The following is a 71208-nucleotide window of genomic DNA, read 5'->3' as shown; positions in this document are numbered from 1 at the left end:
TCCCCATCCAACCTGATGGACCTGGAGAGGTCCTGCAAAGAAGAATGGGAGAAACTGCCCAAAAATAGGTGTGCCAAGCTTGTAGCATCATGCACAAAAAGACTTGAGGCTGTAATTGGTGCCAAAGGTGCTTCAACAAAGTATTGAGCAAAGTTGTTCGTTGTTCATGCCCAAAAGTGTTTTAAAGCCCAGGGCACCCCTGGGCTCTGGCACCATTGGTCTGGTCGGTAATCCGTCCCTGCATAAACTTATGGTTACTATAGTTTTACTACCAAAGTAGTCAAAGTGTGTGAACCTTGCATATGTCAATCGTCCGATGGTTATATTTACGCAGGTCCAGAACAAATAAGAGTGCAGGTTTGTGTTTGAGATGTGCCACAGTAAAACTCACACTAATAGACGTGTTCGAGTCCAGCATGTATTTGGCGGCGATGCCGAAGCGTGTACTGTTATTGCCGGTGGTCCAGGCCAGATTCACTGCTGTCTCCAAATTATCATTCACTTTCTGATGAATAGAGCCGCCAAACTCTGTGCCATCATTTCTACAAGGCAAAAACAAAATAAAAACATTCGTCTTTTTCCAATTCATCATTTCTAGCATTCTAAAATCCCATTTAGCTTTAATGACATAAAAAATAAAACCATTTGTAAATACGAATCCTTGATATATCACCCCGCTCTTTACCTGCTGTGTTTGGTTTTAGCTACATTAAAGGAATATTCTGGGTTCAATTCAAGTTGTCCACAATCGACAGCATTTGTGGCATAATGAAAATAGTTTTGACTTGTCCCTCCTTTTCAGCAAAAATCTGGGTTACAATGGAAGTGAATGGGGCCAATTTGTGGAGGGTCGGATGGGTCTACGAGAAAAACATTATCATCAAAATATTAACAACTACAGTCTCGACCAACACAAAATAGGTCTCGTTTGAAAGCTTAGAAGTTCAACTTTCCAATGCATGTCGGCATTATGACCAAAACTGAATTAGTGCTTTGAAATTTGCAGACAAATCAGAAGTCTTCCCTTTTGATCATTTATTAAAAAAATGTAATTGCACAGTAAATATTATTGCAATCAGTAAAAACATCAAACTCATCAAATAGTCATGTGTCATATGTTGTTGGAAAGCTCTCAAAGAGTAAAACACAACCAGATTATTTGTTTTACTCACAGACAAAAATATATAGCAAGTAATAGTTAATTACACTCACCTAAAGGATTATTAGGAACACCTGTTCAATTTCTCATTAATGCAATTATCTAATCAACCAATCACATGGCAGTTGCTTCAATGCATTTAGGGGTGTGGTCCTGGTCAAGACAATCTCCTGAACTCCAAACTGAATGTCAGAATGGGAAAGAAAGTTGATTTAAGCCATTTTGAGCGTGGCATGGTTGTTGGTGCCAGACGGGCCGGTCTGAGTATTTCACAATCTGCTCAGTTACTGGGATTTTCACGCACAACCATTTCTAGGGTTTACAAAGAATGGTGTGAAAAGGAAAAACATCCAGTATGCGGCAGTCCTGTGGGCTGAAAATGCCTTGTTGATGCTAGAGGTCAGAGGAGAATGGGCCGACTGATTCAAGCTGATAGAAGAGCAACTTTGCCTGAAATAACCACTCGTTACAACCGAGGTATGCAGCAAAGCATTTGTGAAGCCACAACACGCACAACCTTGAGGCGGATGGGCTACAACAGCAGAAGACCCCACCGGGTACCACTCATCTCCACTACAAATAGGAAAAAGAGGCTACAATTTGCAAGAGCTCACCAAAATTGGACAGTTGAAGACTGGAAAAATGTTGCCTGGTCTGAGGAGTCTCGATTTCTGTTGAGACATTCAGATGGTAGAGTCAGAATTTGGTGTAAACAGAATGAGAACATGGATCCATCATGCCTTGTTACCACTGTGCAGGCTGGTGGTGGTGGTGTAATGGTGTGGGGATGTTTTCTTGGCACACTTTAGGCCCCTTAGTGCCAATTGGGCATCGTTTAAATGCCACGGCCTACCTGAGCATTGTTTCTGACCATGTCCATTCCTTTATGGCCACCATGTACCCATCCTCTGATGGCTAATTCCAGCAGAATAATGCACCATGTCACAAAGCTCGAATCATTTCAAATTGGTTTCTTGAACATGACAATGAGTTCACTGTACTAAAATGGCCCCCATAGTCACCAGATCTCAACCCAATAGACCATCTTTGGGATGTGGTGGAACGGGAGCTTCGTGCCCTGGATGTGCATCCCACAAATCTCCATCAACTGCAAGATGCTATCCTATCAATATGGGCCAACATTTCTAAAGAATGCTTTCAGCACCTTGTTGAATCAATGCCACGTAGAATTAAGGCAGTTCTGAAGGCGAAAGGTGGTCAAACACAGTTTTAGTATGGTGTTCCTAATAATCCTTTAGGTGAGTGTATATGTCTTTGACAATTATGTTGGTGTTGTATATATGCCACATTTTCACTTATAACCTACCGAAACATAAACAGATCATACAATATAACATCCCATTACTTAGAGGAGATGAATATCTTTCAAACGAGCCCACACACAAGATAATCAGATGCATAGATCGTTAAATAATTGATACAAAGCACAATCTGGCTGAAAATACATTAGCCTTCCTGGATCAGATGATGTCATTGGAAATGATGTAGCATCATGGAACACTAAACCAATCAGACTGGGTTCAGATCAGTGCAAAAAGTCATCCAAATTTGGCCAGAGAGACATGTGATTTGTGACTGTTACAAATGGCCACCAGGAGATGGCGCCAAACACACGACACAGACTCAATGATGACTCAAATGACACAGAATGAAACTCATTCTGTGAAATCTCATGACTAAAATCATGTCTGCATGCTATGCAAACCTTTAGTCATTGTTGAGTTTGCATGTGTAATTAGTTCTTATGTACAATTATTATGTTTTATATGTTTGGAGACACTTTTGGACACTTGTAGATGTTTTTGGGCACTATGATTAATTATTTGTGTAATGCTATAACTTCTGATTGCTTTATCGGATCAACACAAACATTTTAATATGATTGGGAATTAGTTTTTGGAGCCACTTTATTTACACCCAGAGATACATAATGTCAAATTGGAAAAATTATATATTTTGTTTATGATTTTTCAGCAGGCTGAGAGTCTCAGAATTTATCATAATCTACATATATCATTAAAAAAATGTGAAAAATGTTCTTTATAATGATACAAAACACTTCCTTCCTTAAATCCTTTAATTGTGGGTATGCTACTGAAACAGGAAATCTTTAAATACACTATTTTTTGTGGTATTCAACAGAATGCCACAAATGCTGTCGATTGAGCTTAACTTGCACATTAAAGAGTCAAATAAATAATGCATTGCTAAAAGTGCTTACACATTGGTGTGCAGTTGGAAATCTTCGGTTGTGTATCCGATTGCAAAGTTGCTGCGGGTCATTTTAGACTTGGCCGAGTCAAAGGTCATCTGGTAGCCGGCGAGCCAGCCCTCGTATCCCACCACAGCGGCTCCGTGAATCGCAGGACCGGCAAAGTCAAAATCCACATCACAGCCCACGTTTAGATATTCACGCTTATAGGCCGTCTTCACCTTGCCACTCTTCTTTCTATTAAAGTAACAGAAGTGAAAGTTCAACCTCATCTACTGCTCACGAGGCTCATGACATTTAATAGCCATCGTACCCAGAGTTTGGCGAGAAGGTTGTGTCAAAGGTCGTCTTCATTCCTTTAGTCAGCTGTCAAACAGAAATGTTACATGGAAGGCATAAGGGTTTGGAACAACATGACGGTGAGTAAACGATGACAGAATCCTCATCTTTGGATAAACTGTGATGCATGTGTTTTTGTACCTGGTCTTCCACAGTGATCTCCGTCCCGAGCGTGTTGTCTGTGTTCCACTTCTCAGTGAAGGTTAGTCCGTATTCGGCCCACTTGTACTTGGTCTCCAGGTTCCCACCGACCTTGTTTGTGTCCATGTTCGATGAGCCACATGTCCTGAACTCCTGTTAAGGAAAAGAGCGAGATCATTAAGTGCTGAACACAATCATGAGGTGAGTGATTCTCAGAAAACCGGTCCACAAAATAGCAATAATAGAGGTTTTATCCTTTATGGGATATCGTTTTTGTAATATTGCATCCACTAATAAAGGAGTTGAATAAACATTGTGGAAATTAATTGATCTCAGTGACACCGCTCGAGTATATACACGGGTCATTATAAACATGTCTAAAATTGCTTTGTGTTAAAAATCGGTTCTACATATCGGTTATCAGACACATACAAATAATCGGTATCGTATCGGTTGTTAAAACTAATTATCAGTCAACATAATAATAAATATATATATATATATATATATATATATATATATATATATATATATATATATATATATATATATATATTAGGGCTGCCAATCGATTACATTTAATCAAATTAATAACATGGCGTCCCGATTAATTAATCGCATATACAAGTATTTGCTGAGAAAGCCCCTCATATAACAATAATTCAATATATAATGATGAAATAATGATACATAGTTGTCTTTTAAATATTACAAAATTATACATATATAAAAAAAACATATTACACAAATATATATATATATAATCTTTTAATATTTAAATATTTAAAGACAACTATGTATCATTATTTCATCATTATTACGAGGGCTTGTTTAAGGACACCTGCGTCAGACATGCTTGTGTAGCGTCTCGGGTGTGTTGCATCATAAATATAATATTTTTAGGTCACTGTGTCAAGTTAAATATAGTTTAATATTTAGAAAACATCTTGAGATCCCTTAAAGGTGCGTACACACTGCCAGCGACATCGCGTGCGACAGCGACTCCATCCCATTCATTTTCAATGAGAGCGCAGCGACTTCCGGCAACACGAGCTGTCGCGACCGTTGGCGCTAGATGTGGGCGTGTCCAGCCACGCGACAAAGTTGAGACAAGTTCAACTTTATTCAAATGAAGAGCGACTTACGGAAGCGACAGCCAATAGGAGAGAAGACAGGAGAGCTCACGTGATCCTTCTCTCTCTCTCTCTCTCTCTCTCTCTCAGCTCCTGCAGTAACGGAAAGATGGATGAAAGGCTAATTATTGCTGTTAGCAACTTCATCCAGCCGCAGCTCCCGGTGGTACTCGCCATGCTGACTCCGAGATTGAATGGTTTGGTGGACCCAGACAGACCGGCGTTTGCGTTTTCGCCGCAGATAAACAGCCACTATGGCAAACAGCACGCCTTGTTTCTCATTCATCTTTGATATAAAACATTTTATGTACTGATTCCATTTATATTTAGTCTTTTCCCTCCAAAATGTTTGTTTTTAGCGCCAAGAAAAGCGATTTGCTGTCAAGAGCAATGGAATGACATCCGTGAATGGCATTTATAAACGTTACTAGGCAACCAGTAGTGGGAACACCTACTAGCGACATTTTGTTAACGCATATTTTTAATAAAATTAATCGCACTGAAAATCGACAGAAAAAAAAAAAATATATATATATATACCGTAATAAGGAAGATTCCTGAGAAATGCAAGCTTGTAGTACCACCTGTTTACTCCAGAGGGCAGTAAATGTATTATATTTAAATTATATAATATTGCAAAAAAAGAATTATATTTTGGACAAAGAAAATTAAGCCTAATTTTAGGACCATTAAAATTTTCTGCATTGTGACAATTTTAAAATATTTTATAATCTAAAAATAGGCTTCATTTTCTATATGCAATTTCTCTCTCTCTCTCTCTCTCTATATATATATATTATATTATTATAATTTTATTTTATTTTTTTTATTTTTTTGTAAAACAGGGCAAGGACATTTTTTTGACAGGTTTTTTACAGGTTTTATCACCTTGGTAAAAATGTTGTCTTCAAAATGTAACAGAAAATGTAATTACCACTCCATTTGCAGACTTGGTTTTGATGTCGATTTTCACCATTCCAAAACCTTTAGTAAAAAATAAAACCGTTAAAAATCAAGAAAAATGTCAAATAAATAAAAAGTAGTTTTAGAACCACCTAAACTGTTACCATAGCCCTTATTGAAAACATCCTTTGCAGCCTTTCCAAGGTCTTCATATGCTGGAGGAGTAACCATTGTATCTGAAAATATCAATCATCAGTTCAAAGTCAATCATCAGAGCTCAGAGCTTGAAAGAGTAACTGAAGGCTCAATGTCCAACCTAATGATCTTTATTGTTTTCATTCCTATGATCAGCATATTATCTTCAGATGTATTTTCATCGACCACACAGGTGCGGCTGAGTAAACAGACACACCCATCGTCTTTACTAAGGATACAATGTCATTAAAACATGTCTACAGACCGAACAGGTCTATATACTGTTCACAGGTCATACATTAAAAACGAGAATAATGGTGCTCACTTCAGAAATGCTTGACAGATATTTTTAATAAAAATATATTTATATGTCTTTCAATGCAAATCTAAGTTTTGGCCTGTTTTATAAATTGTCTGGTGAAAACCTTAAAGGGAAAGTTCACACAAAAAGGAAAAACCTGTCATCATTTACTCACCCTCATGTGTTCTAAACGCGTATGAATTACCTTCATCCGTGGAACACAAAAAGAGTTTGTTTAATAGAATGTTTTTGTCTATACAATGAAAGAGAATGGTGACTGAGTCTAGGTCATTTACAATTTCTTGAATACACCTCTTCTTTGATTAACATGATTTCTAAAATGATTTTGATTTTATTTCAAGTGAAATATGTCATGTGGTGTAACTGTCTGGGGTGAGTGAAAAAGTGAAAAATGAGTCTCATTAAAAGCTTTGAAATTCTTGCAAAAATAAAAATTTGGCATGGCATGAGCAGATCAGAAAAATATTGTATTCTTATTTCTTAAAAAATAAGCTGTGAAAATATTGTTTTAAAAAAAAAATTGGTACGGAGCAATAGTTTGGTTTCCCTCGCTATAAGTTTTGCGTTCCCTCGCAATGAGTTTGCGTTCCCTGGCTATAAGTTTGCGTTCCCTCGCAATAAGTTTTGCGTTCCCTCGCTATAAGTTTGCGTTCCCTCGCTATAAGTTTTGCGTTCCCTCGCAATAAGTTTGCGTTCCCTGGCTATAAGTTTGCGTTCCCTCGCAATAAGTTTTGCGTTCCCTCGCTATAAGTTTGCGTTCCCTCGCAATAGTTTTGCGTTCCCTCGCAATAAGTTTGCGTTCCCTCGCTATAAGTTTGCGTTCCCTCGCAATAGTTTTGCGCTCCCTCGCTATAAGTTTGCGTTCCCTCGCAATAGTTTTGCGTTCCCTTGCTATAAGTTTGCGTTCCCTCGCAATAGTTTTGCGCTCCCTCGCTATAAGTTTGCGTTCCCTGGCTATAAGTTTTGCGTTCCCTCGCAATAAGTTTGCGTTCCCTGGCTATAAGTTTGCGTTCCCTCGCAATAAGTTTTGCGTTCCCTCGCTATAAGTTTGCGTTCCCTCGCAATAGTTTTGCGCTCCCTCGCAATAAGTTTGCGTTCCCTCGCTATAAGTTTGCGTTCCCTCGCAATAGTTTTGCGCTCCCTCGCTATAAGTTTGCGTTCCCTCGCAATAGTTTTGCGTTCCCTCGCTATAAGTTTGCGTTCCCTCGCAATAGTTTTGCGTTCCCTCGCTATAAGTTTGCGTTCCCTCGCAATAAGTTTTGTGTTCCCTCGCTATAAGTTTGCGTTCCCTCGCAATGAGGTTTGTGTTCCCTCGCAATAGTTTTGCGTTCCCTCGCTATAAGTTTGCGTTCCCTCGCAATAGTTTTGCGTTCCCTCGCAATGAGTTTGCGTTCCCTTGCAATGAGGTTTCCATTCCCTCGCAATAGTTTTGCGCTCCCTCGCTATAAGTTTGCGTTCCCTGGCTATAAGTTTTGCGTTCCCTCGCAATAAGTTTGCGTTCCCTGGCTATAAGTTTGCGTTCCCTCGCAATAAGTTTTGCGTTCCCTCGCTATAAGTTTGCGTTCCCTCGCAATAGTTTTGCGCTCCCTCGCAATAAGTTTGCGTTCCCTCGCTATAAGTTTGCGTTCCCTCGCAATAGTTTTGCGCTCCCTCGCTATAAGTTTGCGTTCCCTCGCAATAGTTTTGCGTTCCCTCGCTATAAGTTTGCGTTCCCTCGCAATAGTTTTGCGTTCCCTCGCTATAAGTTTGCGTTCCCTCGCAATAAGTTTTGTGTTCCCTCGCTATAAGTTTGCGTTCCCTCGCAATGAGGTTTGTGTTCCCTCGCAATAGTTTTGCGTTCCCTCGCTATAAGTTTGCGTTCCCTCGCAATAGTTTTGCGTTCCCTCGCAATGAGTTTGCGTTCCCTTGCAATGAGGTTTCCATTCCCTCGCAATAGTTTTGCGTTCCCTCGCTATAAGTTTGCGTTCCCTCACAATAGTTTTGCGTTCCCTCGCAATGAGGTTTCCGTTCCCTCGCAATAGTTTTGCGTTCCCTCGCTATAAGTTTTGCGTTCCCTCGCAATGAGTTTGCGTTCCCTGGCTATAAGTTTGCGTTCCCTCGCAATAAGTTTGCGTTCCCTCGCAATGAGGTTTGTGTTCCCTCGCTATAAGTTTGCGTTCCCTCACTATAAGTTTGCGTTCCCTCGCAATGAGGTTTCTGTTCCCTCGCAATAGTTTTGCGTTCCCTCGCAATAAGTTTTGCGCTCCCTCGCTATAAGTTTGCATTCCCTCGCAATGAGGTTTGCGTTCCCTCGCAATACGTTTTGCGCTCCCTCGCTATAAGCTTGCGTTCCCTCGCAATAGTTTTGCGTTCCCTCGCAATAAGTTTGCGTTCCCTCGCAATACGTTTTGCTCCCTCGCTATAAGTTTGCGTTCCCTCGCAATAGTTTTGCGTTCCCTCGCTATAATTTTGTGTTCCCTCGCAATAGTTTTGCGCTCCCTCGCTATAAGTTTGCGTTCCCTCGCAATAGTTTTGCGTTCCCTCGCTATAAGTTTGCATTCCCTCACAATAGTTTTGCGTTCCCTCGCAATAAGTTTGCGTTCCCTCGCAATAGTTTTGCGTTCCCTCGCTATAAGTTTGCGTTCCCTCGCAATAGTTTTGAGCTCCCTCGCAATAGTTTTGCGTTCCCTCGCAATAAGTTTGCGTTCCCTCGCAATGAGGTTTGTGTTCCCTCGCTATAAGTTTGTGTTTCCTCACTATAAGTTTGCGTTCCCTCGCAATGAGGTTTCTGTTCCCTCGCAATAGTTTTGCGTTCCCTCGCAATAAGTTTTGCGCTCCCTCGCTATAAGTTTGCATTCCCTAGCAATGAGGTTTGCGTTCCCTCGCAATACGTTTTGCGCTCCCTCGCTATAAGCTTGCGTTCCCTCGCAATAGTTTTGCGTTCCCTCGCAATAAGTTTGCGTTCCCTCGCAATACGTTTTGCTCCCTCGCTATAAGTTTGCGTTCCCTCGCAATAGTTTTGCGATCCCTCGCTATAATTTTGCGTTCCCTCGCTATAAGTTTGCGTTCCCTCGCAATAGTTTTGCGTTCCCTCGCTATAAGTTTGCATTCCCTCACAATAGTTTTGCGTTCCCTCGCAATAAGTTTGCGTTCCCTCGCAATAGTTTTGCGTTCCCTCGCTATAAGTTTGCTTTCCCTCGCAATAGTTTTGCGTTCCCTCGCTATAAGTTTGCGTTCCCTCGCAATAGTTTTGAGCTCCCTCGCAATAGTTTTGCGTTCCCTCGCTATAAGTTTGCGTTCCCTCACAATAGTTTTGCGTTCCCTCGCTATATGTTTGCGTTCCCTCACAATAGTTTTGCATTCCCTCGCTATAAGTTTGCGTTCCCTCGCAATAAGTTTTGCGCTCCCTCGCTATAAGTTTGCGTTCCCACGCAATAGTTTTGTTTTCCCTCGCAATAAGTTTTGCGCTCCCTCGCTATAAGTTTGCGTTCCCTCACAATAGTTTTGCGTTCCCTCGCAATACGTTTTGCGCTCCCTCGCTATAAGTTTGCGTTCCCTCGCAATTATTTTGTGTTCCCTCGCTATAAGTTTGCGTTCCCTCGCAATAGTTTTGCGTTCCCTCGCAGTAACTTTTGCACTCCCTCGCAATAGTTTGCGTTCCATCGCAATGAGGTTTCCGTTCCCTCGCTATAAGTTTTGCGTTCTATCGCAATGAGGTTTCCGTTCCCTCGCTATAAGTTTTGCGTTCCCTCGCAATGAGGTTTCCGTTCCCTCGCTATAAGTTTGGTTTTTGCGAGGTAACGCAAAACTTATTGCGAGGTAACGAGAAACCAAAATTTATTTTGTACATTTATGAAACCCACATAGACACAAAAATTACATTTCTACGAACTTGATGCATATAACCCCTTTTTATTATTGGCCCTTCTAACATGAAAGTCATGGGGGATTAGAACAACATGAGGAAATGGTGACATGATTTTCATTTCTGGATTAAATATTAAATAAATAAATTCAGAGTTAAGACTTATTTTTAGAGTTAAACTGAAAAGTTACTCTGTAATTGCAGGTGTGTTCAAAGTTCGGTACTGTTCGTTTACAGTTAACATCTGTAAAGGAAACGATATGCCAAATTACATAACGCCCCCTGGTCTCGTCCTCGGGCCGAAACGAACCGAACCGGGACTTTGGCCTTGAGAGCACCCTCCCGGCTCGAACCGACCTTAATCATTTTAACCCACAGCTTCACCACACCAAACGCACCCAGAGCAGATTAGGAAGGTCCGGGCTGATCGGAAAAGCACTGACCTGATGATGTGTTTCAGTTCGGGTCACATTAGAACTACGGGTCACCTGCGAGAGATAAACGCTAATGCTAACCAGAGATCTTCTATAATAAAATCCCAGCGTTTTTTTATCATTGCGGAGAGCGTGACGGTTAACAAGAGTGTTGCGACAGTAAGTCACCGTTTGCGGATACCATACAAACGAATGGGAAGAGCCGTAAACTAACACCTAGCTGTCGCAAAATTGTACACAACATCTCATTAAAACGGCAATTTTATCGTTGTAAACCCCAACATAGTTCACTCCAAAAGTATTGTTTAGTGTAAAATGTGTTTTAAATTAGAGTAAAGGCAGTACATTCATTAAATGATGAGCTGTTTCCTCACAAAAGCAGTTTATTCAGAGATACGAAGCATCTCCTCCATAGACATCCATTCTAAATGAACGACCTCTTGTCTCCTCGTCGGTGTACCGCGTTATGCTATTTATGCTAATCTCTGAACTTGTTGTTGCAGTGATAAACTCAGTCGTGGTGGATATATGAATGTGTTCTCGTATTGAAAATGAAACGTTAAATAAATACGGTCTGTTTCAAATAACGCGGTTGAACGGCATTGATTCTGCTAGTGGTGTTTCTTAATCTATAACACGTTTGTATTTAACAACACACCTTTATAAACAATAGTTCCTGCCAAAAATAGCGTAGTTATTTGCTAATAATATGAAACTATTTCCACATGACAATAAATGTAAATGTGTAATGTAAAAAGCACAACTTAATGAAGACTGATTCGCTGCACTTACAATGTGTGTTTAACCCTTGTGCGACCTTCGGGACATTTTTGACTTTTTCATTTTTGTTTTTTCGATCATTTTGGCTGTGTTGATGCCAACGGTATACATTTTGCCAAAGGTGTGTATTTTTGCAGGAATTTTTGATATTTCAACCTCAGTACCTTAAATACATCTATAATACACAAAATAGTTTTGCTCAGGACCTTCAGGACAAAAATTTCCCCATTGAAACCCATTAAAACTGGCTTCAACATTGTTAATATTGTCCATCAGATGGCGCCATTTTCCTCATGTTTAGCCTATGGAGCAAATACAAGCTTTTCCCCTATTCTCTGTATTATAGAGAACTGCAGGCCAACTGAATAAATGATGCAGCTAAAATTGTGAGGGTGTGTTGATATGGATGTCAGAGTGTGTTTTGAATGTGCGTGTGTGTGTGTGTGTGTCTGTGTGAAAAACAACATTGGCATTATATAAACAAACTGGCATTTAAAGGGTTAAAATCCTGCAAATGAATGAATATTTGGTAGTTATGATCAGGACTGATGTTGGTTAAAAAAAATGTACTAATTGAAAGTGGAAAATAATATCAATATATATTATTATGGCAGTTTTTTGACGGGGACATTTTTGTCCTCGAAGGAAGTCGAGGCCAATCAAGAATGATACGCCGATAAATATCGCTCATTTGTGTGGTCCTCATCTTGTTTCGGCTCATGAATCTCACCTGTGATTGGCTGGATGGTCACTCAATCAGCCCAAAGTAACAAAACGCAAAGAAAACTGTATGAAAATCCACCATATGGACTCAGTATGGGTTTAGCTTGGAAAAGTGCGGGGGACAAAAATCACCTTTTTTAAAGCGTGCGGGGAACGTCCCCCGTGGCTGCTACTCAAATCAAATCACTTTATTGTCACTCAACCATATACACAAGTGCAAAAGTGCCATGTTGGGAGAAATACATTTCTAAGTAATGAATTCATGTAATTAAATTACTTTTTCATTGGAAAAAGTAAAGTAAGGGATTACTCTTTTTAAATAATTTAATTACAGTTACTTCTGATGTAATTGTGTTAAATACTGTATTCTATATAAAACAATAGTGAATTTAAAATAGAAATGTAACGTCTTATGTTTTCTAATTTAACGCCGCCCCTTTAAATTCTTTGGCCAGGTCATGAATAATTTATGATGTATTTGAATTAATTACAAGAACAGTTTCATGTCTGTCCTTGTATTTTTCATCTGGTCGAGGTTGATCAGGGTTTTAGAAAGTAATTAGTAATAAGTAATCCATTACTCTTCAGACAGAGTAATTAGTACAGTAATCTAATTACAATGTAGATGTAATTAGTAGTTAGAAATGAATTACTTTTTAGAGTAACTTACCCAAAACTGCTAATGATGAGGATGTAACTGTCATATTAATGTTACTTATAATGCTGTTGATGTCGGAGCATGTTGTGATTGAAAGACAAGGAAACGTCAAGCGTAATGCAATACATTTGTACATTGTAATACAATTAAACGACCAATAGTATTTGAACTCTTTATGGTTCTTTACATCTCCATTACAAACCAAACATGAAATGCAACCCTCAACTCATCGCTGAACACTCGAAACAATATTTTAGCCTGTTTTTAAGAGTTACACATTTACATTTTTACCAAGTGTAATTTTTAAACTAAATTAAATGAATTAAACTTGAATTATGTACTCAATTCAATGTGATGGAATTTAGTTATGAAATTAAAATTTGTAAATCATAAAATATATGTTATTTTCAGTGAACAGAGACCTATAAATACACCGAAAACCACCTTAAAACTAGCACTGTTTCTGATATAAACATCACTTTACTCCTTATATAAACCTGTTAAGACAATAACATAAGATGAGCAAAGGGAAACATCGCTGTATATGCTTTCATGTTTTTTTTTAAGTCCGTTACATACTTTTTTGTGTGCGTAAACTTTCAAAAAGTATCCTTTCACCATCATATACAGTAAATCTGAACATAAATCAAATATTTAACAGCAACGAAAAATAACATTTGTACAAAAGACACGTATGCATCTAAGCATTGGCAATGATGCAGTTATAAAAGTTAGTATTTTCATTTCATCAATTCAGTTTTGGCAAAACTTTTCACATATACCCATTAAAAATGGGACAAACGTACAGAAACAAGGACGGCAACACAAGAGAAATCGGGCGAATCTCACGTCACATTTCAACTCAAAATTAAAAGAAAGAAACGAGAAATTAAGCACTTTCTTTTTACTTTATGAAAATTAATTTGAGTACTTTTTTATTTTGCATTTTGACCATATTTTCATGACAATTTAGCACATTTAACACTCATTCCTCTCATTTTACCATTACAATTTACAAACATTTGACCCTTATTAACACAATGCAAAAGAAGTCTCATTCGCTTTACTAAAATGCGATTTAATATTTAACGATTTAATATTTCAATTTTACAGTATTTGGAAGTATTTGTAGTGCCTTTGCCATACATTTCTGCTTCAGTTATTTAAATAAAAAGTCATGTTTTACAGCAATACAGTCACAAGTGACAGTAGTAGAATAATGTATATATTATTTAAGAATAAATAATAAAAATCAGATGACCTAAATACATTACGTTCAAGAGGAAATGTGCTATATTATCAATAAAATGGTCAATAATAATACAATAAAAAATGTATATATATATATATATATATATATATATATATATATATATATATATATATATATATATGAGTACAAGAATAAATAGAAATAATTTTAGGAATTTAAAATAAAAATAAAATTAAATGTATTTAATTAAAAAAATATATATATATTATATATATATATGGTGCAAGAATAAATATAATTAATTTTAAGTATTTAAAAAAAAAGTTTTATTTATTTTATAAAAGAAAAACTAATTATATATATATATATATATATATATAATTAGTTTTTCTTTTTATAAAATAAATAAAACTTTTTTTAAATACTTAAAAATAATATATATATATATATATATAGACCTAAATACATTACGTTCAAGAGGAAATGTGCTATATTATCAATAAAATGGTCAATAATAATATAATTTAAAAATTATATATATATATATATATATATATATATATATATATATATATATATATATATATATATATATATATATATATATATATATATATATATATATATATGGTACAAGAATAAATAGAATTAATTTTAGGAATTTAAAATCAAAATATTTTTTAAATTGAATTTATTTAAAAAAATAATAATTATAATTTTATATATATATATATATATATATATATATATATATATATAATTTCTTAAAATTATTTATTATATATATATATATATATATATATATATATATATATATATATATATATATATATATATATATATATATATATATATATATATATATATATAATTATTCTTATAATAATAAATAATTTTAAGCCATTTTTAATTATGGGGTGAAATGTGACCTGGACATGTTCTCATGAGATTTACCCAAGGGGCAATTTTGAGTCTTAAACACAGTATTATCATTTTGTCATTAAACACAGATATTAATACTGACAAAACAAATCCTGCACAGTACAAATCAATTAAGAGGCCTGACGCGTAACAATCATGGCAATGAGAGGAAAGCCTGCATACGCAGATATCATATTTTAATTAAAACAATAGTTTCACAAATTTTTGTTTGAAACATTAAGACTTTTCATATTGCTTCAAGAAGGATGACACTGCTTAAGTTGAAATGTCTTTGGAAGAAATAAATTAATACTGCCAACTGTGTCGTGCGAAGGGTTAAAAAAAAGGGATCCCTGCCAAGCACCTTAAAAGACGGCTCTATGGAAAAAAAGCAAGACTTTCACAGTTCCAGTGTAGTGGTTTTTCGTTTCTAGCTAAAAAATAAAGTCTTAAACCCCTAATTAAACATCTAGTTCATTAGTCGGTTTCCACAGTCGAAAAACAAGCCAAAACAAATCCACAATAATGGGCACATTTTTCCCCAATCCCTTTAGGAGACTGACGCCTACTAGAGAAAGCCGGCAGAAATGTCTGTGTGTTAGATGCAGTCTTTGACGTCCATCATGGCAATGCAAGAATCTGTTCAGAATCAGCAGCAGTGTTATCCAATAAGTCGTTTTAGTAGGGTGGGTCGCGTGAACGGCCAGCAGTACTCGTTCGGAACGGGTCCTTTAACGTTACACTCAAAGAAGGAGAACATGGGGAACCAGATTCGCGCGCGGCGGCTCTGTTGGTACGCGCGTGTGTTGGCCAGCGTGTGGTAATACAGGAAGAGTCTGGTGGTGATGTAGAAGGCGATGAAGACGTCGATGGAGTAATGCTCGTGAGCGGCCAGGATGAAGAAGATCCCGAACAGATTGAGAACCCACGAGAGCGTGTGGATGAAGTTCCAGCTGCGCGGCGTGTCTGAAACGGAGCGAGATGGGAGATTTCAAACTGAACATCACACAGAAAACAACACGAATATATACGCAGACCATCTCAAAACTGAAACTCTTCCTCAAGGGTCAAATCGGTATGCACAATGTGTCCAGCTTCAAAACTAGGACCATTTAATACATTATAAACAAATGTTTTAAATAACGTACATTGTACCCAAGATCCGATGGTAAAAAATACTTCCTTCGGTGTTCCAAACAAGCATGCATGTACCAATGCTAATATCTAGAAAGTTGGTATTTAACTAGAACACCAATCGGAGAACCGCGCCCAGTGAAACCCACGAAACGTGGCTCGGGGCGACCGCGCGCTCCCATGACGCACTGAGAATGACGTAATCGAGTCGCTGCCTCTTCACCCTTAAACTGCTATATATATATATATTTGTACATATTGGAATATTTTGCAATAAAAGACAAATATATAGTTTCTATACTTATAATCAACAACCTAAAATCAATAGTTTTATATATTCCCATCGTTTTTTGTTTTTATTCAATGACATCATTCGCAATGCCTCATGGGATTGCAGTTTGTGCCCTGATGAAAGACGGTAAGTACACATTCTTGTATCTTTGTCTTTTTGTCCAATTTTCAAAACAGAGTTTGTGATGTTGAGATTCACCTCGGAGCGGGTCGGTTTGGTTCATGGCTCACAACTCTTTTACGGAGGATTTTATTACAAGTCTATGGAAGAAATGAAATGGGGGAAATACTTCCGGAACCCAGACGGCTGAAAAAAACAGACGGGCACTGTTACATACATTAGGCATATAGTTAAATGTAGCAGTGATTGGTATGAATAAAAGGTTATTTTGTAATTCTAAAATATTTTTTGCACTTCTGTTTTTGCATTTCAAAACAACAGAACTCACATTTTACATGTATGTGCTGTATATAATAGAACAGTGCAAATTCATACTATGCATATTCCATGGAAATGTCAACCACATCATGGAAAAATTAAACGTTTAAACTAGGGCTGTCGATTTAACGGGTTAATTCAGTGCGATTCAAAAATTATGCAATTAATCGCAATGCCCCCGGATCATAATAAGGAAGATTCCTGAGTAATGCTTGTAGTACCACCTGTTTACTCCAGGGGGCAGTAAGTGAAACTTCAGCTGTATGAGCAACACACAGTTTATACAGTGAAGAAACACTTCAGCAGAACAACACAAACATGTGTTACATTCTTGCGTTCAAAACACTTGATGGAGCACAAATCTGAACTAAGAGATCTAAAGATGTGTTTAAAGATTGAGTATTAAACTATATTTAACTTGACACAGTGACCTAAACATGTGTTTATGACGCAACACACCCGAGACGCTACACAAGCATGTCTGACGCTGGATTGAGATGGTGCAAAATTTGGAAATTACTCAGAAATATTTAATCACAAATAAAATCAAAGAAATTTCCTTCAAACTTATTTATAAGTACTACCTCACTAATTATGTTCTTGTAGAGATATTTAATTATGTCGATATATTCTGTACATTTTGTGGTCTGCAGGCGGAAACATTTTTTTCATTTATTTTGGAGTTGTCCCGACTCGACTTGTTTTTGCTCTAATTTCTGCAAGAATGTTAGAGATCATATTATTCCCAGCTTTCAACTTTGTTTTGAAAATGTTTTATTCAGTTTTTTTTAGCTGACATGTCTCTTCATAAGGAATATTATCTGATTAATGTTCTGCTTTTGTTGGCAAAGTTTTGTATTCATAAATTTAAGTATGGTGGTTATAAACAATTAGTTTTAGAGGTTCAGCAATACCTAAGAACAATTTCCAATTTGACTAACAAGAAAGCTGTAAAGTGTATTGAAATATGTAAACAATTTGATATTTTTATTTAAACTGTATTTATTTATTTTCCTTGTTGTTGTTTGTTTTAATATACCTCTTGGCTCTAGATGTAAAAAAATTTTAAGCATTAATAATTGTATTTTTTTTAAAATGTCTGATGCAGGTGTACATTGACGGTCCTTAAACAAGCCCTCATAATAAATCTCTGATTGATAAATTCACTTGTGTAGTGGATTGCTGTGAACTGTGTGTCAATGATTGACTTATGATCAATAATATGGTAGTAAACGATACATTGTATTCTAAAGTCTTATCAATGATGAACTCTTCTGACACAAGAATGTCATTTTAATTATCAGAATATTTTTATTATATATATATATATATATATATATATATATATATATATATATATACACATACACACTTTTTAAACATGTAAAGATAACTATGTATAATTAAATATTTATATAAATATGTATAATCATTATATATTGAATTATTGTTTCATGAGGGGCTTTCTAAGCAAATATTTGTATATGTGATTAAATGTGATTAATCACGATTAATTAATCAAGACACCATGTAATTAATTCCATTAGAATTTTTAATCGATTGACAGCCCTAGTATAAACCAAAGGAACAAAAAAAAACTTTTAAACTCTGTATTATAGTGGTATAAGAAATAATGCAGTCCAGACCACTAGAGGGCGCCGCCTGCTCACACAGCACTGACTGAAGCGCTGAATGCAGAAACGTAGCCTTTTAAGGTTTAGCAATCACACAAGGCTATGTTGTGATTTCAATCTTAATTCAATCAATCATGCAGCATTAATGGATATCAAAATCTGCAGGTTTCAAAGTGTTTTTAACGGTTTCCCTCATCACGTAGCCTATTGGTAAATGCCGTTTTTACGGTCACGTCCGTTCATAGAATTTTTTCTGCATTAATGTGAGAACGAGCCAGAACAAAAAATAAATATTACATATTCTAAAGAGTGCCGACCCATCTACATATTGTGGATGTAGAGTTTTTTTCAGTGAGTTTTTTTCGTTTTCATGCTTATTACTGATATGCCGATGGTTTAATTTGGTCAATAATTGCCCGATAAATGCCGGCAACCGATGCATCTCTAGTTTTGAGTATTTTTCAAAATACTCAGCTTCCATGATTTTTGGCCAGGATTCTGCATCTGGCGGTGCTAGGAATTTGTTGCGACAGAAAACTTTATGTAATCTAAATACTTTGTATTTCTTCTTGAGCACTGATTGTTTACTTCATTTTACTATACACAAGTGTGGCATGGGGTGGGCGTGGTCATGCGTTGGTAAGGCTCGTCACCTGGGTTGCGAGTACACCAACACCCGTCTCTAACCGTCTGCCATAGTGATGGCAGAGGGAGACCTGAAAAGGCATGCCAGAGCATCAGTGCGGGAGAGCGAGTGACCGGAAAGCACGACAGCCCGGACTAAGAGAGTAATTAACACAGTGCTTTAATTTATTTACATCTCATTTTATCTTATCGACGGTTACCGTCAAATGTGTGCTGAAAACATACAATTAAAAGAGACTAACCTTGAACCTGCTTCGCTGTCTCCTGACTCCTCCATTGCCCACGGACGTAACGCATCACAACAAGATTACTACTTCTTTAACTTGTCTTTTATGGTTAGGGGTTAGGTTTGAAAAAACAATAGATGTCTATGGTGTGTGTGCTTGTACTAACATTCTGTAACGAAGAAATTGAGCATGGTGATAACGACAGTGTGTCCACTGAACATGTAATCTCCACATGTATGGACTCCAGTGAGGGTCATTCCAAACCCGCTCCATATGGCCACAGCACGCTGAAGCTTCGCCCACATATCACCGTATATCTAAATCACACACACATAGAAAAAGAACACCAACCATTACAAACTTGTTTGTGAAATGGTGAAAAACACAGAGTGCATGTTTGATGGCATCCGTACCTTCCCTGTGCACTGCAGGTGTTGACCAGGTACAGAAAGAGACGTCACAAACATAGTGACGCACCGCAGCATGAAAACCGTCCCCATGAGACTACACAAACGCCTCAACAGTATCGACCTGAAACACAAATGCATGTCTTTGATGGACTGAGCTTTCATTTTTATTGAGTGATGCAGAATTTAAAATATCAGTGATAATCTTTTCAAACGAGTCCACACACAAGATAATCAGATGTATAGATCATTAGATAATCCACATGAAGCACAATGTTACATATGACCACCAGGAGATGGCGCCAAATACATGACACAGACTCAATGATGACTCAAATGACACAGAATGAAACTCATTCTGTGAAATCTCATGACTAAAATCATGTCTGCATGCTATGCAAACCTTTAGTCATTGTTGTGTTTGCATGTGTAATTATTACTAATGTACAATTATTATGTTTGATTTGTTTGGAGGGGCTTTTGGACACATGGAGACATTTTTGGACACTTTGAAAAATTATATTTGTAATGTTATACATTTGTATTGCTTTGTCATAACACAAAAATTTTATCAGACACAGTTGGGAATGAAACATAAAATGAGCTTTTCGGAGCCACCTTATTTACTCCCAGAGATATATAATGTCACATAAGAAAAATAGATTTTATTAGAGTGTGTTTATACAGTATGTGTTACCTGTGTTTATGAAGCAGCAGCACTAGCAGCCAAATAGAGCACAATATAACGCCACACGCCTCCGCCATCGCAAAAGCCCACGGGATTCTGGGTACACTGGGGAAAGAGAGAGCAACAGGCCAAAGGTCAGAGAGCAAAATATAATCCTGCAGAACAAACAGATGGTGATTTCTGCTGTTGTTTATGTATTTTCATGCACATGTTCAGCTGTGACCTCTAACCATCTGTCGTATTTCAACATGTCAAAGACGTTTAGCATCACTGCAAAAAAAAAACACTTGAAACTTCACAGATGTTTATCAAGAAAAAGGTTTAACAGTCACCCTTTACATCAGAGTTACCTATGATATTTACTGCGTGTCGCTAAAACACAAGCAGTTCGGATTTCTCAGGCTGCGTTTCCACTGGGGCAGATGAAATCTGCTCAAAGGCGCTCACAGTGCTAGGAGAGAGCTACCGCTGCCAATCCTACGATCCACCATGCGAACATGATTCTCAGCTTTCATAGGAATTCATTGAAAACGCTCTCAGCTTCGCTCACAATGCGCCAGTGGTAACGTAGGGTCAGACTGGATGAACTTGCTAATGCTAGCTGACATGCTAACGATTTGGCTACGTCGGACACCGGATTGATTCCATACGCACCGCAAGACTTCATGACAACGGTTGCACCCTCTCATCATCTCTAGTGAAGAGCGCGACAGAACAACAGTGATGTGGACAACAGCTCTGATCTTTCTGCGCTGTAATCTTGAATATTGTTCTCTAGCACCAAACATGCATCATTTCTGCCCTGTCCCGCTCCGCACGCGGTCGCCTCTTTTCCCTGCATGTGTGTAGACATGAAGCGCCGCATGAGTTAAAGTGGTTTCAAAGCACCTTTTAGACCATAACGATTGTCCCTTCTAAATGTATCTTTATTAATCAGCATGTTACGAGCCTTTAATAATAAACAAATCCATATTTCTGTTCTAATTTTGTGAAAATTAATTAGATGTCTGGACTGGATAAGGAAAGACTAAAATTACTAGTTGGTAGACTAGTCTCTCACTTTAATGAAAATATACAAATGTTTCTTACATGTTCTCTCAGGACACCCCTGAACCCACATTCAGCATCAAGTCACAAGGGCTTCTATGCCCCAAACTTGAGTATCTGAATCTAAAGAAATATAAAAAATATTTCATTTTAATGTAAAAATATCCCAACAAATACTAGACTTCTGTCACTATGATTCAGAACAAACAGATAATCTTTTAACATTAATTTTCAATTGATAAATGGTAAAAGACGGTAAAATTGGTGAAAGCTCCCGCAGATCCCACTGCTTTGGCCGTCTCTGAACCCCCTGCGTGGTTTTATAGAGACTATTTTGACTGTTTAGAATTGATTTTTTCTTCTTTTCTTACGTCAACTTTGAAATAAAAAAAGAAAGTGCAACGTGTAAATATATATTGTGATAAATATCGATATCGAACAATATGAAAAAGATTCTCGTGATAACAATTTTGGCCATATCCCCCAGCCCTACTGTTGTAACAGCTTTAGTCGGTCACAGGTTTATTTTATGTAATGTTTCTAAATGACACTAGGGGGAGTGTTGTTCTGTTAGCACCTGTTTATGAGCAAGCTAGTAACAGAAGAAGTTTGATGTGTTTGGTGCTAGCAGCATGGTTCATGGTGCTTGCATGCCACTTTAAGTCCACATTGGGAATCCTTTGCAATTCATGCTCAATCAGTAAGGACTCCTTTGTATGTGCTTACAATTAATGCCAAGGAGTGTTAGACTAAGGACCCTTTGAGGATATCTACCTTGTGACTTTCATGCCAGGACTATATATCACCAGTATGGACTAAAACCTAAGACAGGGTCTGACTCTGGTTTTGGTTTTTATATATGTATGTCTCGATGAAGATATACTTACCAATCACGTATATCTGTTGTCATGCTGAGTATTTGTCTTACACATAATACATACACTATTTGGCCGGTGGTTCCCTCCCTAATATAGATTTATGTGGCATAAGACCTGGGTTTTAACACTAGGCACTGTTACACTGTAACAGACCAAACTTTTGACCAAATGTATAAATTATCATAACATGCATTAAAGATTAATAAAGATTTAATGTGTAACATGAGAAAATTGTCCTGAAAACTTGAGTTAACCCTGACTGGATTATATACAAGTCTTTATCAAAATAAATCAAATAAAAATAAAAAATAAACATATTTTTGTCAACAGCATGTATTAATTAAAATGTTTGATTAACGCCAAGATGTGTCTTTTTCATATCGTCTTCATTATCGATGCCAAAATAAATAAAAAATATTTGTAAACGAGTAAATTTTGTTGACGAGTTTATCACTGTACTACAGTAAAGCAGGTCACAGGTCAAACATAAACACCAAAAAACTGGTTATTTTTAATAAAGTAAAACTTTAAATACACCCTGTTTAACAGTATAATGATTGGAGAGTTTTACGTAATTTACATAATTTTAAAAACATCGATAGATGGGGGTCTGGGTAACTCGGCGAGTATTGACGACGACTACCACCGCTGGAGTCGCGAGTTTGAACCCAGGGAGTGACTCCAGCCAGGTCTCCTTAGCAACCAAATTGGCCCGGTTGCTAGGGAGAGTAGAGTCACATGGGGTAACCTCCTCGTGGTCGCTATAATGTGGTTCTCGCTCTCGGTGGTGTGTGTGGCGAGTTGTGCATGGATACCGCGCACTACGTCTCCATTATAACGCGCTCAACAAGTCACGTGATAATATGCGATTGACGTCTCAGATGCGGAGGCAAGTGAGATTCGTCCTCCGCCACACGGATTGAGGCGAATCACTTTGCCACCACGAGGACTTAAAGCACATTGGGAATATGGGTTTATATTAACTTAGACTCACCTGTCCAGGAAGATGTCTGGTAGTGGAGGGTACGTCCTCATGTCTGGCACTCGCTCGTGTACGATCACCATGACGAATGATGTGAAGCCAAAGACGAAGACCACGTAGACAGAGCTCATGATGGTTTTCCAGTACTCCGGGTCCAGTCTCCGCGGCTGCTGCTTGTATTTACCGTTGTTGTACTGGTGATACTGGTCACCACCCAGAGTGTCCAGTTCACCGTCACAGTCACGCACAGACTCGCCATTACACATCCAATCCACTCCACCTGTACATGAGCACACAAAGAAATACATTGCATTTAATTAAACTTTTGCACTGTGTCTACACTGATAAAGTAACAAACGACGAATCCCTTCTTGATAAAGCTCAGATTTCAGACTTGAAAATTACAAGCGACCTGCAACAAGACATATAGAGTAATTCCGTGTCAGCTTAACCAGAGGCTCAAAAATTTTGTTTTTGATCATTTAAACTGGTAAAAAAAAAAAATCATAAATATTTAATGTCATGGATCAATATTTACGGAGTAATCCATTATTTTGTATGGGGGTCAAAATGACAATTTTCGTCTATTTTGGAGCAAAACTACAGGTCAAAAAAATTACCTTAGAAAAGTGTCAGTGTCATTAATTTTATTTTACACAGAGATAGGTAGGTCTATTTACTAAAATCACTTGACTTATGCACCCCTTGTTGCATTATATGCCAATTCTGACAGTCCGAAAATGGGAAAATGGGCCACTTATTCTTAACAAGTTATTTTTGTAATATCAAAAATTATAATTTTGACATTATTGTTTTTATGAAAAACAATAAATGTAGATTTCTAGTTTCAACATTATTTGTACTTCAGAACTTGGTTTTGTTGGACAAGAAAAGCTAGCTTTATACCACGTGACCCAAATTTGGTTTTCGACTATTGAGAATTAGTCAAAATGCAACAATTTACACATGGAGCCACATTGAGAGCCCCATATCTCTGGGACTGAACCATATAGGGCCTTAGAAATGAAGATACAAAAAGGAAAGTTTGTCCTGAACCAGAATCTAAAAGGACATTAAGATATCTTTAATACTTCTGGAGTTATAGGCACTTAAACTATGGAAAACATAACTTTTTTTCCCATTTTTGGACTCAAGTCAAATGATTATAGTAAGATTAAGATTCAACTTTGTCATTGTGCAGAGTACAGGTACAGAGCCGATGAAACGCAGTTGTTTATCGCACATCCCAATTAAGCTGGGGTCAGAGAGCAGGGTCAGCCATGAAACAGCGCCCCTGGTGCAGATAGGGTCAAGGGCCTTGCTCAAGGGGCCAACAGTGGTATCTTGGCGGTGCTGGGGCTTGAACCCCCAACCTTTTGGACAGTAACCCAGAGTCTTCACCGCTGAGCTACCACTGGCACCCAGAGATTACTCAGTAAATAATTAAATCAATGGTATAATATTTTGGGCTTTCATCATTACGTATGTTTATTATTCTTCAGAAAAAATTTCAGCCGAGGAAGTTTCTGAAATTTGGTTGATTTACATGAATAACCCTGAATAATTGCCTGGTTTCTATTTTTGAAGTCTCATTGTCCCAAATCCTGCTTCACATTTCTGTATATTAAATATTTAATTGTCACATCTGCTTAAGACATACAGTAGGGTCCAGACTATGAGAGAGACACCAAGTGAGAATCATTATATTTAGCTTATTTTTATTATTATTATTTAATAACTAAAATTACTTTTCCTTTAATTAGTAAATTGTCATTATTAATTATATTATCATCCTAACTGATGGAGAGAAAAGTTAAATTGAAAAATTTACATGAATTTATGAATTTGTAAATGTCACATTTTTAAATGTAGAGCAAAATCTAAAAAATATATATATATTTTCATTTTACATCATAAAAATGTAATTTTTTAATATATCATAAAAGCAGATTTTCCATGTGGATTTAGACTTTTGGGCTCCACTGTATACCCTTTCAATTTACCTGCATTTATGTATATATTTGTCTTAAAATCTGTTTTGATCTTCATCTAAGTTAAATCAATGAACAAACACCATTAATTTTACCTAATAACACACAATTTATTGTATTGTTCTTTTACAAATTCATAAACCATCATTAAACATGTCACAGTGCAGGTTGGAAAACGTATGTTGTACTGATGTCAGCAAAAGCTAATTAGAGTCCGGAGTTGGCAAACTTGGCATCAGATTAATGAAACGAGATTGGAGGTGTGGGTTAGAGCTACTTTGACTTATAAAAAGCACTCAAACATTTTGAGTTTGCCATTCACAAGAAGCATCTGCTGATGTGGACCAAGAGATCTCAGAAGACCTACGATTAAGATTTATTGCTTTGCATAAAGCTGGAAAGGGTTAGAAAGTTATCTGGAAGAGTTTAGATATTCATCTGTCCACAGTTAGACAAACTGTCTATAAATGGATATGATTTAGTACTATAGGTACTCTCACTAGAAGTGGCCGTTAGATATTCATCTGTCCACAGTGAGACAAACTGTCTATAAATGGAGATGATTTAGTGCTATAGGTACTCTCTGTAGAAGTGGCCGTTAGATATTCATCTGTCCACAGTTAGACAAACTGTCTATAAATGGAGATGATTTAGTACTATAGATACTCTCTCTAGAAGTGGCCGTTAGATATTCATCTGTCCACAGTTAGACAAACTGTCTATAAATGGAGATGATTTAGTACTATAGGTACTCTCTCTAGAAGTGGCCGTTAGATATTCATCTGTCCACAGTTAGACAAACTGTCTATAAATGGAGGTGATTTAGTACTATAGGTTCTCTCACTAGAAGTGGCCGTCCAACCAAGATGACTCAAAGGACACACAGCAGAATGCTCAATGAGGTTAAAAAGGACCCTAGAGTGACAGATAAAGACTTGAAGGAATCATTGGATCTGGTTAACATCTCTGTTCATGAGTCTACTATACAGAAAACATTAAACAGGTATGGTGTTCATGGCAAGACACCATGAAGGAAGCCGCTGCTTTCCAACAAAATCATTGCTGCTCACCTGAAGTTTGTCAAAGACCACCTTGACACTCCACAACGCCACTGGCAAAATGTTTTGTGGACTGATGAAACTAAGGTTGAATTGTTTAGGAAGAACACGCAGCACTACGTATGGAGTAAAAAGGGCAGGGCATACCAACATGCAAACATCCCAACGGTGAAGTATGGTGGAGGGAGCATCATGATTTTGGCTGCTTTGCTAAATTAATTAATTAAAAATTAATTCCCAAGTTTATTAAGATATACTACAGGATAATATCAGGGTGGCTGTGTGCAAGCTGAAGCTCAGTAGAAGTTGAGAGATGGTCCACAATCCACTCCAGATTGTCTTAAAAACTGAGTGTCCCAATCAGAGTCCAGACCTTAACCCAATGCTGTGGAATGACATCAAAAGAGACGTTCACAACAGACATCCCAAGAATATGTCTGAGCTGAAGCAGTTCTGTATGGAAGAATGATCCCAAATTCCTTCTGAACGTTGTTCAGGTCTGGTCCGCCTCTACCGGAGAGGCTTGATTGAGGTTATTGCTGCCAAAAGGAGGACCGACCAGTTATTAAATCCAAGGGTTCACTTACTTTTTAAACAGAACTGTGAATGTTTAATGGGATGTGTTCAATAATGACATGAAAGATTATAATTGTTTGTGTGTTGTTATCTTAAGCACGTTGTGTTTGTCTATACGTGTGACTTTAATGAAGATGAGATTACATTTTATGACCAATTAATGCAGAATACCAGCTAATTCCAAAGGATTCACGGGTGCAACTTGCTTATTTCCTACATTTTTAAGCATTTCTTCCAAGCGTGACCGCTATGACAACATCCCCCAGGACCTAGTAACGCACCTGTGCTGTTCTGAGGTGAGTGTCCATCGTAGGACAGTCCGAGCTCCTCTAACACATCAGCGTTCTGCTTCTGGAGCTTCCTGAGAGAAACCATGAGCCGTTTGATGTCTCCCAGCACCTTGAGCTCCAGCGGAGGAGAACGCAGGTCGTACTCGCTCAGCGACAGCAGACTGGTTCCGTCCAGACGATGTTTGTTACACAGCAGGTCCACGTAATCACAGAAACCCTCCTCACGCAGCCAGCGGCCCACATGCTTCGGAGTCCAGTGTCTCACGCTGAGCTGCCCGTCGTTACCTGCCATCTTTCTCAAACTCTCTCTCTCTTTCTCTCTCTCTCACAAGAACTAAACAGAAAAGAGAAATCAATCATCATTCACATTCACAACTGTACCTTTAAAAACCAACATAAAGTAAAACTGAACCTATTTATAGTACTACATGTTATATGCGATGTAATCGATTTGTCTGAGCACATTGTTCGAAATAAACACATTTAGCATTCATAATCTTTGATCAAAATGCAATAACTTGTATCTCCTGTTTCAGTTGGAAATTTACATTTACATTTATGCATTTGGCAGATGCTTTTATCCAAAGTGACTTACAGTGCACTTATTACAGGGACAATCCCCCCCGGAGCAACCTGGAGTTAAGTGTCTTACTCAAGGACACAATGGTGGTGGCTGTGGGGATCAAACCAGCGACCTTCTGATTAACAGTTGTGTGCATTAGACCACTATGCCACCACCACTCCCACATTACAGAAGTTAAATGGGTTGCAAACATTTGCTGATGATCTAAATATCCAGACCTGCCCACAAAACCATGCTGATATACTGGTAAAGCAGGCCACATCAACGACCCAGAAATCTCATGATTTTGCTCAACTGAGGATTTAAAACTCTGAATCCCCGTTATGGCACTCGGCTTGAGATTTGAGAGAGTGTTTGGCAGGTAACCAACTCATTCAGATACAACTTACTCAATCTGAGTCCAGAGACGACAGAAGTGAAAAACAACTTCTAATATATTTTTCAAGATGAAAAACAAAAAATGAGTGATTAACCCGTTCATGCGTAGCGGTTACTGGGAGAAACTACTGAATACTTTTCACACGTCTAACTTTGCGTAAATAGTTTAAAGTAGGAACGTTTACTAGGAATAGACTGATGTAGCGACTGCCGATATTTATCCAATATTAAACCATCAGCATTTAACCTGTGTTCTACATTTAGACATGTGTGTTGCTAAAAACACTAGGAGTTTGGCTTTCCTGTCGTATGTTTCCACTGGCGCGTGCTGAGCGAATGGGAGCGCTTTCAATTCCTTCCTATGGAAGCCAAGCGTCAAGCTCGCGAGGTGGATTGTAAAATTGACAGCAGCGCGGGAAAAGCGGTTCCCTAGCGTTGGGAGTGGCTTTGTGTGGATTTCTTCCACTTCAGTGGAAACGCAGCCTCAGAATGTATGCAGTTGCTATTACACCCACTACGCAGGACACCCTGTTCCAGATTCGGACCGCAGATTGATTCCATCAGGACTGCAAGATATCATGACGACGGTTTCACCCTCTCATCGTCTCTAGTGAGCAGCGCGACAAAACAACAGCGCCGGTTACATCATATCTGATATGCGCTGTATTCTTGAATATTTTTCTCTAGCACTGAAACACGCTTCACTGGTGCCCGGGCCGCACCCGCATCCTCTTTTCCCCACATGTGCGTAAACATGAGGTGCGTATTTCCAGAGTGCCTTTAGACCATAACGTCCTGAACCCCCATACAGTATCATTCCTCAGTCACAAGGGCTTCTATGCCCCCATACTTGGATATCTGTATGTAAAGAAATATGAATATAATTTCAATGTAAAAAATATATATATTTATATACTGTCATTATGATTCAAAATGAACAGATCAACTAATAACATTCATATCCAACTGCACTCAATTGATAAACTCTATAAAATATTGTAATATTTTCACAGAAGATCCCTCAGACGCCAGATGATATGAAAAAGCCATATCGCCCAGCCTATGATATCCGTCGTCCTTTCTTTCATTCATTATTTATTTGTCCATTTGCTCTGATAAGATGTCTCTACGCCAAAGCATCAGATCACAAATGCATAGAAACACATCCACACTTATCACGCCACTTGTACACGATATAGCTGTTTGACTGTTTAACACACTACAGAAAGAGGAATAGATGGTTTATTTTGCTGACGTCTCAAACTGAACTCAAAAATGTAAACTCCTTGCGAAGACATCTGTGCTGGCATCAGCCCTGGATATTGGGAAACAACCTCTTTTTCTGATTAAAAGACTAACTGCAGACTAACTGACACATCACAAACACACTGTTCCACCACAACTGTTCCTACTGCATTTGGTTCTTTCTTCTGCTGAACACAATTGAAGATTTTTAGAAGAATATTTCAGCTTTGATGGTCCATACAAAGCAAGTGAATGGTAACCAGAAATTTGAAGCTCCAAAAAGCACATAAAGGCAGCATAAAAATAATCCATAGGACTCCAGAGTTTTAATCCATGTCTTCTGAAGTGATATGATATGTGTGAATGATAAACACATCCCTATTTAAGTCATTTTAAACATTTTAAAAGCTGTCGATATTCACAAAGAATGCATATCGCCAAAAACAAAACAAAAAACAAGAATGTGAAAGTAAAAGTGGAGATTTAAAGTAAAAAAAGGGCCTTAAATATTGATCTGCTTGCCACCCACACCTATCATATCACTTCTGAAGACATGGATTAAACCTCTGGAGTCGTATGGATTATTTTATGCTTCCTTTATGTGCTTTTTGGAGCTTCAAAGTTATGGATTAGTTGCATTGTATGGACCTACCCAGCTGAGATACTCTTCGCAGAAGAAAGTCAGTCATATGCATCTGGGACGGCATGAGGGCGAGTAAATGAGAGAATTTTCATTTAGGGGTAACCGGTTCTTTTAAGGTCAGAACAAACGGCCACACCCGACCAAGCCACGCCCATATCCAACCACGCCCCTTCGGTGGTAGACAGAAATAAAGCCACTTAATCAGACACAAGAAAATAATAGAAAAGTAATCTGACCCTTTTACTAAAGTAGTTCCGGTATAATTGTGTCTCTGGGGTCTTTAATCGGTACCTGATACAGACAGTCTTCTTGATAGCCGAATGGACCCAGAACTTGCCACTTTTAGACACAATCAAACCCTTTTAACCACAATAACACTAGCTAGCTATCTCCTTACCTATGGAGTTATACTTGTGCCACAATGCAGAATTGTGGCACATATATAACTCCATAGACCTCTAGACAGCATTTTTGCCACAAGATAGTAACCAAGATAAGCAGCTCACTAGGTTTGTAGAGAGAGAGAGAGAGAAAACGATTTAAAATCAGTCCAGAAAATCTGGGTTTTGTGACCCAAATGATCATATCTGGGCCTGTCTGCAGTGAATAAGACATCAAACACGTCACAAAATAACAAGGCTTTTACAGTGAACATGTAAACAAAAAGATGCTCTGAATTACTAACATTTATCATTTCCACCCATTAATCAATATGAATATGGCAATGATATTGAATTAATGAACAATATGTTTATAAGCCTGTTATTACTCTATACGACTCTATTATTTTGACTTTTAGATGCGTGTAAGTGTATTAGCATGCTAGTGGTTAGCCTGTTCGCTTCACTTACAGTAAACATGAGATTCTTCACTCCAAACCGCGATATACCTTCGGAAATCTCACTCTGTCTGGATATTTGTAGTAAATCATCGCTGTCGTGCTGACAGCTCTTTGTGTTTCAATACGGAGTGCATGAGTGCGTGTTTAAACATTGCTGCTGAGGTCACTTCCGCTGCACCACACCAAAGAGTCAGTCCATTTGCGACCGTTTTACAACACTCTCAGGAGGTAATTTCCAGTCATGACAGTGCAGCTCGTATCTACTTGAATGGGGGAACAACGGTATCTCAAAGACGGTTGGTCACGATTACGATCAAAGAGCATATTTTAAATCATCAGTCAAATCTGACAATACTGCTGTCATAAATTGATCTTCTTTACCTCATATTTGCTTAAAAAAAAAAAACGCTATTTTCCCGGCTTGAATAGCTAATGCGCATGCGCGATTTCGACATTGACAGTCGATGTCTTTATCTAAAAGGTGATTGGTTCTTTTACCTTAAAGGCGGGACTTCCTTTCTACGTCCGTTGACCGTTTGGCGTTCCATTTTCTCCCATTCATTTAAATAGAAGTGGCCCATCTCTGACCACACACAGTGACATCTGCTGGTGAACTCTGGATTTACACCATCATTCACTTCATTATAGTACTGAGGTTAAACGGATACTACATCTTTTTGCATGACCAAATGACCAAAATCATTAATAACTTTATATCAAAATAAAGATATATGGATCATTGATATATAAGGTTAAGTTTGAAATCTAGTTTTAAACACGTGTCAAGTTTGTGGACATGTAATCTTTGAGTTCAAGTTTTCTTATGGTTACACCAAATGACCTGAACCAAATGTGCCAGCTTTTAATGAGACTTATTATTTATTTATAATTTTTAATGAATTATTTTGTTTCCTGTCTCCGGATGATTACGCCACATGACATTTTTAATTTAAACCCGAGAAAAAGTATCAAAATGACTTTGAACTCAGAAATTGAAATCATGTTAATCATAGAAAAGGTGTATTTAAGTCATTGTTTTGTGTGAATTACATTTGTTATGTATTTTTGAATAATTTTTTAGATGTGGACAAAAAAGTTTCTCTTTATTTGGAACTCGACAAACATAGTCAAGGTAAAAAAAAACACACAAAAAAACACATTCAAGTTCGTTGCGACAAAGAAAATATTACAAAAGTAAAAACCAAAATCCAACAAAAATAAACATTTTATTAGGCTCTTAATTATTTAAGTAATCTCTGTAGGGAATATATCAATATCTGTGAGCAAACATGGCTATTTTCTTGCCTAATATCAAACATCTTGTCGCAAAATCTTAGTAAGGAAGGGTGATGTTTATTTTGGTGTCTAGCTATTTAAGATGTTTGACTTCCTTCAGATGAATCATTAGAATGTCAGATTTATTTTTGCAAATCCATTCATTTGGATCATTTAAACTGTCCTTCCTCCTCCTTATATGAAGCATTGGGAAGACCAATTCATTTTAGTGTATCAGTTTGTTCAGGTGATTCATGATGAGCCATAAAGGACGATTCATTTCAGAGTTTTAAGCAGTATAGCTTACCCTCCAAATTACTAGCATGTTTTAGCTTGTTGCTAGCATGATTTAATAATTAGCTAGGCATTGCTAGCATGTTTTAACACATTGCTAGCATGTATCAGTACTTAGCTAGGCATTGCTAACATGTTTTAACATGTCTTTAACATGTTGATGGCATGCATTAGCACTTAGATAGACATTGCTAGCATGTTTTAACACTTAGCTAGACATTGTTAGAATGTTTTATCATGTCAATAACATGTTTTAGCACTTAGCTAGGCATTGTTATAATGTTTTAACATGTTGCTAACATGATTTAATAATTAGCTAGGCATTGCTAGCATGTTTTAACATGTTGCTAGCATGTATCAGTACTTAGCTAGGCATTGTTAACATGTTTTAACATGTCTCTAGCATGTTGATGGCATTCATTAGCACTTAGATAGGCATTGCTAGCATGTTTTAACACTTAGCTACGTGTCGCTAACATGTTTTAGCACTTAGCTAGGTGTCATTGGCATGTTTTAACACTTAGCTAGGCATTGTTAACATGTTGATAGCATGTTTTAGCACTTATCTAGGCATTGTTAACATGTTTTAACATGTCACTAGCATGTTGTTAGCATGTTTTAGCACTTATCTAGGCATTGTTAACATGTTTTAACATGTCACTAGCATGTTGTTAGCACGTTTTAGCACATATCTAGGCATTGTTAGAATGTTTTAACTTGTCGCTAACATGTTTTAGCACTTATCTAGGCATTGTTATAATGTTTTAACACGTCGTTAACATGTTTTAGCACTTATCTAGGCATTGTTAGAATGTTTTAACACGTCGCTAACATGTTTTAGCACTTATCTAGGCATTGTTATAATGTTTTAACATATCGCTAACATGTTGTTTGCATGATTTGGCAATTATCTAGGCAGTGTTAGCATGTTGCTAGCATGTTTTCATTTTTCATAATTTTAGTGAATCAGTTTGTTGGGGTGATTCATGATGAACCTGAAAGGATGATTCATTTCAGTGTTTTATGCAGTATAGCTTACCCTCAAATTTATTGTTATGTTGCTGAATATGTAGTTAAATACTGATGTTCATCAACTACTACTACTGCTGTTTAATGCTGATAGTTATATATATATAAACTTCTCATAAAAACAAAAACGTCAATGTAGTTGGGTCCTATTGTTAAAGAGATAGTTCACCCCAAAATTATTTTTTTCATTTAGTCACCCTCATATATAGTAATATAGTAAAAAAGGACTTAAATATTGATTTGTTTCATACCCACACTTATCATATCTCTTCTAGCCACCATTCACCACTTGCATTGTAAGGACCTACAGAGCTGAAATATTCTTCTAAAGATCTTCATTAGTGTTTTATCATGTCGTTAACATGTTGTTAGCGTGTTTTAGCACTTAGCTAGGCATTGTTAGCATGTTTTAACGTGTCGCTAGTGTGTTGCTAGCATGTATTAATACTTAACTAGATGTCAATAGCATGTTTTAGCACTTAGCTAGGCATCGCCAGCATGTTTTAGCACTTAGCTAGCATGTTGTTAGTATGTTTTAGCACTTATCTAGGCATTGTTAGAATGTTTTAACATGTCACTAACATGTTGCTAGCATGATTTAGCACTTATCTAGGCATTGTTAGAATGTTTTAACATGTCACTAACATGTTGCTAGCATGATTTAGCACTTATCTAGGCATTGTTAGAATGTTTTAACATGTCACTAACATGTTGCTAGCATGATTTAGCACTTATCTAGGCATTGTTAGAATGTTTTAATATGTCACTAACATGTTGCTAGCATGATTTAGCACTTATCTAGGCATTGTTAGAATGATTTAACATGTCACTAACTTGTTGCTAGCATGATTTAGCACTTATCTAGGCATTGTTAGAATGTTTTAACGTGTCACTAACATGTTGCTAGCATGATTTAGCACTTATCTAGGCATTGTTAGAATGTTTTAACGTGTCACTAACATGTTGCTAGCATGATTTAGCACTTATCTAGGCATTGTTAGAATGTTTTAACGTGTCACTAACATGTTGCTAGCATGATTTAGCACTTATCTAGGCATTGTTGGAATGTTTTAACGTGTCACTAACATGTTGCTAGCATGATTTAGCACTTATCTAGGCATTGTTGGAATGTTTTAACGTGTCACTAACATGTTGCTAGCATGATTTAGCACTTATCAAGGCATTGTTGGAATGTTTTAACGTGTCACTAACATGTTGCTAGCATGATTTAGCACTTATCTAGGCATTGTTGGAATGTTTTAACGTGTCACTAACATGTTGCTAGCATGATTTAGCACTTATCTAGGCATTGTTGGAATGTTTTAACGTGTCACTAACATGTTGCTAGCATGATTTAGCACTTATCTAGGCATTGTTGGAATGTTTTAACGTGTCACTAACATGTTGCTAGCATGATTTAGCACTTATCTAGGCATTGTTGGAATGTTTTAACATGTCACTAACATGTTGCTGGCATGATTTAGCACTTATCTAGGCATTGTTAGAATGTTTTAACATGTCACTAACATGTTGCTGGCATGATTTAGCACTTATCTAGGCATTGTTAGAATGTTTTAACATGTCACTAACATGTTGCTAGCATGATTTAGCACTTATCTAGGCATTGTTAGAATGTTTTAACATGTCACTAACATGTTGCTAGCATGATTTAGCACTTATCTAGGCATTGTTAGAATGTTTTAACATGTCACTAACATGTTGCTAGCATGATTTAGCACTTATCTAGGCATTGTTAGAATGTTTTAACATGTCGCTAGTGTGTTGTTAGCATGTATTAATACTTAACTAGATGTCAATAGCATGTTTTAGCACTTAGCTAGGCATCGCCAGCATGTTTTAGCACTTAGCTAGCATGTTGTTAGTATGTTTTAGCACTTATCTAGGCATTGTTAGAATGTTTTAACATGTCACTAATATGTTGCTAGCATGATTTAGCACTTATCTAGGCATTTAACTATTTAACTAAAGATCTTCATCAGTGTTCTGCTGAATATGGAAAGTCACACACATCCGGGATGGCATGAGAGCGAGTAAATGATGAGAGAATTTTAATTTTTGGGTGAACTGTCCCTTTAACAGCTTGTAGTGTAGCAGAAAAAAAGTATTTTTTTTAAAGTGTAGCTTTATAATTTATTTTGGAAAGCATTAATACTGTAAATATGTTAAATATATTAAATGATTGATCTTATTGTTTGAATAAATTGTTAAATTATTCCTTTTTAAGAACCCTTATTAGGTTTTAAGGAATGTTTAACTTTTAAATCATACTAGATATTTACAGTTTCTGAAAGGAAAAAACAAAAGTGAGAAGTACTTGCCTGTTCAACCCTCGCCAGATGTTGCAATGCAGTTGCTAGCGTGCTGCTGTGCGGTTACTAGGGCGTTCCAGGTTATTTCAATCTAAGTCTAAGGGTGTTTTTGCCTGTTTTATACATGTAGGATCAGGTCAGGATGAATCATATTAATCTGAATGTCATATTCCACAGTTCTGACTATAAGAAACTGGTTTAATTTTAGATTACGGGCTGCACCTGCTCCTGTCACTTTAATAAACCTGTGCCTTCATGCAGTTTTCTCATGGTTACACCAAAAAACCTGAACCAAATCAAAATGACTTTGAACACTTAGCTAGGCACTGTTATCATGTTTTATCATGTTGCTAGTGTGTTGCTAGAATGTGTTAACACTTAGCTAGGCATCACTAGCATGTTTTAGCACTTAACTAGGCATCACTAGCATGTTTTAGCACTTAACTAGGCATCACTAGCATGTTTTAGCACTTAGCTAGGCATCACTAGCATGTTTTAGCACTTAGCTAGGCATCACTAGCGTGTTTTAGCACTTAGCTAGGCATCACTAGCATGTTTTAGCACTTAGCTAGGCATCACTAGCATGTTTTAGCACTTAGCTAGGCATCACTAGCATGTTTTAGCATGTTGCTAGCATGTATTAATACTTAACTAGATGTCAATAGCATGTTTTAGCACTTAGCTAGGCATCGCCAGCATGTTTTAACACTTAGCTAGCATGTCGTTAGTATGTTTTAGCACTTATCTAGGCATTGTTAGCATGTTGCTAACATGTTTTAGCACTTATCTAGCCATTTAACTATTTAACTAAAGAACTTCATCAGTGTTCTGCTGAATATAGAAAGTCACACACATCCGGGATGGCATGAGAGCGAGTAAATGATGAGAGAATTTTAATTTTTGGGTGAACTGTCCCTTTAACAGCTTGTAGTGTAGCAGAAAAAAAGGATTTTTTTTAAAGGGTAGCTTTATAATTTATTTTGGAAAGCATTAATACTGTAAATATTTTGCATTTATTAAATTACTGATCTTGTTGTTTGAATGTATTATTAAATTATTCCTTTTTAAGAACCCTTATTAGGATTTAAGGAATGTTTAACTTTTAAATCATACTAGATATTTACAGTTTCTGAAAGGAAAAAACAAAAGTGAGAAGTACTTGCCTGTTCAACCCTCGCCAGATGTTGCAATGCAGTTGCTAGCGTGCTGCTGTGCGGTTACTAGGGCGTTCCAGTTTATTTCAATATAAGTCTAAGGGTGTTTTTGCCTGTTTTATACATGTAGGATCAGGTCAGGATGAATCATATTAATCTGAATGTCATATTCCACAGTTCTGACTATAAGAAGCTGGTTTAATTTTAGATTACGGGCTGCACCTGCTCCTGTCACTTTAATAAACCTGTGCCTTCATGCTGGACAACAGCAGATACAGTATGACACCTACATTTTACCAGAGACAGAGAGAGAAACAAAGAGTCATTTCTAAAAGATTATGAAGCTCCATGATGAGCGTATAATGGATGAAGCTTGTGAAACGCCCTCTGTTAAAGAACTGGAGAAAATACTGTTTGGAGGGAAGAGAAGTGGAAATCATGTGGATGAAGTTTGGCCCAACATGCTCCTGGGTGACATGTGAGTCATTGGCTGTATTTCAAAGCCTAGTAAGCTGCCTATCTGGACAGCATTTGTGGACATCATACATTAATGCTCGAATGTGCCAATATTAATCCCCAGGTTTTGAAACGCAGCCATAATCTCTTCGAAATGCGAATAGACATGGGAATCGTGAGGAATTTAACAATTCCGGTTATGATTATGTATGTTTTGTGTCATTGATTCAACAGAATCGGCTCATGAGAGTCATCCGTTCAGGGATCAGATTACACGTGTTACGCTAAATTCGAATGGGTCACATGAGTTGTGGTCTGCGCCGCGTTGTCGAGAGAAGCCGGATTGAGTATCGCGAGTAATCCCGCTCTGCGCTCTATGGAACGCTAATATCAGGAAGCCTGCTTCACTCGCGCGCACTTGCATGCACCAGAGGTAGCACGCGCAACGCTCACGTGAAACACAGATGCTGCGAGAAGATGAGAAGCATATTAAGCGCTAGGGAAGTGTCCGTGTGGAGATTGGAAATTGGGTCGTTTGGGAATACAGGAATCGGACGCTGCTCATTTTAAAGCAGGCTTTGGTAGCAGCGCTGCAGTCCTGCTGAATGGTAGTGCAGGAAACAGCGTGTCCCGTTCGTAGAACACACAATCGAGAACCAAAAAAGAGAACCTAGATCTATCTGTCTGTCTGTCTATCTATCTATCTATCTATCTATCTATCTATCTATCTATCTATCTATCTATCTATCTATCTATCTATCTATCTATCTGTCTGTCTATCTATCTATCTATCTGTCTGTCTCTCTGTCTGTCTGTCTGTCTGTCATTTATCTATCTATCTGTCTGTCTGTCTGTCTGTCATCTATCTATCTGTCTGTCTGTCTGTCTGTCATCTATCTATCTATCTACCTATATGTCTGTCTGTCTGTCTGTCTGTCATCTATCTGTCTGTCTGTCATCTATCTATCTATCTATCTATCTGATCTGTCTGTCTGTCATTTATCTATCTATCTGATATGTCTGTCTGTCTGTCTGTCATCTATCTATCTATCTATCTATCTATCTGATCTGTCTGTCTGTCATTTATCTATCTATCTGTCTGTCTGTCTGTCTGTCTGTCATCTATCTATCTGTCTGTCTGTCTGTCTGTCATCTATCTATCTATCTATCTATCTATCTGATCTGTCTGTCTGTCATTTATCTATCTATCTGTCTGTCTGTCTGTCTGTGATCTATCTATCTGTCTGTCTGTCTGTCTGTCATCTATCTATCTATCTACCTATCTGTCTGTCTGTCTGTCTGTCTGTCATCTATCTGTCTGTCTGTCATCTATCTATCTATCTATCTATCTGATCTGTCTGTCTGTCATTTATCTATCTATCTGATATGTCTGTCTGTCTGTCTGTCATTTATCTATCTATCTGATCTGTCTGTCTGTCATTTATCTATCTGTCTGTCTGTCATCTATCTATCTATCTATCTATCTATCTATCTATCTATCTATCTATCTATCTATCTGATCTGTCTGTCATCTATCTATCTATCTATCTACCTATCTATCTATCTATCTATCTGTCATCTATCTATCTGTCTGTCTGTCATCTATCTATCTATCTGTCTGTCTATCTATCTATCTGATCTGTCTGTCTGTCATTTATCTATCTATCTATCTATCTGATCTGTCTGTCTGTCATCTATCTATCTATCTGTCTGTCATCTATCTATCTATCTATCTATCTATCTATCTATCTATCTATCTATCTGATCTGTCTGTCTGTCATCTATCTATCTATCTATCTATCTATCTATCTATCTATCTATCTATCTGTCATCTATCTATCTGTCTGTCTGTCTGTCTGTCATCTATCTATCTGTCTGTCATCTATCTATCTATCTATCTATCTATCTATCTATCTATCTATCTATCTATCTATCTATCTATCTATCTGTCTGTCTGTCATTTATCTATCTGTCTGTCATTTATCTATCTATCTATCTATCTGATCTGTCTGTCTGTCATTTATCTATCTGTCTGTCATCTATCTATCTATCTATCTATCTATCTATCTATCTATCTATCTATCTATCTATCTGTCATCTATCTATCTGTCTGTCATTTATCTATCTATCTATCTATCTATCTATCTATCTGTCTGTTCTGTCTGTCTGTCATTTATCTATCTATCTGATCTGTCTGTCTGTCTGTCTGTCATTTATCTATCTATCTATCTATCTATCTATCTATCTATCTATCTATCTATTTATCTATCTATCTATCTATCACTGAGTTGTGGTCTGTCATTTGTCTATCGAGTAGTCTGATTGATGTATCTATCTGTCTGTCTGTCTGTCATCTATCTATCTATCCATCTATCTATCTATCTATCTATCTATCTATCTATCTATCTATCTATCTATCTATCTATCTATCTATCTATCTATCTATCTATCTATCTATCTATCTATCTATCTGATCTATCTATCTGATCTATCTATCTGTCATCTATCTATCTGTCTGTCTGTCTGTCATTTATCTATCTATCTATCTGTGTCATATATCTATCTGTCTGTCAATCTGTCTGTCATTTATCTATCTATCTATCTATCTATCTGTCATCTATCTATCTGATCTGTCTGTCTGTCATCTATCTATCTATCTATCTATCTATCTATCTATCTATCTGTCATCTATCTATCTATCACGCGAGTTGTGGTCTGCGCCGTCTTGTCGAGAGAAGCCGGATTGAGTATCGCGAGTAATCCCGCTCTGCGCTCTATGGAACGCTAATATCAGGAAGCCTGCTTCACTGGCGCGCACTTGCATGCACCAGAGGTAGCACGCGCAACGCTCACGTGAAACACAGATGCGCGCGAGAAGATGAGAAGCATATTAAGCGCTAGTGATCTGTCCGTCTGTCTGTCTGTCTGTCTATCTATCTATCTGTCTGTCTGTCATCTATCTATCTATCTGTCTGTCTGTCATCTATCTACCTATCTATCTGTCTGTCTGTATGTCTGTCTGTCTGTCTGTCTGTCCGTCATTTATATATCTATCTAGATTATTTATCTATCTATTTGTGTTAGAAAAAGAACCGATTTTCGATTCACAACCCTAGATGGGAGTCATTTGAACACTATATTAAGCTCTCAACAGCAGTATTTAAACCAGCATCATGGCCGCTTTACAATTCCTCTAGAAATTAATACGCCTGCTAGTTTTCTAGACATAGGGAGTTTTTATGGGCATCATAAATATACCCAGAAATCAGTTGGTGGTAAAGGGAAATTATAACATCTGTGTATTTATGATATTCAGGTCTGTAGCCAACGATCGGTTCATTCTGTGGAAGCTGGGCATCACTCACGTCCTGAACGCCGCTCATGGAAAGATGCACTGTCTGGGCAGTCATGAGTTTTATGGGTCAACAGTGGAGTACTACGGAGTCCCAGCAGATGATTCCCCATCGTTCAACTTGTCTGTTTATTTTCATCCTTGTGCTGATTACATTCAGGAGGTGCTCAGTTCTCCGGGAGGTAAAAGCAGCCATTACGTTCTGAGATTGTCCCATAAACTTCTCCTTTTGTGTTCTACTGAAGAATATAAGTCTTTCGGTTGAGGCAACCAATGGTCCACATTTAAGCACATTTCTATGAGCTGTGTTTTAACAGTCTGAAAGCCGATATAAGAACTGTTAACAGAATTCCCTCTTGTTTGCTGCAGCACGGATCTTGGTTCATTGTGCGGTGGGAGTGAGTCGTTCTGCGTCTCTGGTGTTGGCTTATCTCATGATACACCAGCGTCATTCCTTACTGGATGCTATTAAAACTGTCAAACAGCACCGCTGGATCTTCCCAAACCGAGGGTTTCTCAAACAGCTACGGGCTCTTGATGCGACTCTACACTGGTCTGGTTAAACACACGTGACAAACGCAGACATTCCAGCATCATCGGCCTGAACTCTTTAAATGCATCAGGAATTTGTTACCGTTGTTTTTTGAAAGGAAGTTCGCACTGATTCTCATGATCTCACACTATTTTAAGGCAGATACTAGCTTAAAGCTCTTATAGTCTAAACACTTTATAGGTTTACATTTGTACTCTGAATGTAAAGTGTCATTTTAATGTTCATTTTAATATAAAATTAGTAATTTAACTGAAAAACTATGTGAAAATGCTACTGTAAAACCTGTTAGTTATTTTACAACAGATGGTGGCAAATTATATTAAGAGAATAATATACATAAAACAATAAATGCATCTTCACTGTGTGTGTGTGTGTGTGTGTGTGTGTGTGTGTGTGTGTGTGTGTGTGTGTGTATACATTATAAAAATATAATACTATCTATCTATCTGTCTATCTATCTGTCTATCTATCTGTCTGTCTATCTGTCAATCAGTCCGTCATCTATTTGTCTGTCATCTGTCTGTCTGTCTGTCATCTGTCTGTCTGTCTGTCTGTCAATCTATCTATCTGTCTATCTATCTGCCTGGCTGTCTGTCATCTGTCTGTCTGTCTGTAATTTATCTGTCTGTCTGTCATTTATACATCTGTCTGTCTGTCATCGATCTGTCTGTCTGTCATCTGTCTGTCTGTCTGCCATTTATCTATCCATCATCTATTTATCTGTCTGTCTGTCATCTATCTATCTATCTGTCTGTCATTTATCTTTTTGTCTGTCTGTCATGTATCTATCTGTCTGTCTGTCATGTATCTATTTGTCTGTCTGTCATTTATCTATTTGTCTGTCTGTCATTTATCTATCTGTCTGTCTGTCATTTATCTGTCTGTCTGTCTGTCATTTATCTATCTGTCTGTCTGTCTGCATTTATCTATTTGTCTGTCTGTCATTTATCTATCTGTCTGTCTGTCTGCCATTTATCTATCTATCTATCTATCTATCTATCTATCTATCTATCTATCTATCTATCTATCTATCTGTCTGTCAGTCATTTATCTATCTATCTGTCTGTCTGTCATCTATCTGTCTGTCTGTCTGTCAGTCTATCTGTATATCTATCTGTCTGTCTGTAATTTATCCATCTATCTGTCTGTCTGTCATCTATCTGTCTGTCTGTCAGTCTATCTGTATATCTATCTGTCTGTCTTCCATTTATCTATCATCTATCTATCTGTCTGTCATTTATCTATTTATCTGTCTGTCTGTCATCTATCTATCTGTCTGTCTGTCTGTCTGTCTGTCTGTCTGTCATTTATCTATTTGTCTGTCTGTCTGTCATTTATCTATCTATCTATCTGTCTTTCAGTCATTTATCTATCTATCTGTCTGTCTGCCATTTATCTATCTGTCTGTCTGTCTGTCATCTATCTATTTATCTGTCTGTCTGTCATCTATCTATCTGTCTGTCTGTCATTTATCTATTTGTCTGTCTGTCATTATCTATTTATCTGTCTGTCTGTCATCTATCTGTCTGTCTGTCTGTCTGCCATTTATCTATTTGTCTGTCTGTCATCTATCTGTCTGTCTGTCTGCCATCTATCTATCTGTCTGTCTGTCTGTCATCTATCTATTTATCTGTCTGTCTGTCATCTATCTATCTGTCTGTCTGTCATTTATCTATTTGTCTGTCTGTCTGGCATTTATCTTTCTATCTATCTGTCTGTCTGTCTGTCTGCCATTTATCTATTTGTCTGTCTGTCATTTATCTATTTATCTGTCTGTCTGTCATCTATCTATCTGTCTGTCTGTCTGTCTGTCATTTATCTATTTGTCTGTCTGTCATCTATCTGTCTGTCTGTCTGTCTGTCATTTATCTATTTATCTGTCTGTCTGTCATCTATCTATTTATCTGTCTGTCTGTCATCTGTCTGTCTGTCTGTCTGTCATTTATCTATTTGTCTGTCTGTCATCTATCTGTCTCTCTGTCTGCCATCTATCTATCTATCTGTCTGTCATCTATCTGTCTGTCTGTCTGTCATTTATCTATTTATCTGTCTGTCTGTCATCTATCTATCTATCTATCTGTCATTTATCTATCTATCTGTCTGTCTGTCTGTCTGCCATTTATCTATTTGTCTGTCTGTCTGTCATCTATCTATCTATCTGTCTGTCTGTCTGTCTGTCTGTCATTTATCTATTTGTCTGTCTGTCTGTCATCTATCTATCTGTCTGTCTGCCATTTAGCTATCTATCTATCTGTCTGTCATCTATCTGTCTGTCTGTCTGTCATTTATCTATTTATTTGTCTGTCTGTCTGTCTGTCATTTATCTATTTATCTGTCTGTCTGTCTGTCTGTCATCTATCTATCCATCTATCAGTTAAGTGTTTAATGCTTGTTATATACTTTCACAGTAAGAATGTGGCAGGGCGGAGGTGGGGCCGGGTCGTGATCATACACACCCGGTCCCGTATCAAGCCTCTGAGGTTTGATTAGCCTAATATGGGACCGGGTGTGTATGATCACGACCCTGCCCTGCAATCCGCCCTGCCACATATATATATATTTATTTAAAGACGAGTCCAAATGAATTTCTTTTGTGATAATCAACATTATGCCACAAATGCTTGAACCTATAATATTCCTTTAATCTTTTTAAGTAAATTTGACTTTCTCAGTTCAATCAATTCACTCATTCTAATTCAAGTTAAACTGAATATAGACGTTCAATTACATGTCATTATTGATAACCTAGAAGTAGTCATGGCCATCCCAATTTTAGAGGTAAAATAAACTGCCTTTGGATGGTAAATGACAAGGTGATGATCAGAGACCAATGTCTAATCTCCCATTCATAATAACGTAAGCTTCAGACCACTCCAAACAAATCACAGTGATGTTAACAATCATCCAACACATCACGTAAAAACACGAGCTTTGAACTATAAGTGACAACAAACACAACAACCAACAACATAAATATGACTTACAGTTTTTAAGCTCAATAACTTCAGCCAAAACAAACTTGGACAATTGAGTTATCTCAACAAGATTAATCCAGGGCAGCTATTCCAACTCTACATTTAAAGTTAGAATAACTAAAAGGCTAAATCGTTTTTTTACAGTTTAGAAAGAGGTGAAAGAGGTTGTCTAATTTAAGTCACTGTTACTCAGACACAGATGAGAGTGACCGCGGTGCATTTTAAACAATATATCAGTTATAATGAGTGGTGGTGGTGGTGTAGTGGTCTAAACCACAGTACTGGTAAACTGGTACTGGTAAACCGGTAATCAGAAGGTCGCTGGTTCGATCCCCACAGCCACCACCATTGTGTCCTTGAGCAAGGCACTTAACTCCAGGTTGCTCCGGGGGGATTGTCCCTGTAAGAAGGGCTCTGTAAGTCACTTTGGATAAAAGCATCTGCCAAATGCATAAATGAAAATAATCAGAAGATCTTATAGTCAGCTTTTCTTAAACCAGCCTAACTACCTCAGACTGGTTTAAGAAAGTTTTTCTTTCCTATAAAGGTAGCCTAGAAACCCTGACGAAAGGTCTTGCAGTAGAGTCTGGTAACGAGAACTGAAAATATCTATATAAATAGATAATGTCATCAGCTCGGTGTCTTCCCACAGCTTTGGACAACACACACACACACACACACACACACACACACACACGCGCACAGACGAGCTGTTCCTCAAATGTGAGTACGTTTGCTGAACCAGTTGTTTTTAATGTCCTTAAAATGTGTTTCAGATTCATTCAGATGTGATGAGTTATCTTCTATGTATTATGGTTATATTGGGAACTAGAATTTGATTTGTTTTGTGTTTGATTGTATCTTATAATCACATGTAGGCTGGTGTATATTATCATTTAACACTAGCTATTAGCTGTTTACCTGTATTTGCTAAGGTGTTGCTAGGGTGTTGCTAGGGTGTTGCGAGTACACAATACTTTTCATCCTGATCTTATATAAATTACGTGACTGTGGCGACATTTTTGCAAAATTATATAATGTGGTTCATTACACGTATCGCCGCATGTTCGAGGTGAAACGCAAGTTGCTCTAAATGTTCAACCAATAGATACGTTTTTTAAGGTTAATGATCTATCGAGTTTTAAATGAAGAAAACTGACCCCCCCTACCCTAAACTTTAAACCTAAACCTATCCGATAGTGTCAAAACAAGCAAATGTGGGATGAAAAACCCCTCCACGTTATTTTGCGTTGCTTCTATGACACTTTTGTCTCACGTGTTGACTTGTGTGCTCTTCAGGACTCCGATCCTTTACATCACAAGTGCAACGCTCGATCAGTCGAGCTACCGTACAATTTGACCACACTCGAACAAGCTAAATGTAGTTGTTTAAGTTATGCAAATGTTCAAATGAGTCATGCACTATAGGAAGTGTTTAGATGCCATAAGATAGCACTGTGTGAGGAACAGAGAGAAAAGTCAGTGTTTATGAACTGATAATCCGTCATGATTTCTGTGAAAGTGTTTAAAAGTCATTGTTGTTGTATCAATGTGAGCCTCTAGTGTTCATTTCAGCAGGAAACTGCCACAATACGTACAACAAGGCACGTACAGTTCATTTAGCAAAAATGTAGGTATAGAAAAGTGATTCTATAATACCAGGATGTTATTTTTGGATGTAGTTAGTACCAATTATTGAGAAAAATAAAGTGGAATTATAGTCTGTAAATTCTTTACAGTTCCCATCCATACCTGCGGTCAGATGTCCTCTGATATCCCACGCAACGGCAGTCGTCTGGGATGTGGTGATGGAGGGGACGTCAGATACGAGACTCCACCCGCCTCTGAACTCCAGAGATTACTGTGGATCAAACCGGGCACCAGCGGACACCTGGATGAGGTCAGACCTGGAATATACATCGGAGACATGTAAGAAAAATAGCAAAATATTGGAATAGCCAGGAGGGGGGGTCCAATATAATGGTCCTCTTTGGTCATTTAATATAATAAAGGCACAGAATGCAAGAACAGCAACATGATATCAATTATTGGGGGTGGGGGGATGTCTGGCCATATGCGATTATTTGGTGGGGTATGGCCATATGCGATTATCGGGGTGGAGGTCCTGTCCATATGTGATTACTGGGGGGTGGAGGGGGGGGGGGTCTGGCCATATGCAATTTTTGGTGGGGGGTGGTTGGGGGTGATTACTTTTACCCCTCAAAGTATATTGTGGTTACAGCCCTGCATACTTGTATACTACTCTTACTCAGGGTTGGGGAGTAACGGAAAAAACGTAACAGGATTACATATTATAAAATACAAAATATTTGTAACTGTATTGCAACTGGTGGACTTTCTGGTGCCCCCTAGGGAGATGGTGCCCTACGCAGACTGCATAGTATGCGTTTAGGGAGCAGCGGTACTGAATTGCACAATAACTAAACTGATAAGCAATGCACGTGTCCTGAAGATCATACAAGTCGACACGTGATTTCAGAGTGCCAGAGAACACCACAAAATGACGTGGTTGTGTTTTCATCTCACATGTGCTTATTTATGTGCAAGGTTGAAGGCTTAGGGTAGGTCAGTTTTGTTGATTTAAAACTTGATCTGTTTGGGAGAATATTTCACTCGTGTATAGCGCCACACAGTGGGTATTTCATCTCGGAACTGCCTCTTCACATATATCGCAACACGTAATATATCACACTGTGTTCTGTCTGTGTTTGTTGTGATTGGATGTTTTTCAGGTACGCCGCGAAAGACAAACATATGCTACAATCTTTAAACATCACACATGTGCTGAACGCAGCTCATGGGAAGTTCAACGTAAACACGGGAGCGAGCTTTTACAGAGACACTAAAATCACATATCACGGCGTGGAGGCATTTGACATGCCCTCATTCGACATGAGCCCCTTCTTCTACTCTGCCGCCAAATTTATTAAGAGTGTCATGAGCACCCCTGGAGGTAAAAAGAGGAAACACACATTATGTTTTGTGCATGCAAATGTTTTTAATATTATGCAGTAATTATATTTATAGGATCTATTTTCATAATTTTTCCAGACACTTATACTTTGTGGTAGTTAAGGTGTTTATATTGTGTTTCTCTGTAGTTAAGGTGTTTGTATTGTGTTTCTCTGTAGTTACGGTGTTTGTATTGTGTTTTTCTGTAGTTACGGTGTTTGTATTGTGTTTTTCTGTAGTTACGGTGTTTATATTGTGTTTCTCTGTAGTTAAGGTGTTTATATTGTGTTTTTCTGTAGTTAAGGTGTTTATATTGTGTTTTTCTGTAGTTACGGTGTTTATATTGTGTTTCTCTGTAGTTACGGTGTTTTTATTGTGTTTCTCTGTAGTTAAGGTGTTTGTATTGTGTTTTTCTGTAGTTAAGGTGTTTGTATTGTGTTTCTCTGTACTTAAGGTGTTTGTATTGTGTTTCTCTGTAGTTAAGGTGTTTATATTGTGTTTCTCTGTAGTTAAGGTGTTTGTATTGTGTTTTTCTGTAGTTAAGGTGTTTGTATTGTGTTTCTCTGTACTTAAGGTGTTTATATTGTTTTTCTCTGTAGGTAAGGTGTTTGTATTGTGTTTCTCTGTAGTTAAGGTGTTTGTATTGTGTTTCTCTGTAGTTAAGGTGTTTATATTGTGTTTCTCTGTAGTTAAGGTGTTTGTATTGTGTTTCTCTGTAGTTAAGGTGTTTGTATTGTGTTTTCTGTAGTTAAGGTGTTTGTATTGTGTTTTTCTGTAGTTAAGGTGTTTGTATTGTGTTTCTCTGTACTTAAGGTGTTTGTATTGTGTTTCTCTGTAGTTAAGGTGTTTATATTGTGTTTCTCTGTAGTTAAGGTGTTTGTATTGTGTTTTTCTGTAGTTAAGGTGTTTGTATTGTGTTTCTCTGTACTTAAGGTGTTTATATTGTTTTTCTCTGTAGGTAAGGTGTTTGTATTGTGTTTCTCTGTAGTTAAGGTGTTTGTATTGTGTTTCTCTGTAGTTAAGGTGTTTGTATTGTGTTTCTCTGTAGTTAAGGTGTTTATATTGTGTTTCTCTGTAGTTAAGGTGTTTGTATTGTGTTTCTCTGTAGTTAAGGTGTTTGTATTGTGTTTTCTGTAGTTAAGGTGTTTGTATTGTGTTTTTCTGTAGTTAAGGTGTTTGTATTGTGTTTCTCTGTAGTTAAGGTGTTTGTATTGTGTTTCTCCGTAGTTACGGTGTTTTTATTGTGTTTTTCTGTAGGTAAGGTGTTTGTATTGTGTTTCTCTGTAGTTACGGTGTTTTTATTGTGTTTCTCTGTAGTTAAGGTGTTTGTATTGTGTTTTTCTGTAGTTACGGTGTTTTTATTGTGTTTCTCTGTAGTTAAGGTGTTTGTATTGTGTTTCTCTGTAGGTAAGGTGCTTGTGCACTGTGCTATGGGTTTAAGTCGCTCATCAACACTGGTGTTGGCGTATTTGATGATTCATGAAGAGATGACGCTGGTGAAGGCCATTAAAGCAGTTGCTGAACACAGAAATATCTGTCCAAACTCTGGATTCATGGAACAGCTCCGCCAACTGGACAAAAAACTGCACTGTCAAAGCGCTGCTCTCTGACGCTCCACCAGTTACATTGACATTATAATGTTTAACATTAAATGTAATGTTTTTTACAAAATACATAGTTCAGAAATTGTCTTAAATGAATATTCCAAGTGTGCGTAGAATCCAGGGGTGATTGGGTGGGAGGTAACACCTTCAGTAGTCAAAACACCCCCCCACACACGAAATTTGTGTGTTTTTTACAAGATTCGAGACCTGCCATAGGAAATTAATGGGTGAGACTATGACACAGAGCATTTTTAGACAATGCAGAACACACATAAATTAAGGTGTGACACTATAAAACATCCACAATGTGACACACACACACACACGCATATGTACACACACAAACATGCACACACAGATGTTCAAGCCAAATCTGCGCCCTTGCATAAATGTAACTACAGAAACATTTGCTGTGTCATCCATTTGTGTTGCTTGTAAATGGCTTTATCATGTTGAAGAATCTATAAAAGAAACAAAACTAATTTTAAAAATCACATTTTTGTTGTTTCTTTTGTAATGTGCTGTGTTGTCTTGAATAGGTTCTTCTTTTTAAACATAACACATGGCCACATCGCAAAACACACAATAATAACAGACTGATTAACCTTTCTTTTAACCTCAATACACCTGATTCAAACATCACCTCAAAGATCAGACTTGCTCTTTCAAGGATTTTCAGCTCTCTATTCCTATGAGTGATTCTGACCTATATTTATCACACTGACAGAGACCAAAATAGAGACATATACATTACACACACACCACCAGCCGATCTGGCAGAAAAATCAACTACACGTCACGTAAGTTTTCTCAGAATAGTAAAGAAATAAAAGGAGTTTAATTACTGAACTTTGCTACAAACTGCCTTAACAGAACACAAAGCTAAATACTCCATCTATCTAATCCCAGGCTTAAACAATGTTTAAACAACGAGCAGAGATGAAGTTCAGGAAGTTGGATATGACACTCCTGCTAAAGAACCGACGGCCCTCAGGTCCCTATAATGAGGTCTGGCCGGACATCTACATCAGTGATGCGCATGTATTATACTCTAAGTCCTAAACTGAATGTCTTTGGTTTAACCCTTAATCACTGTTATAATATATAATCATTATATATACAGTGAGGAAAATAAGTATTTGAACACCCTGCTATTTTGCAAGTTCTCCCACTTAGAAATCATGGAGGGTCTGAAATTGTCATCGTAGGTGCATGTCCACTGTGAGAGACATAATCTAAAAAAAATATCCAGAAATCACAATATATGATTTTTTAACTATTTATTTGTATGATACAGCTGCAAATAAGTATTTGAACACCTGTCTATCAGCTAGAATTCTGACCCTCAAAGACCTGTTAGTCTGCCTTTAAAATGTCCACCTCCACTCCATTTATTATCCTAAATTAGATGCACCTGTTTGAGGTCGTTAGCTGCATAAAGACACCTGTCCACCCCATACAATCAGTAAGAATCCAACTACTAACATGGCCAAGACCAAAGAGCTGTCCAAAGACACTAGAGACAAAATTGTACACCTACACAAGGCTGGAAAGGGCTACGGGAAATTGCCAAGCAGCTTGGTGTAAAAAGGTCCACTGTTGGAGCAATCATTAGAAAATGGAAGAAGCTAAACATGACTGTCAATCTCCCTCGGACTGGGGCTCCATGCAAGATCTCACCTCGTGGGGTCTCAATGATCCTAAGAAAGGTGAGAAATCAGCCCAGAACTACAGGGGAGGAGCTGGTCAATGACCTGAAAAGAGCTGGGACCACCGTTTCCAAGGTTACTGTTGGTAATACACTAAGACGTCATGGTTTGAAATCATGCATGGCACGGAAGGTTCCCCTGCTTAAACCAGCACATGTCAAGGCCCGTCTTAAGTTTGCCAATGACCATTTGGATGATCCAGTGGAGTCATGGGAGAAAGTCATGTGGTCAGATGAGACCAAAATAGAACTTTTTGGTCATAATTCCACTAACCGTGTTTGGAGGAAGAAGAATGATGAGTACCATCCCAAGAACACCATCCCTACTGTGAAGCATGGGGGTGGTAGCATCATGCTTTGGGGGTGTTTTTCTGCACATGGGACAGGGCTGACTGCACTGTATTAAGGAGAGGATGACCGGGGCCATGTATTGCGAGATTTTGGGGAACAACCTCCTTCCCTCAGTTAGAGCATTGAAGATGGGTCGAGGCTGGGTCTTCCAACATGACAATGACCCAAAGCACACAGCCAGGATAACCAAGGAGTGGCTCTGTAAGAAGCATATCAAGGTTCTGGTGTGGCCTAGCCAGTCTCCAGACCTAAACCCAATAGAGAATCTTTGGAGGGAGCTCAAACTCCGTGTTTCTCAGCGACAGCCCAGAAACCTGACTGATCTAGAGAAGATCTGTGTGGAGGAGTGGGCCAAAATCCCTCCTGCAGTGTGTGCAAACCTGGTGAAAAACTACAGGAAACGTTTAATTGCAAACAAAGGCTACTGTACCAAATATTAACATTGATTTTCTCAGGTGTTCAAATACTTATTTGGAGCTGTATCATACAAATAAATAGTTAAAAAATCATACATTGTGATTTCTGGATTTTTTTTTTTAGATTATGTCTCTCACAGTGGACATGCACCTACGATGACAATTTCAGACCCCTCCATGATTTCTAAGTGGGAGAACTTGTAAAATAGCAGGGTGTTCAAATACTTATTTTCCTCACTGTATATATATATATATATATATATATAAATAGTTTCCTTATAGGTGCACTAAGTAACATTTTTGTTAGTGTCAGTTGGCAGTTTGGATGCAGCATAATGTAAAATCAATATTGTTCATTTACAGATGCCATTGTATAAATTCACTATTCACCGTCAGCCATGATAACTTGAATCCATGAATGAAAGTGTCCAATAACAGGGTGGATACTCAGATAAAGTGAGTATTATTCGGCTGGTCATGAGACCATAACATGGCAGCCCCCATGAGGGGACCGCTCTAATTGTAGATTTTAAAAGTTTTTATAAGGTTACTGATATGACTATCACCGCTGGAGTCACGCGTTTGAATCCAGGGTGTGCTGAGTGACTCCAGCCAGGTAGGTCTCCTAAGCAACCAAATTGGGCCTCCAATTTCTTTTGGAGTAAAAGTTTTTTTAATGAGGAAAAAAATGACTGAGTGCACCTTTAATCTGAGTGTTACAAGACATGGTGACCTTACCCTTTCTCTAACTTTAACCCATTTGGATTTGGGACAACCCCCTTTTGGATTAATCACGCCCCATTTTGAAGTAATCCCGCCCTCTTTCAGAGATTCCGCCCCGTTTGAAGGCCTCCGGCTTGCAGCTATACCTACTTGGAAAACTGTGCAGTTCACAGTAATATCCCATTCCTTCCTATGGAAAGTTTAGCAAAGCTTTTCAGAGTGAGCAACGTTATGGAGGGGGCGGAGCTTAGCAAAGGGTCAGTTGTAGGAATAGCAGTATAAAACATTATCTAAGCTTTTTAAATGTACACTCATCGTAAGATTAAACGATAACATGTAACTGTGATATCGATGCGAGTTTGTTGCATTGGGGAACCCTACATTGGTGGAATAATTATTAATGATAAGTTCTATAATTAATATATAATTAATAAATCTTATTGCTCTACTGCATGGGTCAGTAACGTAGGCAACTATTGACAGAATAAATGCCAAAGAGTTTATGGGGTGACTGTGTGTAAGGCAATAACATTGAACTAATATGATACCGTGGTGTGTTGCCATCATTTCAATGTATCTGGTGGCTCTTTCAGATGCTGTGAAGGGTGTGCAAGTGTGTGTTTTGGGGGTTCAGCCCTTGGTAGTGTCTAGAGTGAGTGTGCATGACAGACGAGGAATAGAGCTCTAAAAATAACCCAGAATTTTAACACCCACCCTCAGACCAAAGCAGTCGACTCTCGTCTCTTCTTGACCCAAACAACTGAAAAACAGAGAACTACAGACATTGAAGAATAAATAGAAATCAGGAGTCATTTGGTGAGTCTGACAGCAATAAGACGACCTCTCAGGATGATAAAACATCAGCCAACGGATTGAGAAATTGTTGTGTATCTTTTGGGTTTTATATTTACACTGTGCTGTTGATGATGAGCTCTCGGAGGAAGTTTGGAGTGAAGAAAGTCATCGCTGAAATTAAAGAGGAATACGCCACACCAAACGGCTATGAGCTTGAGAAACATCTCACACATGGCAGTGTGGCCTATACACACGTCAATGAGGTCTGGCCTAACGTCTACATAGGAAACGAGTGAGTCCACTGCTATTGTCAATCAATGGGTCTGTTATAAATCTAGTGTGATAACTTGCTGCCTACAGCCTACAGCCTATAGGCAGCTTCCTTTTAAATTAGCTTACATGATACTGTAACAAACATATTTATCATTGACATTTCCCTTGCTTTGTCCATCATCTTGGATGGATTTTAGTTTTTTCCTCTAAGCTCTTTGCAATGCATTATGAGTTTGCCTCTTCTGTGAAGATGTATGCGATACCTCCAAAATTTGGCCAAAACAAGGTATCTTAGAATGCAGCACAATTATGGAACCACCTTTGCAACGTCTTTGTCGGCAGCTCACTAGGGCCACATTCACACTAATTTGATTTTAGTTTCCTAACATTGTTTTCCAAAGAGAGTGTTTTCATCTCATTTTTCACTGGAGGAAAACACTGTTCCAGTGTGAAACATTCTATTTCTGTAACATTCTATTACTCCAACATTCTATTTCTCAAACATTCTATTTCTCCAACATTCTATTTCTCAAACATTCTATTTCTGTAACATTCTATTTCTGTAACGTTCTATTTCTCAAACATTCTATTTCTCAAACATTCTATTTCTCAAACATTCTATTTCTGTAACATTCTATTTCTGTAACATTCTATTTCTCAAACATTCTATTTCTGTAACGTTCTATTTCTCAAACATTCTATTTCTGTAACATTCTATTTCTGTAACATTCTATTTCTGTAACATTCTATTTCTCAAACATTCTATTTCTGTAACATTCTATTTCTGTAACATTCTATTTCTGTAACATTCTATTACTCCAACATTCTATTTCTCAAACATTCTATTTCTGTAACGTTCTATTTCTCAAACATTCTATTTCTCAAACATTAAATTTCTCCAACATTCTATTTCTCAAACATTCTATTTCTGTAACATTCTATTTCTGTAACATTCTATTTCTGTAACGTTCTATTTCTCAAACATTCTATTTCTCAAACATTCTATTTCTGTAACGTTCTGTTTCTCAAACATTCTATTTCTGTAACATTCTATTTCTGTAACATTCTATTTCTGTAACATTCTATTTCTGTAACATTCTATTTCTCAAACATTCTATTTCTCAAACATTCTATTTCTGTAACGTTCTATTTCTCAAACATTCTATTTCTCAAACATTCTATTTCTGTAACGTTCTATTTCTCAAACATTCTATTTCTCAAACATTCTATTTCTCAAACATTCTATTTCTCAAACATTCTATTTCTGTAACATTCTATTTCTCAAACATTCTATTTCTGTAACATTCTATTTCTGTAACATTCTATTTCTCAAACATTCTATTTCTCAAACATTCTATTTCTGTAACGTTCTATTTCTCTAACATCCTCTTTCTCCAACATTCTATTTCTCCAACATTCTATTTGTGTAACATTCTTTTTCAAGGTATTTTAGAATGCAGCATAATTATGGAACCACCTTTGCAACGTCTTTGTCGGCAGCTCACTAGGGCCACATTCACACTAATTTGTTTTTAGTTTTCTAACATTGTTTTCCAAAGAGAGTGTTTTCATCAAAATTTTCACTGGAGGGAAAGCCATTCCAGTGTGGATGGTGTATACGCATTTAAAAATCAATGTATTTGAACCGAAAACATATTAGGCTGCATCCACACTCATTCATTTTCATTTGAAAACTCAGTCTTTAGTTTTGAATGTGATCGTTTTCCAAAGTTTGTGGTATCGAAAAGTTAAATTTTTGGTGAAGGAAAACGGCGTTCTATTGTAAAAGGAGTAAACTTAGCTAAATCAATGTGTTTTTAACTGAAAGTATGCCTCATCCTTTTTCAGTTTGTCTAAAGCATGCGGTAATGTAGAGCATTTTCGAAACACTGTCGTGGCCTGCTGTGTGTTCAACAGATCCAATGTTCAATGGAAATTATTTATTGTTAGGACAGTAAAAAAATCTTTTGTACCTCTTTATAAATTTTTTATCCACTTTTTCTCCCCAATATGGAATGCGGGAATTATTAGCAGAATTTCAGGCTCTGCTCAATATATTATATTAAAATATTAATGTTGGTTCCTTTATGATTTCATTATACAAAAAAAAAAAACATTACTCTGCAATCTGCTAAATGAATGCAATGAAAATCTGCATCAATATAATTTATTCCAGTTTTTCCCCCATTCAAAATGGGCCAAATCAAAGGTCATCGCAGGGCCTAGTTTGGGCAATGTTTGTGTCGACGTGTCCAGTGTAGACAGCCTCAAGCCATCGCGTCAACGGACGTGCCCGGTGTAGACAGGGTGTTAAGTGTGGATCATGGGAGTCAACGTAGCAAAAACTAAAATGTATTAGTGTGAATGGTGCCTTTCCAAACAAAAAAGTGAGTTTTACTGATTAACAAGGTTCTTTGAAGCACAGTCAAAACCAGGACTATCTTCTGTAGTCCAAGACTAGTCTAGACTGTTGTGTTTTTGTGAAGAGAGACCGCAAGAGACCGATACAAACTGAAGAAGATGGGCATCACACACATCCTGAACGCTGCCGAGGGCGAGTGGAACAGTGTGGATACAGGAGCTGAATACTACAGAGACATGGACGTGGATTACTACGGTATCACAGCAGAGGACGTGCCCACCTTCAACCTCAGTCAATACTTCTGTTCTGCAGCAGAATACATTCACCAGACCCTCAGAAACCCACAGAGTGAGAGCCGAACCATTTCTTATGACCTTAGATCCTTTTAATCTAAAGGCTTATAGTGTACTGCATATAGACAATACACTGCATTGGCTCGTGTTGTTGTTTTTTTGTTTATTTCTCCAGATAAGCTGCTTGTTCACTGTGTGATGGGTCGTAGTCGCTCCGCCACACTTTTCCTGGCTTACCTGATGATCTATGAGAACATGACGGTCGTAGACGCCATTGACCACGTCAAACGTCGGCGACGCATCATCCCAAATTGGGGCTTTCTGAAGCAGCTGAGAGAACTAGACTCTGACCTGCTGGAAAAGAGAAGAGCAACAAACACACAAGCTCAGGAGACCGCTCTTAAATAAACCAAAAACATGGTTTACAGTGTCCACAATCACCTCACATGCTTTTTTGATTGAAGGACTACAAATGAATTAATAAACAGATATCAGTCCATTCAGTATGCAAACAGTACAATAGCATCATTGTTGTTGGTCGGGTTTGGCTGGTTAGCACAGGCCACTTAGCCAGGGCGTAACCAAGGGCGTAGACTTGGTTTGAAAGTTGGTAGGGACACATTACAAGGAAAATGTTGGTTTTAAGAAATGAGAATGTTAGTCTGGTAATACAGGCCAAACGACATTATTTCCTCATATATGTAACAAGATGCATTTCCCATTACTCTGGCACACCACATTAAACATTAGCCTGATTTTTGTTTGTTTTTTGAAGAATAAACAGGTTTAGTTAGGTGAGGAAAATACAACATGTGATAAGCAGGTTGGATTATATGATGACGATATGCAATAAACCTAAGATTAAAGTCTCAAAATCATACTCAATAGATTTTTAGCTGGGGCGGAGCCAGGAGTTTTTCCAAAATTGTGGCCAGGCAGGGGCAAGCGATCAGTCTGTGGTGGCACAGAAATGTTCGGGCGGCATTTTTATATCGTTGGACTGTGGGTGGATGGGGGTGTGATACAATGACACCCGGGACGTAGAGGTTTGGCGACCTTGGTTTTGTACCGAGATGATTTCATCTCTAAAGAACTCAATTGTGCCAAATAAATTACTAAAAGAGCCACTGCGAGTGGGGTGGCCAATGGGGTGGCCAGGCTTCGGTCCATGGTGGCCACTGCCCCCTAGCTCCGCCACTGTTTTTTTTAGAAGATCTACAATGAGAAAACAAGGGAAGAGGTGGGACAATAATGTAAACATGAATTGCGAAACTGAGGAACTTTAGTAGTAACACAGTATTTGTGTATATGGTGTTTAAAAAACACAGTATAAAGTTAGAGTACTTTCCATGTGGTAAAATTGCTCATATGTTGGTGGGGACATTTCTGATTTTCTAAAAAGCTGTTAGGGACATCTGTTTCCATTCCATCCCTACCTAAATCTACACCTCTGGACTCAACTACCAACACAGCACTTCCCAGATAACAGTGTTTGTTTCCCAGAACTTTCCCAGAATAGACATTCTAACATTCCGTTTTGATTAGCCAGATTCCTTTTTTTTAGTTTTTACAGAAATAGAACGTTCTCTTTAGGATTTTGCCCATATATGGGCTGCCATGGGAACGCGCAGAATGATTGGCAGGCAGAAAGTGTTTCAAAGTCTTCTGACTTGGCTAAACAAAGCATCTGACTTCATTTGAAGTCAATCAACAAAAAACTTCTACGTGCTCTTCTCAATATGACTTCAAACTTTATCAGATCAACAACACACATATATATATATATATACACACACACACACACACACAGTACAAGGGCGTAGATTTAGCTTGATCATTGGGGGGTTGCATCATGAAGCATTTACATGTTTCCATTTATTATGGTATAAATAATTGGCAGGGGGGCAGGGTTGTACTGGCTTGTTTTGATTATTGGGGGGATACCTCCACCCAACCCCCCCGGTATCTATGCATGTATATATATGAATCTAAAGTAATTATTTATTGTCAGTCATTGAGTCAGTCCATAGGAAAGACCGTTCATTTGTAAATTGTGAAATGCACATGCGCAGTGAGCAAAATAGGAATAAAAAGGCATGCATTATGTATGCTTTTCACATCTGTTCATTTTAAAGAGTTCAAATCTCATCACTTTGATCTTGAAAAAAATATTCCAGGTTAATGAGATAAAGGGGAGTCAGAGACGCCAGTTTGAGAGAGAGAGAGATGCACATGCCAGGTGTCGGAGGAGCGGTTGAGAACCAGGCGACGGTGTGTCTGGGGACTGGCAAGCAAGTTTTTTCTCTTTCTCTCTCTCTCTCTGTGTGTCTCCCGCTCACCCTTTTCCTCTCCCCACAAATCCCCTCATCTCTCCCCCAGGTTCCCAGGAGGCGGGATGGACCACCGGGTGACAGAACGGCCACAAGTGCAGCGTCTCCCCTGCTGGGGGGATTGAGCAAATCAGTCCGGTGGCACCTCGGCTTGAATCGAGCTGAGGAGTGCGATGAGGAGGAGGGTGTGGTCGGGGCGTGAGGGTGCACGGCCAGCTTGGAATCAGCAGATCAGTGGGAGAGTGAGATAAAGTGGAGCCGGAGACCCCAATTAGAGAGAGAAACACACGTGGCCATGCAGCATGTGTGTGTTTGTTTTGTTAAGTTTTGCATTAAAACTTTGTTGACTGTTCAGCTGTTTCCCGCCTCATCATTGCCCATCCTCTTACTGTCACATTGTGTTACGCGCACACACACACACACACACACAAACACGCGCACATACACGCTCATGCACAAACGTTAAAACAGAGATGTACAACTTGGAATAATTTAAATCTTTTTATTGAACTGGCAGAAAGATTAAAAGAAAAAATCCTCCCACATCTGATACAGTTTATGCATATTTAAACATTGTGCGTTTAAGATACGATTTGGTGTTTCATTATAGTACAGACCTGAAAGACAAAAACCTCTGAAGTTATAAAGAGGCTAAATGCATTCAAATAATCCGGTTATGTTAATCTATATGATTTTAGATTATGTTTGAGAATTATAAATGTGAATGCACTTCCTTTGAATGATATAATGGATCTTTATTAGCTTATACTGTATAGAGTTTCTCATCATGGAGTGTATTCATGTGGTCGCCGTTCTCCTGATAAACGCACATAACAGTGAACGTCTGTAAACAAATGCAGAGGCACGCAGGTTGTGTTGCTGGAATTTCAGAATAAAATTAGATGGAAAGATTCATAGTTGGGATAGGAAGAGAGTGAGTGGACAGTTAGTTGAATTCGGGTTTTTCGGGGAAGGTGCAGCCGACTCGCTGGATGATGACATTGGCGGCGTAGTGTCCTGCGCGGATGCACTCCTCCAGCGACTTCTCCTGAACCAACTCTGACAGGAATCCTGCAGAACATACATGCACGAGTCATTCTAACAAACGGATGCCTTAAAGAATATTTCTCCAACATTCTATTTCTCCAACATTCTATTTCTGTAACATTCTATTTCTCCAACATTCTATTTCTGTAACATTCTATTTCTCCAACATTCTATTTCTGTAACATTCTATTTCTCCAACATTCTATTTCTGTAACATTCTATTTCTGTAACATTCTATTTCTGTAACATTCTATTTCTCCAACATTCTATTTCTGTAACATTCTATTTCTCCAACATTCTCTTTCTCCAACATTCTATTTCTGTAACATTCTATTTCTGTAACATTCTATTTCGCCAACATTCTATTTCTGTAACATTCTATTTCTCCAACATTCTATTTCTGTAACATTCTATTTCTGTAACATTCTATTTCTGTAACATTCTATTTCTCCAACATTCTCTTTCTCCAACATTCTATTTCTCCAACATTCTATTTCTCCAACATTCTATTTCTGTAACATTCTATTTCTGTAACATTCTATTTCTCCAACATTCTATTTCTGTAACATTCTATTTCTCCAACATTCTATTTCTCCAACATTCTATTTCTCCAACATTCTATTTCTGTAACATTCTATTTCTCCAACATTCTATTTCTCCAACATTCTATTTCTGTAACATTCTATTTCTGTAACATTCTATTTCTGTAACATTCTATTTCTGTAACATTCTATTTCTCCAACATTCTCTTTCTCCAACATTCTATTTCTCCAACATTCTATTTCTCCAACATTCTATTTCTGTAACATTCTATTTCTGTAACATTCTATTTCTGTAACATTCTATTTCTGTAACATTCTCTTTCTCCAACATTCTATTTCTCCAACATTCTATTTCTGTAACATTCTATTTCTCCAACATTCTATTTCTCCAACATTCTATTTCTGTAACATTCTATTTCTCCAACATTCTATTTCTCCAACATTCTATTTCTGTAACATTCTATTTCTCCAACATTCTCTTTCTCCAACATTCTATTTCTGTAACATTCTATTTCTGTAACATTCTATTTCTCCAACATTCTATTTCTGTAACATTCTATTTCTCCAACATTCTATTTCTCCAACATTCTATTTCTGTAACATTCTATTTCTCCAACATTCTATTTCTGTAACATTCTATTTCTCCAACATTCTATTTCTGTAACATTCTATTTCTCCAACATTCTCTTTCTCCAACATTCTATTTCTGTAACATTCTATTTCTCCAACATTCTATTTCTCCAACATTCTATTTCTGTAACATTCTTTTTCTCCAACATTCTATTTCTCCAACATTCTATTTCTGTAACATTCTTTTTCTCCAACATTCTATTTCTATCACCATCACAAGCTTAATGAATAAAAATGAATATGTAGGATATTACCTACAGGTCAGTGGGGAATGATTAACTGCATGATTTTTATTTTAATGTAATTAATTGCGCTAGATTAACATGTTAAAGAAACAGCTCTAACCTTGTGTTTGTGTGTGTGTGTGTGTGTGTCACTAGTCCACTTTATAAATGCAGAACAGTTTGACAAATACTGGAATAACTGCACAAAGCTTAATCAATTTGAATAAAATCGTCAGTAATTATTTGAGGAATCGTTTACCTCCCACAAAAGCGTCGCCAGCACCGTTAGTGTCAACAATGTCATTCTGGTCAATGTCTAACACAGGAAACATTTTCACTTTGTCATCTGAAACAAGAAAACACAATAAAAACTAGTGACAACAGACTTGATATAATTGATTCAGCGATCAAGAGAATTACTGAGCATCAGATCATTTCTAATATTGATAAGTGTACCACAGTAACTAAGTAGTGTATTAAGAGAAGACACTTACATTACACCTTTAAAATAATAATCTGTACTTTCGAGCTGGCAAAAATACTGCAACATTTACGGTCAATTCACACGGGATAAGCAATGTCTAGAAATCACAGAGATGGGCGCATCTTTTTCACGCGTTGTCATAGAGTCAAAAGTGTAACAGTGTTTCCGTTAGCTAGCAATTGCCATTGACTGTTAAAATGTCCTAATATATATTAAACAATTGTCAGACACAATGTCCGGTGAAAATATTAACAAGATGCTTCAATACCCGAACTCTCCGTCTTAGTAGCGTGTTTACTTGTAATGTTTGAAATTCGGCTACGCAAAAAAACAAAAACATCAAGTCACATACAGTGCTTGCGTTAGACTTTCTCATCATCCGTCATTTTGACGGACAGGGTCTTAAAAATTGTCATAATCTATTATTACCCCTCAATCAACTCAAACCTTCCTCCTGGTCCGCTTCAATTTAAGCTGTGTGCTCGCCTGTGTGTAATCAAACGCATCAAGGGAGACAGATGCGGAGGTGATTGTCATTCGATTTTGTGTCTTTGCCTCGGACAGACAACTTTTCATGTCAGTTTTAATTTCATTCTGGAGGCTGAACCCAGCGTCAAGCGCTGCATCGCCCTCCACATGACAAGAGTTGCAGAAAGCATCAAGTATAAATATCACTCGCTTCATAGACTTCAATGTGTTCTGCAGTGCTGACACGAGTCATGTGATGACCATTTACACGTATAAATATCACTCACTTCTGCACATTAATCATTGCTCTTCACAATCACAAAAGTGACTGATTATGGTTTCAAAATGGCATATTTCTCCAAAAGGTGAGGAGTTTGGATCCCTGAAATTATTTATTTTGTGGAATTTAACATATATGCTGAATCAAAGCAATAACTAGTGGTTGGGAAACACTGTATTAACCTAATCCCATCTGAATAGGTCTTAAGTGGATGGTTCTTGGCCAGAATGTGATACTATTATTCCCACCATGTGTTGTTGAAATATCCGATCTTTGAAAATGTATACCAGCTGACATATTTATACCGGTATACTGCCAACCGTTAACTGTAGCTTTGGGATTGTGGAACGTACCAACAGTGGCCACAGTGTCATCTTTGCCTTGAGTAAAAACCACAATCCTTTGTCTGTTCTTATTGACTTTGGGTAGAGACTGAACCTTCCGCGCAATCTCCGCGATATCTTCTGTCTGCAAAAACACAAGTAGACATTAGACATTACAGACATCTAAGAGATGTGAAACTGAATTCAACTGAAATTACAGCTGCACTTCCTCACCTCAAAGCCCTGCTCCTTTGCAAACGTAGCAGCCTCCTGGAAAACAACATACAGTCCGTTAAAGCAAACTTCTATTAAATTGTTTGGTGCAGTTCAATACTTGGCCACTGGAGTCCCCAAAACGCTCACCGTTTCATTCCCGAAGATGATGTCAACGTACGGCATGACCTTCATGAGCGGCTCTTTGAAGAACTGACTGATGAAGGGGGCCGACAGATTGAGACCGAAGATCTTGTTGTTGTCAGACGCGTGTTTGGCCACTTTAAGAATGGACTCCGGAGACACGGTCAGAAAGAAACCCTGCATGAGAGAGAGAGAGAGAGAGAGAGAGAGAGAGAGAGAGAAACGATTCCATCAACAATAAGAATAATTGTACAACAATGCTAGAAGATTTGTATGCTGGACACGTGTTGAACACTTTTCCTTCACTATACGTGCCAAATTTACGATTGTCTACAAAACTAATTTCAAGCATGTTAGCATAGGTCCTTAGATCAAAAGGTTTTCAAGATCATGAGAAAAGCTTGCGTTTGTGTGCTTCACTTACTGCGATGTAGAAGACTTGTGCTCTCTCCACCAGACTCCAGTTACTCTCAATATCAAGATGCTTTTCTTTATTATAACAGTTTGCTGCTGCAAGGTTTGCAATCAGAGATCTACACACACACACACACACACACACACACACACACACACACACACACACACACACACACACACACACACACAGTTAAACATGGTTCCTGGAGAGAGTTTTAAATATAAATCTATGTAGCACGGAGGAGGGCTGGGCAGGAAAGACGTGTGACATTAGGCGAGCGAGGGATAAAGGCGACCAGAGACGACAGTTCGAGAGAGAGAGAGTGCTTCAGGCAGCTGTCCTGAATATTTGGTTGTTATTAGGCTTTTGCCTTAATTCACTATTAAATTAGGAGTTGCACATTCAAGCCGGTTCTCGCCGCCTCCTTTCTCTTTCAACCCCTTTACATTAGTGCCGAAACCTGGGAGGGAGGAGGGATGCCCCTAGTAGAGTGCTCGACACTGCCTTCCACCCTGGGGAGACCACCGTTCGCAAGGCGAGGAGGAACTGGAGTCCCCGACCGTCTGGAGCGATGGAGCCACTGCCAGGGTTGGAGGAGTGCCCTGACACGCATCACTGCCAGAAACGCGGAGGGGACGAGGGAAGACCGCCATCCGTGAGGGGAGGGGGGAATCGGATCGGAAAAGTGCTCAAGGATTTAGAGATGTACTGGGAGTAAAAACAGCCCAGAAACAGGGCGATGGTGACACCAAATGGAAATATTAGCTAATAATTCTGCTTACTGAAAATGAGGAATTATGTTTTTGTTCTCCCTTTTTCTTCCCAATTTGGAATGCCCAATTCCCAATGTGCTCCAAGTCCTCGTGGTGGCGTAGCGACTCGCCTCAATCCAGGAGGCGGAGGACAAATCTCTGTTGCCTCCGTAACTGAGACGTGTTACCGCGGAGACGTAGCGCATGTGGAGGCTTCACGCTATTCTCCGCGGCTTGCACGCACAACTATAATTTTACTACATTTACGATAGTTTTATGGATTTTGGGAGTTTGACAGTTAATAAATGTAATGCAAAGTCAATTAAGTATATATTATAATTGATGTATGTACATGTGTGATTGAACATGTATGTTGTTTGTAACCTGTTGTCTCCAGTGATGCAGGCCGCACATGTTCCCGTGGGTTCTTCACTCTGTTCATAATAATGAGCATCAACATGAGCGTCAGCTGCTTTCCGCTTCAGAATCTCCCCGAAACGATCAGTACCGATACAGCCGAAAAACGTGGCCACCTTATGAGGTTCCTGGATCATCCACTGAGAATGTAAACAAATCAAACACATATTCTTAGATTTACAGAGATCTGTTGGTTCCCTCTATACTTAAATCTAAACTATGAATCCATGATCTGTACTGACATTTCAACCACTTTCCCCAAATCCCTCCTGACAGCAACAGAGCTACTCTATAAAGTGTTGATTAAGAGTGTGTGTGTCAAAGACTTACTTGAGCAATTTTGACTGAGTTCTGTGTGGATCCACCAGCGTGATACTCAACTTTACTCTTATTCACAATCTCGTTAAACCTGAAGCATGACACACAGACACACGAGTTTGGTGATGCAAACTAGTCAGGTTTGAGTCCCCCATGAATTAGAGAATTACAAGGACCAGCTACCCATTTCTAAATAAATAACTGAATTTATTTTCTATTGTGCTGCTTGTGCTATTTGCCTCCAGCCATCTTAATAAAACTTGGACTGGACGATATTTCATACATTTTACTCACAGACAAAAACATAGCGAGTAATAGCCAAGTATATTTATTTGACAATTATGTTGGTGTTACATATATTCCACATTTTTACTTATACCTTCATGGAACATAAAATATCAGAAATACCATTTCTTAGAGGAGGTGATTATCTTTCAAACGAGTCCCCACACAAGATAATCAGATGTATAGATCATTAGATAATCCACATGAAGCACAATGTTACATATGGCCACCAGGAGATGGCGCCAAATACATGACACATTCTCAATGATGCCTCAAATGACACAGAATGAAACTCATTCTGTGAAATCTCATGACTAAAATCATGTCTGCATGCTACGCAAACCTTTAGTCATTGTTGTGTTTGCATGTGTAATTAGTTCTTATGACAATTATTATGTTTAATTTGTTTGGAGATGCTTTTGGACACTATGATCAATTATATTTGTAATGTTATAACTTTTGATTGCTTAGTCGTATCAACACATTTTTTTTGGAGCTATATATAATATAAAATAAAACAAAATAAGAAAAAAGTACCTTTTTGTCTAACTTATGAGATTTTTCAGCAGTTTCTTAGGCTGAGTCTCAGAATGTATTATCTATTATATAAAGAGTCATAAGCTTTTAATTTTGGGTATGCCACTGAAACAGGAAACATTTAAAAAAACATTCAGAGCGTAAAGGGTTAATTTACTTTTTATTTGGACATAACACTAGTTTTACAATCATTCCTAGTCTCGCAACTCACAAATATGAGCGTCAACATCTCATTGAAACAAAAATGGCTTTTCATTGGGTACGACAAAGTGTTCAGGAAGTTTCTGCATGCCATTTTTAACATATTTATAATTTAGTAAATATATACGTAGGTAAATATTGCTGCTACTCATGGTGCAAATAAATGAAAATTATTTAATATTCATCCATTTTACTTCTTACATTAAACATTTTGAAACTTGGCTATAATGGCTGTTTGGTGGAAATGATGAAACATTGATCAAATAATGCATATATTTTTACAAACAAGTATTTATACATCAAAAATGCCATGCAGAAACTTACCAGAATACGTTTAGTCGTGACGCAAACCAGGGTCACAAAAAAACAACACAAATGTCCTTGAAATTCACAATGTTGGGGAACAAACAAAATAATGCCATAGCAGTGAATTCTTCAGATTTTTATTTGTAACATCTAAAACAATTCTTAATATTCTATTATAGTCCTAGTTATTCATATTAATTCGATTTAATTTTGTTTTGAATTTTTTTAAATTTATTAAATTCAAATATTTGACATACACGGATGGGACCGTTTGTTATAAAAATAATTCGAAAAAGCCCCTAAAAATCATAACCCAGGGGGCAAATATGGCTTTTTAAATGTCAAACATCATTTTTTGAAACTGACGCAAGCAAATAATTTATTTAGAGTTTGGAATCGATTCACTGAAACAAGTAGTTAGAATTCAACTTGGACCCCGTCTAATGCCATTATTGTTTCAATGAGAGATTCCGAACGGAACGCTCTCATTCATTGTGAAACGTATCATTTTGTGACACGATTTTTAGAACACTTCAAATTTTAAAAAACAACTGAAATCCATTAATAAACCAATTATCAAAATATTGAATGTCATCAAAATGCTGAAAAACACAGAGATATTATTTGGTAGCTATATTGCCCTAAATACATCCCATAATTTCCTACTGAGCTTGTGTGAGGTCATAGTAATGATGTCACTCACAGAGCTTTGTGTTTCTCCTCTGCCAGGATTTGATCATTGGGCTTCAATCCATATCTGTGTACACACAAACGAGCTATTTATGAACAAATACACTAACAGAGTTCAATGGAAGTCAAAAATGTTATTTCTGGATCAGGCGTTATACTACAATCATAAATAAACGTATGACCTTTAAATGACACACTACATCCATGTCTTAAGTTACATGAACAGTGTGGCACTCAACTACTCACTTATCAAGAAAATCTTTATCCACCACTGCGGAGATGTCCAACAGCGGGTTCCCCATCCCAAACAGAGCATTCTGACTGCAAACACAGAAACAAATGAGAATAAAAAAAACATAAAATGCAAATTCTGTCATAACTTACTCACCCTCATGTCACTATAAAATAACTTCAATGGATCACAAAAAGAGTAAACAGTGACCAGGTGCTTTCAAGCTTAAAAAGGACACACGCTTCCATGTTCATCCCTTCTCACCGGAGTTTAACTCTTTCCCCGCCAGCGTTTTTAAAAAAAACGTGTTTGGCGGGGAAGCGTTTTTTCATAAAACACGGAAAATTCCGTGTTTGGCAGGGAAAGAGTTAAGCACGCCTACGTCAATACGCCAGAACTCGACTCACTCGTGAACGCGTGGACGGCCATTACAAAAAACGCATTGCTTCCCTTCAGAAGGCCTTTATTAACCTCCTGGAGCCGTATGGATGACTTTTTTTGGGCTTCAAAATCTAAGGTACCATTCACTCCCATTATAAAGCTTGGAGGAGCCAGAATATATTTTAATATAACTCTGATTTTTGGGTGAACTAACCTTTTAAATGTAAACAAAGTCTCCTATACTTTGTGAATGCCAAATGTTGTAGTATATAAAAAAAAATGTATGACAGTTTTTCTTCAACAGAACACAAATTTAGATTTTTAGAAGGAGCTCGGTCAGGTCCTTATAATGGAAGCACATGGGTGCCAGCACTTTGACGGACCCAAAGTCATATTTAGGCAGCGATAAAGTAATCCACACGACTCCAGTCGATCAATGAATGTCTTCTGAAGCGAACTGATAAGTTTGTGCAAAACATAAATCGATAATTTAAACGTTATTAACTTTTAATGGTGCTACCTGCCAGCAGATGATGCAAAGCGTGACGCAAGCGTGTTGGCGAGTTCACGTGAGAATTCGGAAACGGCGCTTATTTACAACTGAAGCACGAACGTCACATGTCAGAGCACTGGATGGAAGCGCCAATTTAAAGTAAAAAATGGTTTTCTTCCGCGTATTCAAACTTGGTGGTTAATTTACGAGACGTGTGAGAATCAATGGCCTTCGGTGTAATCGCCATCAAAACTGGTCCTGATGTGTCTTAATGCGGCAAATTTGAAAATGTGCATGTATACTACTATATGGTAGCTTGCTTTCTGATTCACTTTCATTTCACGAGAGCATCTCATAAACCTTCTGTAAGGCAGGGTGCCAATGTGTTGGCATTCAAAGGCAAAGAGCAAATGTATGATCTTTGAGAAAATCAACATATGACTTTCTCGCAATTAGCAACTCTTCCTGAGGCACCACAACCCACTGAGCGAAGACTGCAAATTCACACCTCATTGTTGCCCTTCCACATCTGTCCCATTCTCTCCTCTCTCTCCCTCACCCATTCCCCTTCAGCTCAGAATCACCTAAGATCTGTTTGTAACCAAATTCTATATCTGATGTATTCAAATAATGTAACTAGTGTAACATGTTTGGTATCATTTAAAATGTCTCAGTGCGTCTGGTATAGTGATCTTATTCCCAGGTTTGTAAAACTTAATGACAACAAAGTTATAAGGTCTTTGCCAAATGCTTTATAATTCTGGAGGTCTGTTCCCATCCCTGCTTGTATGTTAATGATGTATGTCCCCAGGACTTCCAAACCTAACCACTCCCAAAATTCCCTTTGTTCATGGTTTGATGTAATCAAACATTCGCTCACTTTTAAAGATGCTCAGATATCATTAAAACCTTTTTCATTTATGGAGTCAGATGAAATAGCGAGGTAATACATAAGAGAAAATGTATTTCATTTAATCTTGTTGTGTTGCGTAACTGGGAGGAGGCCTCGGGGAACACTCAGGACTAGGTGGAGAGATTACATCTCCACACTGGCCTGGGAACGCCTCGGGGTCCCCCAGTCAGAGCTGGTTAAAGTGGCTCGGGATAGGGAAGTTTGGGGGCCCCTGCGACCCGACTTCGGATAAGCGGTTGAAGATGGATGGATGGTGTTGCGTAACAAGAAAGACAGTAACGCGCAGAGACCTTCACCCGTATTATTGGAGACCGCCATTGGACCAATAAATGGGCCTACACTTCTGTCTAACGTTTCCTTTTGTGTTCCACAAAATAAAGTCATACAGGTCTGAAATAACATGACTGTGAGTAAATGACAGAATGTTTATTTTTGGCCGAACTGTTCCTTTAAAACACAACTATGTTAGTGACAGGTGGAGTTAACATGATCACGGGGGTTCTGTAAGTGACTCTGATTTTTGACATTTAAACCCTTGGAATGTGAGGTGAGCTCAGAGAGCCAAACAGACCAAAATTCAGGCTTATTTACGAACTTGCTGAACATTTCCATGACAATTAAGCACATTTTTCATCCCAATTCTCATCACCGATTACCACTCTTCAGAATAGACCATCTACCAACAACCAAAAAGTGTATTAGCCAATATATTAAGTGCATTTTAATAATTAACATTGAAAGAAGCAGAGAAAACTTTGCGATACACTATCAAGTCCAATCTTATAATGGACCGTACACTTAAAGGGTTTATATGGAATGTGCCCACAGCGCACTGAACACATGCTTTAGTGCTGACTAAACCCTTTGAAAGCTCACATTCGTGCATGCAAACACAGGCCACCGAGCCCTCAAGTAATCTGAAACTAAATCACTTCAACCCTGAAACCACACAGGTTTGCGGCACGGCCAAAATTCTCATTGAACTTGTACAAACTAAAGTACTTGAAACCATGAAACTAAATATTAAGATGGGCTAATCAAAGCATTGACATTGATGATGTAATGCAATTTATTTTTCCCTCCAAAAGTGTTTTTTTTTTTAAGGAAGTGACTGACTTTAGAATAATCTTACATTTTATGCATATATGCATTGAGTGTGACTTAAGCAATATATTGCTTATTATACATTTGTTTTTCCTGGTTTGGTCACTAGCCCTACCATAAAAAAAAAAAATGGTAAATATGCATACTTTCATTAACTGTTTAGTTTTCTATACTAATCATTGCAACAACTATTTGTTTGCAATAGGCTTATTATACAGCTATAAATTCATCAACTCACTTTTGCAGTAAACAATGGCTTATATTAATTTGTTTATAATTTAAAAATGATTTTAGCCAATGCTTCTGGGCTATTCTACGTCTAATAAACCAAAAGTTTTGCTTTGATTTTTTGTAAACAAAAATTAATACTTTTTCTGAAGATAAACATAAATGATGATCAAAGCCATTATATTAAGTGCCATGGATCAATATTTAATGAGTAATTAATTATTTTGTATTTTGTCAAAATCCCAATTTTCCCCCCATGATTTTGGAGCAAAACTACAGGTCAAAATATAACCCTAGAAAGGTGTCAGCGTTGTAATTTTACTTTTACACAGTGATAGGTAGGTCTATTACTAAAATCAGTTGCTTTATATGCCAAAACTCAGAGTCCAAAAATGGGAAGATAAAATTTTTTATAAAAAATATATATATATATAATTATTATTATTTTTGTTTTTCCAAAGTTGGAGTGCCAATACATCTATTAGTATTACATTTATTTTAATATCCTTTTAGCTTCTGGTTAAGAACAAAGTTTTCTTTCTGTATCTTCATAATTAAGGCCCTAAATGATCACAGAGATATGCATTTATTTAACCAAAAAACTAAAACCTCTCACGTGTCATTCTTATAATTGTGCCAAAACCACATCTATTTTACCATATACATCCACTTTATTCTGAGAATTAAGGGGTGAAATACCACCAAAACATTATAGATCATGCACGTGGCCCTGAGCCCTAATGGATAATTATTCAACATGCATGACAGTAAAACAACATCCAACCAGCGCACGTGCGGTGAAAGAAGGAAATACCGCATGTTGCATCATAGAAACCGGAAGAGCAGAAAACAGAGCCTGTAAGAGTAGCTATAAATCGCAATTCATTAATGATCTCTCACCTGACTGTAGGCATGATTGCACACTTTGATTTTCTTTATTATGTCGCTGCTGCTCGTCTGTCGCGCTCCCAGCGCCTGCCTGCTACAAGCGCGTGCGTTTCGCTTTCCTCCAAACCGGAAACCGAAATCGACTACATATGATTGGTTATGCCACAAATGGGCGGATAGATTGGCTGACTTAAGGTCTGAATTATCACGTTTACTATAGTAACATGCGAGCGCGCGCATGTGTTTCGACGCATCTGATAGGACATGCATGACATAAAACTATAAAATAAAAAGGACAAATGGTTTGCAAACATGTTTTCATGTCACAGGGCTTTGTTTCGGACATCCTAAACACGTTGCATCTTCTCTGCTGCATGCATATGATGTTAACATATCAAATAAACAAACACTTGCGATTGCATGTCTAAATGATGCATGGCATGAGTCCGACTGTTAGACATGATGCAAT

The 71208-nt window shown here is 37.7% G+C and overlaps 6 protein-coding genes across 12 annotated transcripts in view; 3 read left to right on the top strand and 3 right to left on the bottom strand.

Moving 5' to 3' along the window:
• LOC127626777 (voltage-dependent anion-selective channel protein 2-like) overlaps positions 1–10835 on the bottom strand; it is a 15020-nt gene extending 4185 nt beyond the window's left edge. Inside the window, exons 1-7 of one of the 2 annotated variants that reach the window (XM_052102805.1) lie at positions 10713–10835; positions 6073–6144; positions 5940–5989; positions 3873–4025; positions 3706–3758; positions 3402–3629; positions 392–542 (exon numbers count right to left, since the gene is read on the bottom strand). In XM_052102805.1, coding sequence (XP_051958765.1) covers positions 392–542; positions 3402–3629; positions 3706–3758; positions 3873–4025; positions 5940–5989; positions 6073–6139 — 702 coding nt within the window. In that variant the 5' untranslated portion in view covers positions 6140–6144; positions 10713–10835. Of the gene's footprint in view, positions 1–391; positions 543–3401; positions 3630–3705; positions 3759–3872; positions 4026–5939; positions 5990–6072; positions 6145–6579; positions 6602–10712 lie in introns of those variants that run through there. The other variant, XM_052102806.1, reaches the window with a different exon arrangement.
• Positions 10836–14982: 4147 nt separating this feature from the next.
• On the bottom strand, positions 14983–31130 carry LOC127626843 (sphingomyelin synthase-related protein 1-like). 2 transcript variants are annotated; one of them, XM_052102926.1, is made up of 8 exons: positions 30986–31130; positions 27277–27619; positions 23383–23650; positions 20473–20568; positions 19782–19899; positions 19535–19685; positions 16623–16730; positions 15822–15964 (listed from the first exon to the last, which is right to left on the bottom strand). In XM_052102926.1, the coding sequence occupies exons 2-7, from the start codon at positions 27575–27577 to the stop codon at positions 16651–16653; spliced, it is 1014 nt and encodes a 337-aa protein (XP_051958886.1). In that variant the 5' UTR covers positions 27578–27619; positions 30986–31130; the 3' UTR covers positions 15822–15964; positions 16623–16650. The 2 variants fall into 2 exon arrangements, with proteins under 2 accessions (XP_051958885.1, XP_051958886.1); XM_052102925.1 differs by lacking the exon at positions 16623–16730 and having other exon boundaries at positions 14983–15964.
• LOC127626847 (dual specificity protein phosphatase 13-like) lies at positions 31108–42329 on the top strand. 2 transcript variants are annotated; one of them, XM_052102931.1, is made up of 3 exons: positions 31108–31271; positions 40830–41047; positions 41235–42329. In XM_052102931.1, the coding sequence occupies exons 1-3, from the start codon at positions 31108–31110 to the stop codon at positions 41426–41428; spliced, it is 576 nt and encodes a 191-aa protein (XP_051958891.1). In that variant the 3' UTR covers positions 41429–42329. The 2 variants fall into 2 exon arrangements, with proteins under 2 accessions (XP_051958891.1, XP_051958892.1); XM_052102932.1 differs by lacking the exon at positions 31108–31271 and adding an exon at positions 37327–37535.
• Positions 42330–44623: 2294 nt separating this feature from the next.
• LOC127626845 (dual specificity protein phosphatase 13-like) lies at positions 44624–49440 on the top strand. 3 transcript variants are annotated; one of them, XM_052102928.1, is made up of 4 exons: positions 44624–45116; positions 46133–46322; positions 47147–47367; positions 48774–49440. In XM_052102928.1, exons 2-4 carry the CDS (start codon positions 46156–46158, stop codon positions 48974–48976), a joined length of 591 nt encoding a protein of 196 aa, XP_051958888.1. In that variant the 5' UTR covers positions 44624–45116; positions 46133–46155; the 3' UTR covers positions 48977–49440. The 3 variants fall into 3 exon arrangements, with proteins under 3 accessions (XP_051958888.1, XP_051958890.1, XP_051958889.1); XM_052102930.1 differs by lacking the exon at positions 44624–45116 and having other exon boundaries at positions 45127–46293; XM_052102929.1 differs by lacking the exon at positions 44624–45116 and having other exon boundaries at positions 45127–46322.
• A 3455-nt stretch (positions 49441–52895) lies between these two features.
• Positions 52896–58564, top strand: LOC127626844 (dual specificity phosphatase 29-like). The gene is made up of 3 exons (XM_052102927.1): positions 52896–53255; positions 55723–55946; positions 56067–58564. Exons 1-3 carry the CDS (start codon positions 53092–53094, stop codon positions 56297–56299), a joined length of 621 nt encoding a protein of 206 aa, XP_051958887.1. The 5' UTR covers positions 52896–53091; the 3' UTR covers positions 56300–58564.
• Positions 58565–58726: 162 nt separating this feature from the next.
• adkb (adenosine kinase b) overlaps positions 58727–71208 on the bottom strand; it is a 12910-nt gene continuing 428 nt past the window's right edge. The window contains exons 1-11 of one of the 2 annotated variants that reach the window (XM_052103000.1): positions 70752–70886; positions 66747–66821; positions 66514–66567; positions 64494–64572; positions 64131–64303; positions 63001–63109; positions 62583–62753; positions 62454–62489; positions 62250–62364; positions 60924–61010; positions 58727–59292 (exon numbers count right to left, since the gene is read on the bottom strand). In XM_052103000.1, the coding sequence (XP_051958960.1) occupies positions 59168–59292; positions 60924–61010; positions 62250–62364; positions 62454–62489; positions 62583–62753; positions 63001–63109; positions 64131–64303; positions 64494–64572; positions 66514–66567; positions 66747–66821; positions 70752–70765 (1038 nt within the window). In that variant the 5' untranslated portion in view covers positions 70766–70886 and the 3' untranslated portion in view covers positions 58727–59167. Of the gene's footprint in view, positions 59293–60923; positions 61011–62249; positions 62365–62453; positions 62490–62582; positions 62754–63000; positions 63110–64130; positions 64304–64493; positions 64573–66513; positions 66568–66746; positions 66822–70751; positions 70887–71208 lie in introns of those variants that run through there. The other variant, XM_052102999.1, reaches the window with a different exon arrangement.

This window comes from Xyrauchen texanus, chromosome 33 (genome assembly GCF_025860055.1).
Source record: "Xyrauchen texanus isolate HMW12.3.18 chromosome 33, RBS_HiC_50CHRs, whole genome shotgun sequence".
In the NCBI taxonomy this organism is placed as follows: Eukaryota; Metazoa; Chordata; class Actinopteri; order Cypriniformes; family Catostomidae; genus Xyrauchen; species Xyrauchen texanus.
This window is presented reverse-complemented; position numbering and strand designations above follow the sequence as displayed.

Coding starts and splice junctions, on each gene's coding strand:
- LOC127626845 (XM_052102928.1), top strand. CDS start 46,156: ATGTCCTCTGATATCCCACGCAACGGCAGTCGTCTGGGATGTGGTGAT. Junction 46,323..47,146: donor GGAATATACATCGGAGACAT/GTAAGAAAAATA, acceptor GATGTTTTTCAG/GTACGCCGCGAAAGACAAAC. Junction 47,368..48,773: donor TGTCATGAGCACCCCTGGAG/GTAAAAAGAGGA, acceptor GTTTCTCTGTAG/GTAAGGTGCTTGTGCACTGT.
- LOC127626843 (XM_052102925.1), bottom strand. CDS start 27,577: ATGGCAGGTAACGACGGGCAGCTCAGCGTGAGACACTGGACTCCGAAG. Junction 19,686..19,781: donor ACCTGCAGTGCACAGGGAAG/GTACGGATGCCA, acceptor TGTGTGATTTAG/ATATACGGTGATATGTGGGC. Junction 15,965..19,534: donor CAATTTCTTCGTTACAGAAT/GTTAGTACAAGC, acceptor GCTCCGTTTCAG/ACACGCCGCGCAGCTGGAAC.
- LOC127626847 (XM_052102931.1), top strand. CDS start 31,108: ATGAGTGCGTGTTTAAACATTGCTGCTGAGGTCACTTCCGCTGCACCA. Junction 31,272..40,829: donor ACAACGGTATCTCAAAGACG/GTTGGTCACGAT, acceptor TATGATATTCAG/GTCTGTAGCCAACGATCGGT. Junction 41,048..41,234: donor GGTGCTCAGTTCTCCGGGAG/GTAAAAGCAGCC, acceptor TGTTTGCTGCAG/CACGGATCTTGGTTCATTGT.
- LOC127626844 (XM_052102927.1), top strand. CDS start 53,092: ATGATGAGCTCTCGGAGGAAGTTTGGAGTGAAGAAAGTCATCGCTGAA. Junction 53,256..55,722: donor AACGTCTACATAGGAAACGA/GTGAGTCCACTG, acceptor GTTTTTGTGAAG/AGAGACCGCAAGAGACCGAT. Junction 55,947..56,066: donor GACCCTCAGAAACCCACAGA/GTGAGAGCCGAA, acceptor TTATTTCTCCAG/ATAAGCTGCTTGTTCACTGT.